General features: G+C 37.1%; 3 protein-coding genes across 3 annotated transcripts; all 3 read left to right on the forward strand.

Moving 5' to 3' along the window:
* The first annotated feature begins 1,972 nt into the window (after nt 1-1,972).
* On the forward strand, nt 1,973-3,535 carry LOC145092881 (expansin-A13-like). The gene is made up of 2 exons (XM_079030872.1): nt 1,973-2,591; nt 3,112-3,535. The coding sequence occupies exons 1-2, from the start codon at nt 2,101-2,103 to the stop codon at nt 3,419-3,421; spliced, it is 801 nt and encodes a 266-aa protein (XP_078886998.1). The 5' UTR covers nt 1,973-2,100; the 3' UTR covers nt 3,422-3,535.
* A 19,076-nt stretch (nt 3,536-22,611) lies between these two features.
* APG5 (autophagy protein Apg5 family) lies at nt 22,612-25,688 on the forward strand. Its single transcript, XM_079030873.1, has 8 exons — nt 22,612-22,786; nt 23,383-23,507; nt 23,811-23,877; nt 23,966-24,055; nt 24,150-24,237; nt 24,317-24,457; nt 25,024-25,152; nt 25,247-25,688. Exons 1-8 carry the CDS (start codon nt 22,673-22,675, stop codon nt 25,471-25,473), a joined length of 981 nt encoding a protein of 326 aa, XP_078886999.1. The 5' UTR covers nt 22,612-22,672; the 3' UTR covers nt 25,474-25,688.
* Nucleotides 25,689-36,967: 11,279 nt separating this feature from the next.
* Nucleotides 36,968-38,474, forward strand: LOC145094586 (putative glutathione S-transferase). Its single transcript, XM_079032728.1, has 2 exons — nt 36,968-37,739; nt 37,990-38,474. Exons 1-2 carry the CDS (start codon nt 37,419-37,421, stop codon nt 38,335-38,337), a joined length of 669 nt encoding a protein of 222 aa, XP_078888854.1. The 5' UTR covers nt 36,968-37,418; the 3' UTR covers nt 38,338-38,474.
* Nucleotides 38,475-72,089: the final 33,615 nt, after the last annotated feature.

A 72,089-nucleotide genomic window follows, 5' to 3' on the forward strand; every position in this document is an offset into this window, starting at 1 on the left:
TTATTCAAAATCGAACATCATTTTTTCCAATTTTGTTCAATGTTGACAATTTTCTATTTGAAACCGTATAAATATTTTTTTAATACATTTAAACCGTATAAATATGTTTTTTTTTTTCATTTAAAAACCATAGTTTTGTATAAATACATTTTTTTTACACTCAAACCATATTTTTATGTATAAATATGTATTAGCTATATAAAAATTGTATTTTGGGGGTGTTTGGGGTATCTTTTCAAAGGGTAAAAGAACTTTTGGGAAAAGTTCCAAAAAGTCATGTTTCCCTGACTTTTCCAAAAAGTCAGTTTTCCCTCTTTAAAAAATCCAAAAGGAGCTTTCAAGAAACTTTTCCCAAACATCTTTTGTATGTTATCTTTTCCCAAAAGTTCTTTTCCCTCTCAAAAAGATATCCCAAACACCCCCTTTATATTAATATGCAACTTTAAAATGTGTTTGAAGGTTTATAGGCGTGTAGTTGATCAAAATTTGGATATCAAGTTTGCAACCCATCAAATTTTTACATCTTATTAGAAGCTTATAGTTAGTTTGATTCTCATGATATAACTAATGCTTTGAATGTAAGAAAAAAAACACCTTGTATTTAAATAAAAATGTGGTTTTTAAACGAAAAAAATATGTTTATACGGTTTAAAATGTAATAAAAAAATATATTTATACGGTTTCAAATGGAAAATAGACAAAATTGAACAAAATTTGATAAATGATGTTCGATTGGAATAAAAAAAACATAATGTCAAAATTGAAATAAAAAATTAAACTTAGTGTCAAATTCGAAAAAAAAGTGAAAACTTAGTGTTTTTTGTGGAAAATTGAACCATGGTAATACAATTTTTTTAATTCGAAGGGGTTAATTAAAATTGTTATTAATTTATATCGAAGGGGTTAATTAAAATTGAACCATGGTAATACAATTTATTTTATTTGATAGAGTAGGTATATGATTAATAAATATTTGTATTTATGTAATTAAAAACGTTTACTATTTTATTTTAGTTTGGAAACAAATGGGAAACGGACTCAAAGATTCAATCATTCAAAGATCTAGTCTTCTAGATCTGTACACATTGATCCTAATTTGCTGGGCTGTTAGGTTATTGAGTAAGGATTGGAAAGGGCCCAAATGGCAACATATAATTCAATAATTGTAATTTTAGGGTTTACAATTACATTACAATCGAATAAAGTTAAAAAAGAATGGTATAAAAAATGTAAAAAGAATAATATAATAAGAAATTAAGAATGAACAAGGTAATATCATTGTATCCTAATATCAATTGGTTTTAATGAATGTAATAAGTTATGTACATATGTTGGTTTTTATTAATGAAAAAAAAATACTCCCTCCGTCCCAAAATTATAGTCTATTTTTCCTTTTTGGTTTGTCCCAAAATAATAGTCCACTTCCAAAAATAAATAGCATTTTTACCAAAATACCCTCTCATTATTACTTAACAAACTAAGAATTTAATGAAACATTAAATGCAAAGTAAGGACAAAACTGTCATTTTATTATATAAAGTTAGTGGTAATTAATGTTTTTCTTAATCTGTGTGTTTTTTGTCTGTGGACAATAATATTGGGACGGAGGGAGTAATAAATAAAAAATTTTGATAAAAAAAAAAGAATATTATTTTATAAAAAATGAATTAAAATAAAGATAAATCATACAATAAGTTTGAACATAAACATATCTCGTTTCGTTACTATTATATGTTTTCTAAATAGTTAAAACCAAAACGTTTATGACCTACAAAAATTATAAACTAAAAAGAACTAGATATCATAAAAACATAAACTATTACTACAATAAAAAAAAATACTTTTGATTTATTCTAATATATATTTATTTTTAATATATATTTATTATTTACTTTAATATTTATTTAAAATATAGTTACTTTTGTTAATAACTTAACATTAATACTACCTTTAGAGAATAAACCAAAGTTGAACTACATAAAGCACCCACTCCCCTCGCCGTCACTTTGAACCATGATAGCCCACACCAGAGCTTCAACTTCGCCATTGCCTTTTACTTCACCTTCTCCATTTCTCTTCTCAACTTTCTCTCTCTAGAAGATGTTTTCATGGACATCATTCATACTAACATTCTCTAGCTTCTTACTCACAGTTACTGCTCACTATTACAACTCCCAAACATCAGACTCACCATCGTTGTCATCGTCATCGTTGCCGGAATGGAAATCCGCCAGGGCGACGTATTACGCGGAAGCTGATCCCCGTGACGCTGTCGGTGGCGCGTGCGGGTATGGTGATCTGGAGAGAGGCGGATATGGGAAAGCGACTGCTGGATTGAGCACCGTGTTGTTCGAAAAAGGACAGATCTGCGGCGCGTGTTACGAAGTCCGGTGTGTGGAGGATCTCCGGTGGTGCATCCCGGGGACGTCGATTATCGTTACGGCAACTAATTTTTGTGCTCCGAATTACGGATTTCCGGCGGATGGAGGCGGGAAGTGTAACCCTCCGAATCCTCATTTTGTTCTTCCGATTGAGATTTTTGAGAAGATTGCGATTTGGAAGGCTTCAAACATGCCAATTCAGTATCGCAGGTACACATACATTCACTTTTTAGGGTATTTTTTTAATCATCAACTTGGGCGAAAATTGAGTATCTCGATTTTGATTTTTGAATGTAAACGCTCCTGATTCCTTCCGTATTCATTGTTCCGAATTTCGATTGAATTTAGTACAATAAATTTAGGGTTTGTAAACACCATCCGCCATTGACGCGTGAAAAATCATAAAATTGCATCAATTTAGTTAGACAACACATGAATTTCTTCATTGGACCCACATGACAGCTTATCTTCAGACTGTCAGCTTACTAGATGCTGAAATTCTGAGCCTGAATCATGTCTTTTACGCAAATTGCCATCAACAACATTCATAAAATTATTGTTTTACATGTGCTCATATAATTGATCGCTTTAAAAACAAAAAAGGGAAAAAGTTGATAGTACTTTTCAAATACATAATCAATGGATTCTCAATAGGGTTAAAAAACACAAGATCTGTTTACAAAAAACTCAAATTTCCATTCTTGGCTCTAATCATTCCATTTCTTGACAGGATCAAATGCAGAAAGGAAGGAGGAATGCGATTCACCATTAATGGAAATGGGATTTTCTTATCTGTTCTTATCAGCAATGTTGGTGGTGCAGGGGATTTAATGGCTGTAAAGATTAAGGGTTCAAGAACAGGATGGCTTTCTATGAACAGAAACTGGGGGCAAAATTGGCATTTAAATGCTGATCTGAAAAATCAACCACTTTCATTTGAAATCACTACTAGTGATGGGTTAACTCTTACTTCTTACAATGTTGCCCCAAAAGATTGGGATTTTGGACTAAGTTTTGAAGGCAAACAATTTGAATCTTGAAGAGTGATAATAGTAATATACCTTTTGAGGTCATGTATTTAATTTCAAATTCATACTTTTTTTGTTTACCCTAAATATGTGAAATGTTTATGAGAATTCTTTTTTGGGTCTAAATCACTACACAACTTGATGTTGGCTATTGCAATAGGATTATAGGAGACAAGGTCAAGCCAAAAATTAACTTTATAGATGATGCATGTGTTATGGACCCAACAATGTCTCATAGAAAAGAAAGTTAGCAAAAAATTGAGGTGAATGGCAATGTAATTGTTTTTATTTTTTTTTATTTTTTACCTATTATAAAAAGCGTTGTGAAGAATACAAATTATATACTTAGAATATTGGGAGATATATGTTGTTAAATTAAATATATTATTGTTATTAATTATATAATAATAGTTTTTATACTAAGTTGATATATGATAAGAAATACATTTATTGGAAATACATTTATTGCAAGCTCATAATAATTTTAATGGCCATATGTAAGAAATACATTTATTGCAAGCTCATAATAATTTTAATGGTCATATGATAAAAAGTACATTTATTGCAAGCTCATAATAATCTTAATGGTATCTGTTACACGGTTTGCATGTCAATACAATTGAATATAATTATCAATTTAGTGTTATGTTTTATCACTGGTTTATACAATTGAATATAATTATTAATTTAATGTTATGTTTTATCATTAGTTTATAACCCGCGATAATTATATTTATTAAATTAATTAAATTTTTATAGTTAAAATTCAAAATTATTAATTGATTATTTTAAATAAATTATTAATTAAGAGATTTTTTTTAGTTATATAAAATTATAATCGTTGATTCAAATAAATACGTGAAATTATATTATCTTATAATTTGTATAATTTATTTTATTTTTTATTATAATGGTATTCATTTAATGTAATTAGAGTGCACATTTTAAAATTTAAAGTTTAAAATGGAAAAACAATAGTTTGACAAATGACATGACATTAATTGGAGACTTAATAGGATGACACATGATAAAATACTAGCGGTCGTTTTCAAGAAGGTAATGTAATTTTTAATTTTATATTGTTTTATTATTATTATTATTGATAATTAATTTATTATTAGTGATTAATTTCCATTGATGTTGTACAATTTTCAATTATTATTAATAAATATAGCTTTTGTATACCCTTGTTTTTATTAAATTTGGTATTTTTGTTTAGGTTTAACTAACAACATATTTAAATTCTTTGAGTTATGTTAAAAATAGTATTTTGGACATTTGTTAAGCTTCTTTAACATTTCGATGTTTTATATTTAAGATCTTTAAATTAACAAATTAAGTGTATTAGATTGATAAATTCAAAAAAATTAGCATTAAAACAATAATGTTTTATATTTAATAACATATTCAAATTGATAAATCTGTATACTAATAAAAGAGTAGTCATTTTGCCATGTGTAACTATATTAGACCTCTTAATTAATATGATGTCACTTGTCAATCTATTAGTTCTTTATTTTAAATTTATAGACCTTCTAATTAATGTGATGTTATTTGTCAATATATTTATTCTCCATTTTAAATTTTAAATTTTATATCATTGTTTTCATTAATTCACAAATAAAAAATATCTAATATATATTAAAAATTAATTATATATATTTATTTGAATCAACGATTATAATTTCACAAAACTAATATAAATATATCGTAATTAATAATTTGTTTAAAATAATTAATTAATAATTTTAAGGTTTTACTATAAAATTTCAATTAATTTTATAACCGTGGTTTCCACGGGTTATAAACTAGTAAAATATATATGGTTGAAAGTCTAAAAGTTTGCATTAAAATAACAATAATAAAGTATTTAATGCATTAGACATCAAATTAATATGATTTAGAATAAAATCTATGTCTGAACTATGTAAAAATAGTTACCTCTTTTATAAAGTATAAATTTTAGATTTGTAGATTTTCTAGATAATATCAATGCACTTTATTTTGTGTTTGTTTATATTTTGGGATTTTTTGATTGTTGTTGATTGAGTCGGATTCGATTGAATCAAGTTCTGACTTAGTTAGATGCAACAATATGTGGCTATGTCTGATTGAGTAAGAGATGTATCAGATGAGTCATGACCAGTCATGACCGAATCAGAGGATTCTAAATATGATATGAAACAATCTAAATTTGACCGAGTCATATTCAACCTTTTATCAGACCCATTAAAAAACATATCAAACAATTTCTAAGATGACAATATCTTGAAGTAAACTATACCGACAGGCCGACACAACCATGTTTTTAACTTTTATCTTAAAATGACCACATATTTCACTAAACACACCTCATCTATTTGTTACGCTCCTTACAAAACGAATTCTTAAGGTGTTCACAAGATGCCTTTATTTGACGAATAAACTTTATGTCATTATGGCCTCGGTTCCAACCTTTATTGCTAACAAACAACTCCAGAAAATAATCTATGACTATTCAACTACCATATTAGTGGTTCGTGAATAGTCACACGTTATTAATCAAGCGAAAGCGAGATCATAGACTAAACAATCCGAATTCTCACACTTTTTCTATATCTAGTTTTTTTTATTTGTTTATATTTTATATTCATTTTTCTGTTTTAGTATTCGTTCCGCTTTGTACCTATTGCCGATAGAAACGTTAGTGATGCATTTGTAAAGTAATTTCAAAGGTTCTTGCAAATTGACTCAATTACTGGTTCGGTGATTGGAGAATGGAGATGTTCAATCGACTTTCAATGTCGGTAGAAACATTATTGATGGGCCGCTTATTATTAACAAACTACTGGCTTGGCTGAAAAAATCGAAAAAGGAAGCTTTACTTTTCAAAGTCAACTTTGAAAAAGCTTTCAGTGCTTTGAGTTGGGACTTTATTGATTCTATTATGGATTAAATGATCTTTCCACGTTTTTAGTGAACCTGGATTCGAGGTGTCCCTCATCATCTAGAACTTCCTTCCTTGTAAATGGAACAATTACAAATGCATTTTTCTGTTAGTAAATGAGTTATGCAAGGAGACCCTTTATCTCATTTCCTATTTATAATGAGTTATGCAGTCATGACGAAGACTTGCGATGTTGGTGTTTTTCATGGGAATCAATCCCCTAACAATGGTTCGGTTGTTTCACATCTCTTTTATGCAGAAGATGTGCTATTTGTATGGGATTAGAGCACTTTAAATTGTCAAAACTTAGCGAGAATTCTTAGATGCTTCAACTTAGCATCGAGGTTAAAAGTTAATTTCTCAAAAAGTAGGGTTTTTGGTATTGATGTGGAGTCTACTCGAGTGGATTAAATGGCTCTAATGCTTAACTGTCAATCAACTGCTTTCCCTTTTTCCTACCTTGGGGTCCCTGGTGGGAGCTAATATGTCTCTTCACAAGAATTGAAAACCGGTGGTAGATAAATTCCAAAGTAGATTATCACTGTTGGAAGGCAAAAACACTATCATTTGGCTGGAGAATCACCTTTATAAATTCTATCCTTGGTAGTTTTTTGAATTACTACTTCTCCATATTCAAAGCATCATTGGGAGTCATTTACTTGCTAGAAAGAATTAGGAGGAGATTTTTATGGGGAGGAACCGATTAAAATTCCAAAATTTGTTGGGTTTCTTGGGATAAGGTCTTATCCCCAAGTCTTACGGTGGCCTTGGATTCGTCAGTCTGAGAGTCACAAATCTTTCGCTGATTGCGAAAGTAGTTGTGGAGACTAAAATCAAATCCATCATCTTTGTGGGAAAAAAATAATACTAGCTATTCATCAAAGTAACCACAAATGTAAATTTTTTCCATTAAAATTAGAGATTGTTGGCTCCTAGAAACAACTTGTTAAATCTGTTTCTGAATTCATGGATTTAGATATTGATTTAGCACGCATGTTTAAATGTGTTTTGGGTCGGGATGATAAGCTATGTTTTTGGCGTGAGCAATTGGTTGGTACAAAGCCTTTTTGTGATAAATATCCACTGTTATTTGATCTAGAACCTGAGAAATTATGTTCCTTGGAAAAAAAGATATGAAATTATTAGTGTAAATATCTCTTGGTGTTGGTTTTGGAAATGAGAGCCCAGTAAAGTTGATGAACTTATACAAATACACAATTGCATGAAAGAGATAAGTCAAATTAATCTTTCAGATCATAATGACTAATGGAAATGGTTTGGAGATGATTCATGTGCTTTCAAGGTTAGTTCTTTGCATAAATTAATTGAGTAAAAAATATATCATCTGGATGGCTATACGCGTTGAATAAAATTCCAACTAAGGCACCCTTAGTTTCTTCATATCGGTGTGTATTATGTGGTGTTTCCGAAGAAACTACACATCATTTACTTATCACTTGTTCTTTTGCCCAACAAATATGGAACCGTGTGACCTCGTGGTGTGGTGTAGAAACTGTAACAGTAACAACTGTTGAATAGTTGCTTATCGATCGCAAGAATTATAATAAACAGTCAAAAGTTGAGAAATGTATCCATGTTATTTTCTTAGCTACCTGATGGCTCTTGTGGAAAGCTAGAAATTATCGAATCTTCAACAATAAAATCATAACTATAGTTGGTTTGATTGGTGAAGTAAAGGCAAACACATTTTTATGGATAAAACACAAAAGTAATAGCAATTCAATAGATCGGAGATTATGGATTGTCTCTCCTATTCCATGATCCGGAGTTATCTCAAGGTTTGCACAGGGAGGGAGGGACGGCCCCTACCCCGAGTATCTTGGCCTACAACACATAGTTGGACCGCCCTCAACTCAACACATAATATGTCGACATGCCACATAGATACACTGACAATCCCACACTGTAACGACCCGTTTCCGGTATGTTAATTAATTTGATTTGGGCTAAGTTTTCAAGAGGGACTCGGCGAGTTCTAGCCTGACTCGCCGAGTCGGGTCGCGCATCTTGTGCACGCGGGAGCCGGCGACTCGGCGAGTCCATATCCTGGACTCGGCGAGTCCGTCCGTCTGGGTGAAACCCTAACTCCCCGGGTTTGCTCACTATTTAAACCCCATTATAGCCTCCATCTCGTCACTTTCCCCCTGAGAGCATTGTGAGAAACCCTAAACCTTCCTCTTGTGAGCTTATAAGTGATCTTGTTCCATTTTGTGAAGGGGTGAAGAAGGGGAAGAAGAAGGAAGTAAGGAAACGAGTTCTAGTGCCAAGATCCAAGATCAAGTGTGAACTTATTGAGGTATTTTCGGAGTTCTCTTCTGGTTTCATGCTTAAACTTCCATTAGAGCTCTTTTAAGGGCTATTTGATGCTTGTTCCAAGCTTTATGCTTGCTTGATTGTGTTATTGAGCCGAAATACCTTTGGATCTGAGTGTTGGGGTGTTGAAGAGTCCAGATCCACTGTCTTTTTGGAGTTACATTGCTTATTAGCCATGGATCTACCCTTATTGTGCATATTTTAGTCTTATTTCCCTCATTCATGTGGTTGTGCACGTAAAGTTGGAAACTTTACGTGGTAAAACAGCTTAATGGACCTAGATCTATCATTTGCATGTGTTGGATTCAAGAGAAATCGAGTAAAAATATGTTGCATGGCGGCGACTCGGCGAGTCGGAGGAACGACTCGACGAGTCAGGTCGCGAGTCCCGAGTTCTTCAGTTTCTTTAGTGTCGAGTGTACGAGGTGAGTTAGGGAGTGGACTCAGCGAGTTAAGAGTAGACTCAGTAATGGAGGGACTCGGCGAGTTTGTTCATACAACTCGGCGAGTCCAAGGCAATCTCCTTGAGGATTAAGAACAACTCGTCGAGTCTGTTCATCTGACTCGGCGAGTCGGATGAAGATCATCTGAGTTCTTGGATCCAGAGGGTACTCGTCGAGTCGATGCCACACTCGACGAGTAACAGCAGGTAAGAGTTGAACGGAGAGTCTGGGACTCGGCGAGTCGGGTATCCCGACTCGGCGAGTCAGCCCTGAGTAAGTCAACTTTGACCAAGGGTAAAAGAGTCATTTTACCCTGAGTGTAGTGCTAGTGATTGATTGAGTGTGTTTATGGATTTGTAGCCGAGGAGATTCAGGAGCAGCAGCCGTTAGCTTTCCGAGCCGCACTCTCATCCGCTAGCTTACGAGGTGAGTTTCCTTCCCGTAGGGGCGGGTCTAAGGCCACAATGCCGGCCCGTCCAGTTAATAGTAGTTTCCGGACTTCGGTCCGATGTAGTAGTTAGTATGTTTGATGCCTTCGTGGTTCAGACATGTTTTATGTGCTATGTGTATGTGTTTATGTTCCGGGTCACGGCCCGATGCAGTATGCAGTATAAATTGTTATGATATGCTATGCTATGTGCAGTCAGTCCCGGACCTCGGTCCGATGCAGGGGACACGGTCCCAGTTAGTTCCGGACTTCGGTCCGATGCAGTCAGTTCCGGACTTCGGTCCGATGCAGTTAGTTCCGGACTTCGGTCCGATGCAGTCAGATCCGGACTTCGGTCCGATGCAGTTAGTTCCGGACTTCGGTCCGATGCAGGGGACAAGGTCCCAGTCAGTTCCGGACTTCGGTCCGATGCAGTTTTCCGGGTCCCGACCCGATGCAGTGGGCAAGGCCCAATATGTGTTTATATGTTGTTGTATGGTATGTGGTAAGTTGGGGGAGCTCACTAAGCTTCGTGCTTACAGTTTCAGTTTTGGTTTCAGGTACTTCCGCAAGCAAAGGGGAGAGCTCTGGATGACGGCATCGCACACACCACCGTTTCAGCTTTAGTTTGGATTTGATTTAGTTGTTGTTTTGGATATAGCATGTTACATTTTCCGCACAGTACTTTATTATCTTTTGGGACATATCACGCATGGTTTATCTATATGATACTCTGATTATAGTTTTGATGGTATTAAAAACGAAATTTTTGGGTCGTATTTTTGGGTCGTTTCAAGTTGGTATCAGAGCCCTGGTTTGAGGGATTCGGATACACTCTCGGGTGTATCTGAACTCAAACTAAAGGGAAATAAAAGATTTTTAATAAAATGTTTTTACAAAAGAATTTTGAAAACGCTTAGAAGGAAAAGAATTGTTTTAAGAAAAAGGTGTGTGCATGCGGTCAACCGAGCTCAAGTAAGTACTCCCAAATTACCCATACAAGTTATTTGTTCAATTTCAGTTTAGTAGAACAACATGCTAGAATAGGACTAAGGGTGTAGGAGAACGCCTTATGTGCCTGCTTATGTGTTACAGCTCTATGAATATTGCATGCTAGAATTGAGTAGACAGCAGTAGAATAGCCTGTTTAGGTTACGCCTGATCGTATGAGCTTAGCATCCTATGCTAGTGCAGTTTCTTGTTATAAGAATAGCTTGCGTGAGTCTGTTTCCCTTGTCCGAATGCTGCTTGCTTTGTGCTTAGTGGGATTCCGAGTAATGGGAGTTAGCCATTAGGTGGACACGTCACACCACATGTAATCAGGTTTGAATAATCCCAGAGTGCTGGAACTGGCCCTACTGCGCAGCTCTTGTTTGAGTCCAACCGTTGTAGGGACGGATCTTTTACTTGAAGGATTATCCGATCCTCATCACATGTGATGGTGTTCAGGTGATGGCTAACTGGCAGTGCAAGGAGACCTACAGCAGCTGAGGACCAGTCGTATTGAGCTCGAGTTTTCTCTAGGGCAAGCCTAGGGTGAGAGTAGCAGGGAATAGCAGCGGTAGAAGTGACTTGGGGAAGTCGAGGCAGTTCTTGAGGAAAGTATGGATAGATGTGGAAGGTAGTAGGGGCCCATACTACTGGAAGCAGAGGATCCGTATTCGAATCAAGGAAGGCCAAGATTAGACCAGGAAGCTAGTAGTCGTATCATGATCCCTTGAAATATTTCAATGTTCTGATGTTGTTATGATATGTTTGAGAATGGTAGTTTTGCGTCCGAGGCCAGCAGCCGGCAGTTCAGATGCCGGAGGAGGATCAGGATCGGGATCCGACCCGGAGGTCGGACAGATCGATGAGCAGACCAGAGAGTTCCTTTCTTCTGAGATTACTCGCATCATACTTGAGCAGACTCCTGTGATCTTCGGTTCGATCAAGGAGGGCATTTTGGAGATGATGGATGAGAGACTGAGTACCTTCCGTACTGAGATGGCGGCCGTGATGGGGTCGCGCACACTCACTTTCAGGGAGTTCAGGGCATGCGGGGCTCCTGACTATCACGGGGCACGGGACCCCATAGCGAGTACCAGGTGGTTGGCGGATGTGGCCAACGCATTCCGCACTAGCAGATGTCCCGAGGGGGACAAGGTCAGATTGGCGTCCTGTCTCCTGAAGGACAGGGCACGTGACTGGTGGGAGGAGGTAGGACATACCATCGGGGATGATGCGGCATTGGATGCCATGACCTGGGCTGATTTCTCTACCAGGTTCAGAGCGGAGTTCGCACCGGTCATTGAGGTGCAACAGTTAGCCAGGGAGTTCCAGGATCTTACCCAGACTACCGAGACAGTGGCGGAGATCACCGCCAAGTTCAGGGAGCGGGCCCTTCTTGTTCCTCAGTATGCAGCAGACGAGGAGATGAAGAAGGCCCGTTATCACAAGATGTTGCGGAGCGACATTCGTATGTTTGTGAGCCGGTCCAGTTGCAAAACACTGGACGACATGATTGCTAGAGCCAGAGAGAGGGAGATTGATCTCGAGATGGAGAGGAAGAGGAAACCGGAGGCGGTTTCGGGTGCAGGCAGTGTGGGCAAAAAGCCCAAGGTTTCAGATCACAGGTCCAGGGGTCAGCAGAGCCACGGTCGATGTGGCAAGTGTGGGAGGTTGCACGATGGGGCGTGCAAGGCAGGGAGTTCCGGCTGCTACAAGTGCGGTCGGACCGGGCATATGAGTAGGGATTGTACGGCCCCTGCCACTACGGTTACAGCATCGGATCTGATTTGCTTTCAGTGCAATCAGAGGGGACACAAAAGGTCCCAGTGTCCCAGTTTAGCTGCAGCAGGGAAGGTGCATGCACCCGCCCCTGCTACTTTGAGGATCACAGATGGCCGTCAGGGCCGAGCTGATGCGCCGGTGGCGAAGAGCAGGGCATTTCAGATGACAGCAGAGGAGGCGCGAGCGACTCCTGATGTGGTGACGGGTATGTATATTTCTTTCATCTCTTAATTATTAATATATCGTTTGAATATTATTTGATGGTACGCTTTATTTAGGGTCGTTCTCGGTGAACGGCATCCCTGCTTTGGTATTGTTTGACTCGGGGGCCACCCGATCATTTGTATCGCTTGCGCTTAGCAAGAGATTTAGCAGAGCTCCGGGGGAACTGGATTGTCCGTTAGAGGTTGAGATAGCAGATGATAGGACCGTGAGGGTCGACAAAGTATATAGAGGGTGTTCCCTTCAGATATTTGAGGAGCAGTTTTCAGTGGATTTGGTTCCGATTCCCCTGCGCGGGAATAAAGTTATTGTGGGAATGGATTGGCTAAGCCCCAATGGGGCGGTGATTGATTGTGAGCATCAGCTAGTGAGGGTTCGCACTCCCAGTGGGGGAGAGATAGTGGTTCAGGGTGAGAGGCCCCAGCGAGGATTGACCTTCTGCTCTGCCGCTAGGGCGAGGCACTACGTTCAGCAGGGTTGCGCCGGTTATGTAGCCTACGTCTTGGATGCCCGGGATAAGGGCAAGACGACGATCGATGATGTTCCTATTGTTCGAGATTACCCGGATGTGTTTCCCGAGGATTTGCCGGGGATACCTCCTGAGAGGCAGGTTGAGTTCAGGATCGATCTGGTTCCTGGTGCGGCTCCGATAGCCAAAGCACCATATCGACTTGCTCCCCCTGAGATGCAGGAGTTGTCTACACAGCTTCAGGAGCTGTTAGACAAGGGTTTCATTCGACCGAGCAGTTCGCCTTGGGGAGCGCCGATCTTATTTGTGAGGAAGAAAGACGGGTCGCATCGGATGTGTATTGATTACCGGGAGTTGAACAAGGTAACGGTGAAGAACCGTTACCCACTTCTGAGGATAGATGACTTGTTTGATCAGCTCCAGGGAGCGTCTTGGTTCTCCAAGATCGACCTACGCTCCGGTTACCACCAGATGAGGGTCAGGGATGAGGATGTACAGAAGACTGCTTTCAGGACCCGGTATGGTCATTATGAGTTTGTGGTGATGCCATTTGGGCTCACCAATGCCCCAGCCGCGTTCATGGATCTCATGAACCGCGTGTGTAGACCGATGCTGGATCGGTCAGTGATAGTGTTCATCGATGACATCTTGGTGTATTCCAAGACGCAGGGACAGCACGAGGAGCACCTGCGGGAGGTGTTGGAGACTTTGAGGAGGGAGAGACTGTTCGCTAAGTTCTCCAAGTGCGAGTTCTGGTTACGCGAGGTGCAGTTTCTTGGGCATCTCGTTAATCAGAAGGGTATTTTGGTTGACCCGGCCAAGATTGAGGCCGTGATGCAATGGGAGGTCCCGAGGTCTCCATCTGAGATTCGGAGCTTCCTAGGATTGGCAGGGTATTATCGGAGGTTTATTCAGGATTTCTCCAAGATAGCAGTGCCTCTCACCCGACTAACCAAGAAGTCGGTAGTTTTTCGTTGGGGGCCTGAGCAGCAGGCGGCGTTCGAGACTCTCAGGCAGAGATTGTGCGAGGCTCCGATCCTTACCTTGCCAGAGGGTGTTGAGGATTTTGTGGTCTATTGTGATGCTTCGATCACAGGTATGGGAGCAGTGTTGATGCAGCGAGGCCATGTGGTGGCTTATGCTTCGAGACAGTTGAAGCCTCACGAGGCTAATTATCCTACCCACGACTTGGAGCTGGGGGCAGTTGTATTTGCCCTCAAGATTTGGAGGCATTACCTGTATGGGGTCCGCTGTACTATCTACACGGACCACAAGAGTTTACGATACCTTATGGATCAGCCGAGTTTGAATATGAGACAAAGGAGATGGTTGGACGTGCTGAAGGACTATGACTGTGAGATCCTGTATCATCCAGGGAAGGCCAACGTGGTGGCCGATGCCCTGAGCCGCAAGGTGTCGGCGGCCCCTATCAGGGATTTGTGTATGAGGATGACGGTAATCACTCCTTTGTTGGAGCGGATCAAGGAGGCTCAGATGGAGGGTCTCAAGGAGGAGAGGCAGAAGTGCGAGAGGATAGTGGGTCGAGTAGCTTCGTTCGACTACGACAGTCGGGGTTTGATGACGCTTCATGGTAGGGTGTGGGTACCGTACTGGGGTGGGGTACGGCAGGTATTGATGGACGAGGCTCATAAGTCTCGATTTTCTATCCATCCAGGGGCGACGAAGATGTATCGGGATCTTCGACCTGATTATTGGTGGCCCTGCATGAAGCGGGACGTCGCTTGGTACGTTGAGAGGTGCCTGACCTGCCGAAAGGTCAAGGCGGAGCACCAGAGACCTCACGGCAAGATGCAGCCGTTGGATATTCCCGTGTGGAAATGGGAGGACATCACCATGGATTTTATCACCAAACTTCCCAGGACCGCACGTGGAGTAGATTCGATATGGGTAGTGGTGGATCGGTTGACGAAGAGTGCCCATTTTATTCCGATCCAGGAGAGTATATCGGCGGAAAGGTTAGCCGATATCTATGTGCGAGAGATTGTGGCACGTCATGGAGTGCCGGTATCGGTAGTGTCGGACCGAGATGTTCGCTTCACGTCCAGATTCTGGAAGCGGTTTCACGACGAGATGGGTACTCGTCTCCATTTCAGCACCGCTTTTCATCCTCAGACTGACGGGCAGAGCGAGAGGACGATTCAGACTCTCGAGGACATGCTTAGGGCATGCGTTCTGGATTTTGGGGGTTGTTGGGATACGTATCTTCCCTTAGCGGAATTCTCGTATAACAACAGCTATCATGCGAGCATTGATCGACCTCCTTTTGAGATGTTATATGGCAGGAAGTGCAGGACCCCGATTTGTTGGGGCGAGGTCGGTCAGCGGGTTATGGGGAGCACTGAAGTGGTGCTCAAGACGACGGAACTGATCCAGCAGGTCCGTAGTAGACTGCAGACTGCGCAGAGTCGGCAGAAGAGCTACGCCGACAAGAGGCGTTCAGACTTGGAGTTCCAGGTAGGAGACATGGTTCTTCTGAAAGTCTCACCTTGGAAAGGTGTCATCAGGTTCCGGAAGAGGGGCAAATTGGGCCCCAGATTTATTGGTCCTTTCAGGGTTTTGGCCCGGGTGGGTCGGGTTGCTTACCGGTTAGATCTTCCTGAGGAGCTCAGTTTGATACACAACACCTTCCACGTGTCGCAGTTGAGGAAGTGTCTAGTGGACGAGACAGCGGTCGTTCCCTTGGAGGATATCCAGGTCGATAGCGGCTTGAATTATATCGAGAAGCCGATAGCAATTTTGGAACGGAAGACCAAGACCTTGAGGAACAAGGTAATTCAGCTGGTAAAGGTGCAGTGGCAGCATCGGAAGGGGTCTGAGTGGACATGGGAGGCTGAAGAAGAAATGAGAACGCACTACCCGGAGTTATTCGCAGATCCAGCCGTAGCAGACTTCGAGGACGAAGTCTGAAACAAGTGGGGGAGAATTGTAACGACCCGTTTCCGGTATGTTAATTAATTTGATTTGGGCTAAGTTTTCAAGAGGGACTCGGCGAGTTCTAGCCTGACTCGCCGAGTCGGGTCGCGCATCTTGTGCACACGGGAGCCGGCGACTCGGCGAGTCCATATCCTGGACTCGGCGAGTCCGTCCGTCTGGGTGAAACCCTAACTCCCCGGGTTTGCTCACTATTTAAACCCCATTATAGCCTCCATCTCGTCACTTTCCCCCTGAGAGCACTGTGAGAAACCCTAAACCTTCCTCTTGTGAGCTTATAAGTGATCTTGTTCCATTTTGTGAAGGGGTGAAGAAGGGGAAGAAGAAGGAAGCAAGGAAACGAGTTCTAGTGCCAAGATCCAAGATCAAGTGTGAACTTATTGAGGTATTTTCGGAGTTCTCTTCTGGTTTCATGCTTAAACTTCCATTAGAGCTCTTTTAAGGGCTATTTGATGCTTGTTCCAAGCTTTATGCTTGCTTGATTGTGTTATTGAGCCGAAATACCTTTGGATCTGAGTGTTGGGGTGTTGAAGAGTCCAGATCCACTGTCTTTTTGGAGTTACATTGCTTATTAGCCATGGATCTACCCTTATTGTGCATATTTTAGTCTTATTTCCCTCATTCATGTGGTTGTGCACGTAAAGTTGGAAACTTTACGTGGTAAAACAGCTTAATGGACCTAGATCTATCATTTGCATGTGTTGGATTCAAGAGAAATCGAGTAAAAATATGTTGCATGGCGGCGACTCGGCGAGTCGGAGGAACGACTCGACGAGTTAGGTCGCGAGTCCCGAGTTCTTCAGTTTCTTCAGTGTCGAGTGTACGAGGTGAGTTAGGGAGTGGACTCAGCGAGTTAAGAGTAGACTCAGTAATGGAGGGACTCGGCGAGTTTGTTCATACAACTCGGCGAGTCCAAGGCAATCTCCTTGAGGATTAAGAACAACTCGTCGAGTCTGTTCATCTGACTCGGCGAGTCGGATGAAGATCATCTGAGTTCTTGGATCCAGAGGGTACTCGTCGAGTCGATGCCACACTCGACGAGTAACAGCAGGTAAGAGTTGAACGGAGAGTCTGGGACTCGGCGAGTCGGGTATCCCGACTCGGCGAGTCAGCCCTGAGTAAGTCAACTTTGACCAAGGGTAAAAGAGTCATTTTACCCTGAGTGTAGTGCTAGTGATTGATTGAGTGTGTTTATGGATTTGTAGCCGAGGAGATTCAGGAGCAGCAGCCGTTAGCTTTCCGAGCCGCACTCTCATCCGCTAGTTTACGAGGTGAGTTTCCTTCCCGTAGGGGCGGGTCTAAGGCCACAATGCCGGCCCGTCCAGTTAATAGTAGTTTCCGGACTTCGGTCCGATGTAGTAGTTAGTATGTTTGATGCCTTCGTGGTTCAGACATGTTTTATGTGCTATGTGTATGTGTTTATGTTCCGGGCCACGGCCCGATGCAGTATGCAGTATAAATTGTTATGATATGCTATGCTATGTGCAGTCAGTCCCGGACCTCGGTCCGATGCAGGGGACACGGTCCCAGTTAGTTCCGGACTTCGGTCCGATGCAGTCAGTTCCGGACTTCGGTCCGATGCAGTTAGTTCCGGACTTCGGTCCGATGCAGTCAGATCCGGACTTCGGTCCGATGCAGTTAGTTCCGGACTTCGGTCCGATGCAGGGGACAAGGTCCCAGTCAGTTCCGGACTTCGGTCCGATGCAGTTTTCCGGGTCCCGACCCGATGCAGTGGGCAAGGCCCAATATGTGTTTATATGTTGTTGTATGGTATGTGGTAAGTTGGGGGAGCTCACTAAGCTTCGTGCTTACAGTTTCAGTTTTGGTTTCAGGTACTTCCGCAAGCAAAGGGGAGAGCTCTGGATGACGGCATCGCACACACCACCGTTTCAGCTTTAGTTTGGATTTGATTTAGTTGTTGTTTTGGATATAGCATGTTACATTTTCCGCACAGTACTTTATTATCTTTTGGGACATATCACGCATGGTTTATCTATATGATACTCTGATTATAGTTTTGATGGTATTAAAAACGAAATTTTTGGGTCGTATTTTTGGGTCGTTTCACACACACATGCAACTAATTAACAAGTCTACCTGCCAAACAAAATATCTCATGATAAACACATCCTATCCAAAGAGGATACATACTGCAATATAAATTATAGTGAGAAAACTCACATGAGCTAAACAACAAAAGCTCAACAACAATCTCAACAACAAAATAGCTAACACGAGCCACCTAATATCAAACCGAGACCAGTTCTTAGCCAAATACTCAATTTTACCCAAGTTGGACCAATTGTTAAACTGGTCAAAAAGTCAATGGTCAAAGTAAAAAAGTAAACATTCTGGTCAACAGGTACTCCACGCCCTTATTTAGGCACCCTGCGCCTACAAGAAGACAAAAAAGTCGAGCTCCTTGGCCAAAACAAAGCGCACACCATAAAACCCTAAAACCGTGTCGTGCCCTCGCTTAATCCAAATGGCAAAATGACTTAATCCATAAAGTAAATCCTTAAATTCCCATACTTGATCCTTAACAATGTCCTAATGGATAAAGTTTCCAACTTTATCCATTAAGACACTCCAATCAAGCAAGATTTAAACTTTAAGTCTCATAAAGTCCAAGAATGCATCTTTCTTGACTTAATATAATAAGTCAAAGTCTTCCACTTTTAGATCTGAATTAACATGATGTCTAAATGGATAAAGTTTCAAACTTTATCCATTATAAGGCCACAAACTTCCAAGATCTAAAATCCTAAGTTGAGAAATGACCAAAAAATCATATTTCTTTATGTATGGAGTCAGTGGCGGAACCATGAATTTTGATATGGGGGTACTTTGTCAACATATATTATATATGTAGTTATCTAATATCGGGCATTAAAAAACATGTTATAATCTCTTTAGGAAGGGGTATAATAACAAGAAAAATGTTTACAAACAATATTATATATATATATATATATATATATATATATATATATATATATATATATATAAGTTCAATACAGAACCATTATTATTCAAGGAACCAAGGAGCCAATCCAAACCGTCAGAATTTAAAGCGATCAACGGCAAAAGAAAGAGTTGTAAATTTTTATAATGGACGCACATGTACCGGATTATAACAAAACCCACTTTCTTTTTTTCATTTAAATTTTTTTTAGGTCAAGTTTTTTATCGAAAAAAAAAATCTGAATATACCGTTGTTCACGATTTTTCGTCCTCTTTCCATAGAGATCGATGATGATATATAAAAAACGAACTTTTTTTCGAAAAAACCCACTTAATTTTCTTATTTTTTTCAATATTTAAGCTTTTTTTTTTTATAAAAAAAACTAATTATACCAAAAATATAATTTTTTGTACTCTATTAATAAACATCAACACCGATTTAAAAAAAAAAACCTCGAATAATATAGATTCACACTGTGAATCTAAACTGTAAATATTTCATTTTTTAACATTCACAATATGAAAATTCTCGAACAGTTCAGATTCTGAGAAGGTTCACAAAAAAAAACCTCGATCAGTTCAGATTCACACTGTGAATCTGATTTATTATTATACACACTGTGAATCTAAACATGTTTACAATATGAATCTGAACAAGTTCACAATGTGAATCTAAACTGAAATATCTTCTTTTTTTTTTTTTTTTTTTTTTTTTTTTTTTAATATGAATATGAATCTATGTTTAAAAAGTACAAAAAATATGAATTTTGATATATTTATTAATTTTTTTCTATAAAAAATAGACCTTAACTTTTTTCATTAAAGAAAATGAAGTGAGTTTTTTTCGAAAAAAAAGTTCGCTTTTTATATATTATCATGAATCTCTATGGAAAGAGGACGAAAAATCGTGAACAACGGTATATTCTTTTTTTTTTTTTTTTTGATAAAAGAATGGCCTAAAAAAATTTTTAAACGAAAAAAAAGTGGTGGGTTTTTTAGTAAAGGGTGAATTTTTTGGTATAATCCGGTGTGTGTGCGTCCAATATAAAAATGTACATTTATTTTCTTGGCCGTTGATCATTATGATTTCCGATGTTCACGATTGGTTTCTTGGTTAATTATGATTCACTATTGAACCTCACCATATATATATATATATATATATATATATATATATATATATATATATATATATATATATATATATATATATATATATATATATATATATAACAATTTTTTGGGGGTACTGTAGTACCCCCAATGCCCCATCTAGCTCCGTCGCTGCATGGAGTAAAGAAAGCTTTTACATACACTCTACTCCACCAAATGACCAAATAACATCCTACACATCAACCAAAATCTCAAAAGTTCTTCCAACTCAATGCAATAAGCCACAAAGGGACCAAAACTTGCTAAAGTGGACCAAAAACCCAACAAACACTTAGATCTATAGATGAATTGCAATAAATCTTGGATCTATAAGGCTTACCAAGTCCTAGAAGGTTAATAAAGGTTGAATACTTCAAATGCATAGCTTCAAAGACCAATCTTTCTTGTTATTCTTCCTTCTAGAGCACAATACCACCAAAAAAAGAGCACCAAATGGTCATTAAGAGAGTACCAAAAGGGATTTAGGGGAGTTAATGAGCTCTGAACACTTCAATGGAGGCTAGGGTTTCATTAGAGGTGTTCTAGAGGAAGCGAAGGCTGAAAATGACGAAACCTTGGGATTAATGACCTTTAAATACCCCAAAACCCTAAAAAGTGTGCAACCCACTAGGCCGGGGTCACCACACGTTCATTAAAGGGCGCTCCGCGCTTCTCAGATAAGTTCATGATTTTTCAGTTTTCAGCTTCAACTTCAAACAATCATAACTTCTTCGTTTCCACCTCATTCTCAGTGATCTTTATATGCAAGAGAATGTACTGACAAACCCTGCAATTTTATCTAATTACTTTTGACTTAAAGCATACCAAACTAATTTCATTAATTTATGCAAGAAGTCTACATGTTACTTTTCCCATTCTACCATTTGGCTCCAAATCACAATTCAAGGGCTTAAATCACTTAACTAACATTATCAACATCCAAGAAGGTCTAAAATCTATTCCCTTGAAGCCCAAGACCTTTATTCGATCAAATTATGGTCCGCTATCCTAAGATCATAAGCATCACGAAACTGGATGTTACATTACTACTAAGTGCCATCATTAAATCTATTGTATTTTTTGGGACCAACAAACTCCCTATTTGACGATGACAAAATAATAAGTAATATTTTGATTTTTTTATTCACACAAGTAAGATATATTTCAACGTACATTAGCTGAATATATAATCTTGCATGGCTCGATTCAAAACATCTGTAGCAGTGTGAGCATTGTTAACTCTATCAACATCATCCACAATTACTTTCTTCACTTTGACAAGCCGATAATTTCTCAATTTTTATCTTGTTGTCCAACATAGTTAGGGGTGTTCGTTTGGATGGATCGGTTTAATCCGATCCGATCAAGTGAATCCAATTAATTTCGGTTTTCAAAACGTAGATCCAAATAGTCCAAACTAAATTCAAATCCGATCCGATCCAACCAAATTATAATTCGGTTGGATCGGTTTTTTACAATTCGGTTTTCAAGAATTAAGACATTTCAACAAATATATAACTTTAGTATTAACTTATTTTATAATATAAACTAAAAAATATTGTTTAATTAGTTGTGAATTAAAACTTATAAATAACTATCAAGAAAAATATATTATAATTTACTACTTTATAGACAATTTTTTTTTTATAAGAAGTACATATTAAAGTATTATAGTAGATGAAAAATTTTAATATACTAAAAGAATAATTTAGTAAATTTATAAATTATTAAAGATATATATTAAATAGAACAAAATAATTATAAATTGCAATCGGTTTTTTTGGACTATTTGGTTTTTATTTTACAAACCAAAACCAATCCGAAATCCAAAATAATAATTCGGTTTTGCTAAAAACCAATCCAAAAATCCGAATATCCAAACCAAATAGTCCGATCCAAATTGTCCAATTGGACAATTCGGTTTTATCCAAATAGTGAAGAGTCCTAAACATAGTAGCCATGATTTTATAACCATTTTATAGCCAGATAGTATCCTATAGCATCATGTGAGACTTTAGCTAATTCCCTAAAGAAAATAGATAAGGAGTATCCATAATTTTATAACCACTTTTTTTCTAATGTTATATATTGAGGATTTAGTTTCTACATCATTCCAAAAGAGAGCACACCTTTCTAAGATGAGAGCATTAATAACACTCGATCTCCTACTTTGACCAAATTCTTTAAACCACGCTCATACAACACTAACCAACCATACCACATATTTTTGAATGCAAATATAGACAAAACCAATAATCTTAAATAGGAAGACTTTTAATTCCCGAACTAGACCGAACTTTTCTTATATCAACGTTGACCAAACTTTGACCGGGCGAAGTTTTTTAGACCACTTATGGACCGGCCCTTATGGACCTCTACTTGATCTAGTAATTTTTGCTAGTCTACCCCTTGGAGCATATTGTAAGGGCTTTTCATATTAATTTTCATATTTAAAGTGAGGATTGTAACTTTGTCAAAAGTGGAAGGTTCGAATCGTACATATTAAAGATAATATTACGCTTTGCACCCCTGATTGATTATAACCAAAACTTGACGGAATTGATTTGTGATCGCCGACGAAACAAGGGAAGAGATAACTGAGATGCAAGGAGGAGAAAAAGAAGCTCAACGATACGTCTGGGACGGAGCTATCCCGCTGCAAGTTCATCTTCACGACTCCGAAGTCACTACTCTACCGCCGCCGCCGCCTGCTCTGGTACTCTCTACACACTATTAATCTATTTCTTAAGTAGTTGTTCGAAGTGATTTATATATTTGCATTTCATCTATTGTATGTGTATCAAATCGAATGAATTTTGTTCTAATTTAGCGGTGTAGTGTTGTCATCGAATTGGCTGTTTAAGATTTGTTCCTCCCTGAAAAAGGAAGCTACACTCTCGATTCTCGAATCGAAGTTCAAATCTGATTAAGAGAATATTTCCGAGTTCTGTACTATTCGGTGTGAAATTTGCAACACAATCTATAACAATATTGCTTTTGAGAATAAATATGTTTGGTTCTTAGGAACCTGAGTATAGATCTACTTTTAGAGTTACTTTGAGGGCCACATTTAAATCGATATTGAGTGCAATTTAGTATATGTTTAGGGCTTTGTATCACAGATATTGGATGATGATTTGATCAATCATGATGTTTTGATGTGATTTTGAGAGTAATGTAGATTCTCTTTCATCTTTTACACTCTATCTTCTTTTCTGTGAATTGGATTTTACAATTACAAGGGTGTTATTGACTTATTGTTACCATTTATTGAAGATCTAACAAGAACTTGTTATGTTTCTGTAAGTTCAGATCCTAGCTCCACGAATAGGGTATCTACCTTTGTTATCTTCACAACTCAAGCCATTCTTCAGTGGTGCTCTTCCTCCTGGAGTAGACACTATCTGGTTTGAGTACAAAGGATTACCCCTTAAATGGTATACTATTTGAGCATTTTCTCTTTGTGATATTGAGGTGTAAATATAATCATGTTTTTATCTTCTTCATATGAATCTTCTTTCTCCTCTTTCCCAAATCTCAACAACTTATACCATGATGAACTCTGCTACTATGCTTGAAAGCAAGTAGAAAAAGTAACCAGGTTATTGATCTGTATTGGTGTCACCTTATTAAACTTTTAATATTCAAATTAAACTTCCTATAATTCCAACATTTCATTTATTGATATGTATTGGTGTCATAAATTGATCATAAAATATTATATTGTATTTTTTTTTCAGGTATATACCAACAGGGGTTCTTTTTGATCTTCTTTGTGCTGAACCTGAAAGACCTTGGAATTTGACAGTATATATCTCAAATTTACATTTTTATAAATTAATATTTACAAAATTTGGTTAACTTTATATTTTTTATAAAATTCCAACATTTTCAGGTACATTTTAGAGGATACCCAGGAAACATCTTGATCCCCTGTGATGGGGAAGATAGTGTAAAATGGAGCTATATCAATTCATTAAAAGAGGTTCAAATATAATTTTTTTTTAAATGATAACAACATTAAATAATAAATAGCATAGATTTATCATTTATGATTTTATATATTTTTTATTTTTCAGGCTGCATATATAATTCATGGAAGCAGTAAAAATGTCATGAACATGTCACAACCTGATCAGGTTGAATTATGGCGCTCTGTTATGAATGGTATGCTATTAAATTTTTTAAAACTTTTAACTTTTTAAAAAAGTGAAACTTTCCGAATTTACCCCTGGCTTCTTTCCAGGTAAACTGGACACCTACAATCGCATTTCATCTAAACTTAAACTTGGAATAATTGAAGATGATTTTTCTGAAAAAGTAAATCCCTCTTTGAAAGCTCCACACACTGTTAATGAAACAGAAGCAACTACAACACTCAAAACAAGTAAGTTTTTTTTATATCATCATACTTTCATTTATTTTTATTACAAAAATCTAGAGTAAATTACACAAATGGTCCCTATCGTTTGGGGTAATTTGCATGTTTGGTCCCTAATTTATTTTTTTTAACTCGAAAGGTCCCTACAGTTTGTTTTTATTGCGCGTTTGGTCCCTGTCTTACCTAAAATGACGATTTTGCCCTTGATTTTTTAATAAATTACACTAATGGTCCCTATGGTTTGGGGTAATTTGCATGTTTGATCCCTAACTTATTTTTTGAACTCGGAAGGTCCCTATAGTTTGTTTTTATTGCGCACTTGGTCCCTGTCTTACCTAAAAAGACGATTTTGCCCTTGATTTTTATTTAAATAAATTAAAAAATCAAGGGCAAAATAGTCATTTTAGGTAGGACAGTGACCAAACGCGCAACAAAAACAAACAGTAGTGACCTTCCGAGTTAAAAAAAAATAAGTTAGGGACCAAACATGCAAATTACCCCAAATCATAGGAACCATTCGTGTAATTTACTCAAAAATCTACTTTCATTTTTTTTTTCTTTTCTTATATCAGGTAGAATCCCTGTTCGTTTGTATCTCTGTAATACAAATCAAGATTTTGAGAATTTAGAAACAGTTCCACCTTTTGAAACATGGGATCAAATCTCCTATATAAATCGACCTGTTGAGATTAACAAAGAAGGTATATATATACAGTATATACTAAAGTCTCAATTTTGACTTTTTGACTTTTTTACAAACTGACTGAAGAATGATATTTTATTATGTGAATGCAGGAAAGTATTTCACTTTATATGATGCAGTAAAATCAATTCTACCAGAATTTTTTCACCCTGCTGATGAAGAAGAAGGCAAAGATGGGGTGATAAAACTTGTTAGGATTCAAGGGATTGAGCCAAAAATGGAAATACCGTTTTCTTGGGTGGTTAACAATTTGATGAATCCTGATTACTTTCTTCATATTTGTGTTTACATTAATGCTGGTAGACCAATGGGTACGTGACACGTGGCGTTTTTTTTAAAGAAAAATGTTTTAGTGGTGTTTATAGGGGAATACAGAAAAGTGTACAGTATATGGTGGGAGTAATTCTTTTGGACTTTTTTTTAACCTGTTTGGTGAAAATGGTTGTATTGTTAGAATTTGGAATTTACTGATTTAGGAGGTGGGATTTGGTTTAATGGAATGAATTGACGCAAAATGAAATTTGGGTACACAAATTGAAATAGCTTTTGGATTAAGAGTTATAGAAGTTTTAAACCATATATATATTTTTTATTTCAAGCTTTGTTATAGGGTTAATGTTATAAAATGACAATTAATGGTATTCAATTTGTTTCTAAAGTCATTTATTTTTTTAAGTGGCTAATAAACTTTTTTGAGGTTTCTCATTGCATCATTGAAGTATATTTCAATGGAGTAATTATGTATTATTGATAGCAAATTGATGTTATGTGGACGTAAATGAACAAATTTTGTTATATTGAATTTTTCCGTGGATGACATGTTAGATCAATACCAGTTTATATGATTGAAATCCATTGAAATCCACCTTAGTGATCTAATAGACACCAAAATTATTTCTTGGTCTAATGAGTACTTTTAAGGTGTAAGTGCTTCACATAGAAGATTGAATACTAATTAGTATTTATTGGAATTTTATAACATTAATTATTTTTATTAAGAAAAAAACTAAAACCTCCTCGAAACTTTCAAATTAATAGCGGAAATAAAGACAAAACTTCATAAATGGTTCATATGGCTTTCCATAATCGGGGTTTAAGTCCCAAACTTTTTTTGTCCTCAAGGAAGGTCCATATAATTTAAAAACTTTTTATAGATGGTCATTTTGGCTCACTCTGTTGCTTTTTGTCTGTTTAGTCGGATAACGTGCAAATCAAGTGAGGGAAAATGTGTGTTTTAACTTATGAACTTCAATTAAATGTGAGAAATGATTATGCCTTAATGTAATTCATCATCTCTTCATGTCAACACCCTTCATCTCTCTCTTCCAAAAAACCCACATTTCATCTTCATCCTCCTATCTTTCAATTACCGACGGAATTTCAAGCTTCTTGGGTTTACTGATAAGGAATCGACAATAATCCCCACAATATGGACTTTGCATGAAAAAACTACAACAAAATGTGACTTGCACGTTGGATACGATATGGTTCTACAACCAGTGATGTTTTTTCTACTACAAGGTGTTCATCAAAAACTGACATGGTGTTTATCCTTTTTTTTGTGATTATAGAAGGATTTGACAACTATTTCATGATAGAGATATAACTATAATGGTATTTTCACCAAGCCATTAAATTGAGAAAACTCAAAAATTGCCTTATCGGGTTAAGATTGGTCCATGATGTCATTTTCATTGTTGGACTTCCACAACGGCAAATCACCATCTTTATGGAGTCTTCGAGGGCAACAATGTTCAAAGGGAAGAAGAAAGTAACTTAAAGATGTTGGATTAGTGTCTAAGTCCATAACTATTTTGGTATGTATTTGACTCGATTGTACATGGTCCTTTTTGGTTGCCTTCACACTGGTGACTAGACAGGATGATTGTTGAGGAGAGAGGCTAGTTTATTATTAAGAATAATAAATTAGGGTATAAATATGATTTGTTAATATATTATATGAATAATATTAATTTGGAATCATATTATTAATTAGTATTTAATCAGAAATTAATTTAGAATTAATTTTGGGATTAAAGGAACTGACTGAAAGTGTAGGGGCTATTTTGTAATTATTCAATAGTTGAGGCTTTGGGCCATTGGATCACCTTTATTAAGACTTGAACGAAAATCCTAGAAGGATCTAGGAGTTTTCGTCCAAGGGCTTAAGGAAAGGAGTCCATGGACTTGCTTAGGCCCTAAGCTAAGGGATTAGGGTTTACACCTTGAAACCCTAGTTAGCCTTAAGTATAAATAGCACCCTAAGGCACTAAGATTTCGTCCAAGCCTTGGGAAACCCTAAAAGGGACGAAATCTAGGGCAAGATACCATTCTCTCCCCTCTCCCATATTCATCCTTTCACCTAGTGTGTTTGTGAGCCATTAGAGGTACTACACTTGTGGTACTTGCTTTCAAGAGCTAAGGAAATTCAAGAAACTAGTTGTTATTACTATATAACAACAAAAGGTATGTATTCTATTCTTCTATGTGGAATTTGAAAATAGTACTAGCATGCCAGGTTTCTTTTTGTGCTCATAAAGTTGTATAACTAATAATGAAAACATAGATCCAACTCTAGGGTTGCATGCACACACATGATTGTTTGTATATAACCCATCAGTGGTATCAGAGCCATTGGGTTTTTTTTTTCAATTAGCTTTATTCAAATGTATGAACTTGACATATTAGGGTTTATGGCTAATAAACCCTGGAGGCTTGATTTTCGAAATTAGGGTTTTTAAACCCTAGATTTCGAAATTTTTGGTAAGATTTCCTAAACCTTTTTCTTTGGCCCCAAGATTTCGATTTTAGGGTTGTCTAACCCTAGAATTTCGAAATTGCCTCTTTCCCCATGATTAGATCCTAAATTTTAGGGATTTGGATATTGTCATATCTTGTAATTATCCTTTAAATGTTTAAATTTGGTAATTAAAGATTTTGAATATCCCATCCCATAATTTTGAATTCTAGGGGATTTAAGGGATTAGGTTAAATTAATTGTTTAATTTAAAAGATATCCTTAACAAAATAAAAGATAATTGTCAAATTAATTAGATAATCATTGCCTTATGTGATAAACTTGATTTATTTGAATTATTTGATAGATTATCTTGCAAGAAATTAAATTAGGTCATATTTAGATAATTACTAATTAATTGGTTAATTATTATTATTATTAATTTGATCTAGAATGTTCTTGCTTATGTTTTGAAAAGTTTCAAAACTTGCCCTCAAGTTTTGGAATTTAAATTGTTTGATTAAAAGGTTTAATTTTGAAAAAGTCTAAATTCTAAAATCCTAATTTTGAAAAAGTTCAAATTACATCCTTATGGTTTTATTAAATTAATTAAGTGTATCATTAAAAGAGAGTTAATAAATCCATAATGATATGGTTTATATTTAATTAAATTAAAAGTGTAATTTATAAAATTAAACCACCTAGTATTTTAAAAGTGTAAAATACACCCTTATACTATGTATAACATTAAAAGTCTAATATTATATATGTATAACTTAAATGCTAGTCTTACCGTTAGTAGGCCTCATTCACGAAGCCGATCTATAAGGGGAGTATAAGGTTATGGCCTATAAAATGGCCGTTTAATGGGTGTCCACTCTCACCCACCGCTTCCTTGATTGGTGGAGGGTCGTTAGCCGAACGGGTAGGATAGGGCAAACCCTTTCCATTAAAAGTATAATGAAGTATAAAGTAACTAAATTTTTTTACAAAATTCTCAATCTTAGTTACTTTAGGAAAAAGTGAATTGATGCAATTCCATGAAATTACACTTTGTGCCCTTGCGAAGACGTTAGTGGAGCGCGTGTGGTTAACCGACACACTAAATGGTTCTAAGTAAAGGTAGTAAAGGGTGACTCAATGTTTGTCATAGTTCGGTGGAGTGTGTGTGGTTAACCGGCACATCGAATAGGAGACTGTAACATTGGGGGCACCATGTAAGTTTGCATGGTTATTCACACCCTGTTTTGTGATCCTCGGCATCCCAGTCACAAATCGAGGGGCATGTCAAGATTTAAACATGCCATTGAAAAGTTCAATGAATCTCAAAAGATCTAGGAGTTTTCAATACATTTAAAACTTAAGTTTCCTTTTCGTGTCTCATGGTGGAAATTGGTAAATCGTCATTTACCTACCTTCAAATATTCTGCAACTAGATTACGACATCCCTCTTCTAGGTTGTAGAGTATTGTGTTGGATCCTAGCCTCGATGTTTCATTTGGGTGTCACATCGAGGATCCTAATCAACATAACTTGAATTTTCTCCCGTTTTGTAGATGTCTAGTTATGACAATCATGGTCTTCCCAAATTCCATGGAACAAGCTTTCCAAATGAAGATGATGATCCACGATTCGATCGGGGAACAAGAGATCATGCTTCACTTCCTTCACCTCCTCCAATTATTCTCCCTAACCTACAAGTTCGAAGGCTTGAAAAGTTCAAGCTCACTCAAGCCCTTTTGGCAAGTAAACATGGGAAACCTATGTGTGTACACGTCTTAGAGATGAAGTCACACATTGATAGGTTAAGGAAGTTGGGTGTCGAGATTTTAGGCGAGTTGGCTGTTGATTGGGTTCTTCAGTCACTTCCTGAATCATATAGTGAGTTCGTTAGAGAGTACTATATGATGCATGACGACGTGACCCTCATTGATCTCACTTATTTGCTTATAGCTGTTGAATCAACAATGATTTGGCGTGTTGGTCAAGTAAATTTTTTCTGGTGAGTCAAACTCCCAAACTACAATGGGCACTGGCAACATCGGAAGTTTAGAAAGAAATAAGTCTATGATTGTCTGATGTGCTGTGCCAAAGGAGTCCATTTGATTTTATTGCCAAGAGAAGGGGCATTGGAGACGAAGCTGCCCTAACTACCTGAGAAATCTAAGAGATGGGAGAGTCAAGATGCATGGCTCTACTTCAGGTAAAATCCATTAACTAACTCTTTTAAGTTCCTATTCTAGATTCTTAATACATGATGTAATAAGATTACATTTTGATGTTTTATAGGATCGAAGAAAAGAGAGGAAGCTTAAGGGAAGAAGTGAGCTGAATCTAATCGTGAAGAAATGGATTTCGATCGCATTTCTTGAAGGTTAGAATTTTGAGCTAGTACTTGGAGTTAGAATAGATTGCTATGAAATATGTATTAACATAGTTTTCAATTGAATTGCATTGTAAGGACAAATTTTTCCGCAATAAAATAAATTTTGATTTTATATTATTTATTTATCCTTGCAATGGCGTGTATGAAAAACATTGATGTTTGAATGTTTCAGTTATTAGCAATAATGAATTATGTTATTTGTGGAAATGTCAAGAATTTACCAAATAAGGAGAGTTTCTCATCGCCCAAGTTTTAATTGGATAGAGACTTGGAATCATGCAACTTGGTTGCATGATGAATGAGAAATTTTATATTTGGAAATTAGACTAATTCGTTGACAAAATGTCAAGTGAAGGACTAGGAAACAAAGTTGTGTGTTGATCAAGTCCACCACAAGAGTTACAAATATATTCGTCATGATTTACTAAAGGTTTAGTTAATATGATTATACTTATAAGATTAAGTGTAATTGTGAGTTGATTGAAAAAAGTTTCAATCAATAGCAGAACGGATAAGAAGAATCAAGTAGGCAGAAAGATAAAAGTTTCTCTATTCTAAGAAGAAGGGAGAGTATCTTTTATCATGTTTTATGATAGGTCTTAATGATTAAGAAACATATCTCAATTGATCCTCTAAATGAGTCTTAGTACAATTATATGTCTGAGAAGAGGAATCAAGAATTGAAGAAATGGTTAAATCAAGAAGTCAATCATACTTCGTTCCAAAAACAAGTCTTAGAGTTAAGATTGTGATATTGAGTGACAAGTCTTATGAAGGCTTATAACATTCATCAAATGTGGAAAGTTGTGATGTCTTGGATAAGACAAAGACCAACTAGGACCAATTTTGTGAAGTGTTTTGTCTTGATAAAAGCTACACTAACTCTTGAATATTTGTTTGTCAAGAAATGTTTATTGACAAGAGAATCTTATATGTCAAGGTGTCAGTGGGAGTATCAATGTCTTGAAAGGTTTCAAGAACAAATCAAGAATAAACCTTATCGATCATCACTAGCACACGACTTGAGGTTTACAACCTATCGTGTTGACATTATTTTGTTTCTGTGCCATTCCAATTGAGTTAATTATGCATGTGAGTTCTATGAGTTCTCATTTGAACGCATAAAAGGCAAGCACCTTGATCAATGAAAAGTACATTGATATGAAAGGGTGAGCTGCTTAACTACTTGGAAGACATGGTGGGCACTCGTGTTACCATAAGGCAAGAAATCAAGATTGAGAAAGTTCGGTCCATATAAGTTTGGATTTGTCGCAAACTTTGGTTTTGACAAATTCGCATGGATAGGAACACATACACCATTAAAATCTAAGTGTCATAAGATTCCCTCCTTCATGAAAATGACTGTGAGTAAATGCTTTCACTAAGAGAGATTTTAAGAAGATAGTGATTGTGAAAATTGTATTCTCGAATTCGATTATGGTTACGGTATCCCTTTCTATGATTCGAATTGTGAGATTTGGCAACTAGTCTGAATTGTTTAGACACACATATGAGCTATCTAAGGCAAAGGTGTATAAGTTTAAGAAGCTTAGATAAAGGATTATCAAATCATTAGGTATTAGAAATATGAACTTAAGAAATTCAATAGGCATTGTTTTCTGGAAGTTAAGCTGTTTTCTGAATACATGTCAAAGCTAGTGGGAGCATAAGTGTTATGCTTATATGATAATAATCATCATGATCTTGGGAGCATAAATGTTATGCTTGTATGATTATTATGGCAAGTATTGAAAGTTAGCAATATTAATTATAGAAAACAAGAGTTATACTTTGCAAAGTCGTAAGGTTTGAAAAGTTGTTTTGCTATAATTAAGGGAGAGAATATTATGCTTTATTTCAAATCTAAAGGCTTAGGTTGTGGAATGTTAACAAATTTAGTCAAGGATATATAGTGTGTTCTTAAATTTCGATTATGATTACGGTATCCCTCTTCATAGTTCGAATTGTAAGAACGAGACACATAAACTATTATGGCAGAAGATTGATAAAGTATCATATCTTTATGTAAGACATTATGCATCGTGTCCTATACGCTTCGTGTATAGGATTGATTGCCAGTGCTATTATATTTGACCATTCTAAAATTTTCCAAATGTCTAGCGCATTTAGAGGGAAAAAGGACAAGAATTGGTTTTGACTAAGATAATTAAACAACTATCAAAGGACGATCCAAAGCTCGTTGAGGATTGGTCGCTTGTGAGTAGTTGGAAGTATGATATTGGATGGATCATATCGACATTATTATAGATAAGATTCTATTAAGAATGAGTTGTCGTATGGCAAATATGGAAATGTTTCCATATTGGGAGTTGGATATTGAGAGTCTATGTCTAGATTAGAAAATTTTATGCAAAAGAATGTTCAAAGGAATGTACTTTGAGTGAGAGACATCATATCTATAGAATTGTTTCTGATAGAGATTGGCCAAGTCTTGATGATTTTGAGCTATAACTTTACGAAAGGATCATTGCATAAAATGTTAGAGTCTAGCATATTCTATAAGTGCCAAGAATTTGATATTCTTACACTTGTGATAAGGATTGAGAGTTGTGAAATGAATATGATTGGTGTTCATTTGATCTATTTCACAAAGTAAGGACCATAAGTAAACATTGTGTGCATGCTAAGAGCATGGGACAAGTGTAGTAATAATTCAAGTAATAAGTTAATTAACCAAAACAACAAATAATGAGTAATCGATATGGTGATAAATAAAAGGTGTTTTATTTATACTCAAAGGTTTGGGACCATATAGAATTAGTATTATTCTCGTGTTTCACTTTGCATGTTTTGACTTCCTGAATAATTAATTATTTCAGAATAATCAAATTATTCGAATCATCCACAGCCGTTCATATGTTGGAAGTAGGTATGAATGAAGACTGTCATGAATTGGTTTGTAGATTGCCTAAAGTGTATTAGACATAACAAAGGTTTGATGCAACGTTTGTGAGTGCTTATGAATATGATTTTGAGCATTGGATTAAACCCATGCTCACTTGAATCACCTCATGGATTTTATCACGAGTGATTGGTGAGACGATAATATCTTATGTTCTTGAAACCGAGATGTGTGAGTTGTATCTTGCGAGTCGGTTACACATTGATAATATGTAAACGCACCAGTAACTTGGTGTCATAAAGAATATTGTTGTTTGTGATTCGGTGAGTGAGTGCAAGCAAGCATTGAATCAAAGTTTATCCGTTCCTTTTGCCCAAAGTAGGATGAAAGCGATATTTGTGGGCCCCCCGATGATTTAGTGATGGCACCTAAGCGCTTGGCCAAGCCGGGACTAATTTGATGTGTTCAATTGTAGTCTGTTGTCAGTCGTCGTAAATCGGAAATTGGGAAACAACACATAGACTGAGAGAATGATTTCAATCCATGTCTCATGTCTATACGATATCAAGAAAGGAGGAATATATGATTCCTTATCTAAAGGACACGCTTCTGATAAGATCAGAGTTGACAGCGGCTTTTGAAAACTACGATTGCTAATCAGGATCTGAGGTTATACGCAGAATAGTTGTTAGACTTATCCAAGTGGGAGACTGTTGGATTAGTGTCTAAGTCCATAACTATTTTGGTATGTACTTGACCCGATTGTGCATGGTCCTTTTGGGTTGCCTTCACACTGGTGACTAGATAGGATGATTGTTGAGGAGAGTGGCTAGTTTATTATTAAGAATAATAAATTAGGGTATAAATATAATTTGTTAATATATTATATGAATAATATTAATTTGGAATCATATTATTAATTAGTATTTAATCAGAAATTAATTTAGAATTAATTTTGGGATTAAAGGAACTGACTGAAAGTGCAGGGGCTATTTTGTAATTATTCAATAGTTGAGGCTTTGGGCCATTGGATCACCTTTATTAAGGCTTGAACAAAAATCCTAGAAGGATCTAGGAGTTTTCGTCCAAGGGCTTAAGGAAAGGAGTCCATGGACTTGCTTAGGCCCTAAGCTAAGGGATTAGGGTTTACACCTTGAAACCCTAGTTAGCCTTAAGTATAAATAGCACCCTAAGGCACTAAAATTTCGTCCAAGCCTTGGGAAACCCAAAAAGGGACGAAATCTAGGGCAAGATACCATTCTCTCCCCTCTCCCATATTCATCCTTTCACCTAGTGTGTTTGTGAGCCATTAGAGGTACTACACTTGTGGTACTTGCTTTCAAGAGCTAAGGAAATTCAAGAAACTAGTTGTTATTACTATATAACAACAAAAGGTATGTATTCTATTCTTCTATGTGGAATTTGAAAATAGTACTAGCATGCCAGGTTTCTTTTTGTGCTCATAAAGTTGTATAACTAATAGTGAAAACATAGATCCAACTCTAGGGTTGCATGCACACACAGTATTGTTTGTATATAACCCATCAAAAGATGTATACATTATATGTTTATTAGGAGTGTCAAAAGTTAAAAGACACATTTGCCCTCACTTGGTGTGCATGTGATTTGATTTAACGGACCAAAAATGAGGGAGTGAGCCGAAGAACTATTGGTGAAAAGTTTTTAAATCACATGAATCCTTAAAAACAAAACAAAAAAAAAGTTAGGGATTGAAACCATAAGATGAAAAAAGAGAAATCTATTGAAAAGTCCTTATGTTTAGGTCTCGTAACCGATTTAGTCATTATTTTTTTTAATCAATTAAGTCCCAGAAACTTCAATTATATTCATTTTGACCCCTTTTTATGCAAATAAATCCAAAATATAATGATTTTTTTTAAAAATATATTATTTTAATTTTTTTAAATATTATCTTAGTATATTTTTTTGTCTAACAGACTGTATTATTTTATGTTAATCTTATGATATTTTCTTTGTCTAGACAGTGGATATCTGTTATGAAAATATTTATTTTTTCTTCTAAAAATAATCGTTTTTTTATTATATTTATGTTTGACGCATTGTATTATCATACATTAATCTTATTATATATATATATATATATATATATATATATATATATATATATATATTCATTGTCGATAATTTATATTATGAAATACATTTTTTTTCTTCGAAAACTATTCGTTTTTATAATAGTTTTGTCTAATAGATTGTTATCTTATATTAATCTTATAAAAACGGTTCTTTTTAGAAAAAAAAACTCTTTTCATAATAGATATTTTCTGTCAGAAAAAGAAAATACCATAAGATTAATGTAAGATACCAATCTGTTAGACAAAATTATTATAAAAATATTATATTTAGAAGAAAATAAAATATTTAATAATAGATATTATCTTTCATAGAAAAAAACATCATAAGATTAATATAAGATAATACAACTAGTTAGACAAAAATATTATAAAAACAATAATTTTTAGAAAAAAAAAACTATTTTCATAGTAGATCTTTTCCATCAGATAAAAAAAATATCATAAGATTAATGTAAAATATAAATATGTTAAACATAGATATTATAAAAAAAGTTATTTTTAGAAGAAAAAAAATTCATAATAAATATTATTTGTCAGATAAAAAAAACATCATAAGATTAATGTAAGATAATACAATTTGTTAGATAGAAAAAATATGAAAATAATTAATTTTAGAAGAAAAAAAACTATTTTCATAAAATATATATGTTAAAAAAAATATCATGATTAACAAATGGTAATACAATCTCTTAGACAAATTAATACTAACAATCTAACATAATAAAATAATATAAAAAAAATTAAAATAATATATTTTTAAAAAAGTCCTTATATTTTATATTTGTTTACAAAAAAGTCCTTATATTATGTTGACCACCGGTTTACCGGTAAAAATGGTCAAAATGAATATAACTGATGTTTTTAGACTTAATTAACTAAAAAAAATAAAGACTAAATTGATTATAACAATTAAACATAAAAACATTTCATTAGGCTGCCCGGAGTGGTGATACAAACTCACGCGTGAAGCTAAGTCGGCTTCCTTGGAGACGCGTGAATACTGCCCCAAGGGCTGGTGCTCTGGCGTGTGACGTCTCTTCAAAGACGGAAGAAGACAAAGCTTGCTATTGGCTGGCTTTTTTTTTGACCGTTTGAAGCCTTGGAAACAATTAAAAGAAAACCCTTTCTTTGAAGATGTGAAATATGCAGGTTCAAGTGAAGAAGAAAGGCGTCTTTTAATCGAAGGAGAGTATGAGACAACACCTCTTTCAACAGTTGTCAAACTAGTTCCCTTAAGTTTGGGTCAAAAGCAAAACAAACCTCATCCCTAATTTCCTTCTCAAACAGGTTTTTAAATTTGTAAATTCCACCCTAGACTTTTATATTATTATTATTTTTATTATTATTTTCTATATTTTTTTATGTTCTGTTAGTAATTTAGGTTTAAATTTCTATGTTTTTTTTATTAATTTAGGTTTTAAATTTAATTTATGTAATGGGTTTTAAGTAATGTAAATTATTTTATTATGTTTTAAATTTTGTTTTTTATTTAATTTAATCATAAAAAAATAAAAAATGAAAAAAAGAATATTGTGGAGTAGTAATCATTCTCAATATCTAGTGAGTTGATGGCGGGTTGGTGATGAAGTTGACGTGTCACTGAGTTGACAACATTTTTTTGATTGCTTGACTGTAACAACTCTTCACAACCTTGGAATTCCCATGAAAAACTACGGAACCATTTATAAATTTTTGTCAGGAAATAATAAACAAAAAAGTCTCGCTATCACTGCTTTTTGGTCAACATTTGGAATGTAAATGACGAAGTCTCGACTCTTGAGCAAATGATTCATTGTGACTTGTACCTAATGCATGATAAGTTGTACACGGGGTTTTATCCCTTTCACTCCTTAAATAAATAAAGTTTGATTTAAAAAGTCAAAACACCTACAGTCGTTAATTTTCAAGCAGTCCTATGTAAAATAATTTTTTTTAATGCAAATTTTCTTGTGTGCCGGAAATGATCTTTGTTTGAATATCCTCACACTCTCACAGCCTGTGTTAATTCTCCGCTTAACTTTTAGCCTCAAAACAACTTATATATGAGAAAATCAAAGTTTTTTCTTGTGAGGGAGAACACAACGAGCTCCTATATAAACACAAAGCTTCTTTCTTTCACAATCATCAAACACAAACACAAAGAAATAAAAGTGATTTAAAGATGGGAAAAGATGATGTGAAGCTTCTAAGCATGTGGGCTAGCCCTTTTTGCATGAGGGTGAAGGTGGCATTGGCAGAAAAAGATATTGCTTATGAAGAGATTTTAGAGAATAATTTGTTAGGTGGAAAGACCGAATTGTTGCTAAAATCAAACCCTGTCCACCAACAAGTTCCTGTCCTCTTGCACGACAACAAGCCCATCCTCGAGTCCACTAACATTATCACTTACATCGATGAAGTTTGGCCTTCCAAACCCCTCTTGCCCACTTGTGCATATGAGAAAGCCCGGGCCCGATTTTGGGCCGACTACATTGATCGCAAGGTAAGCCCTCTTTTTAATTAAGCTTACTATGACAAATACATATACTTGATTGGAATACTCATAATTGATCCCGATAGGTCCATATCCGAGGATGTGAGACGTGGTTTTGGGACCAATTATATTACATGGTCCCAAAACCAGTTGTGGGGTTGTGGGATGTCAGCCACCTGACTTACCACAACATAACACAACTCGTTCCGAGTGATATATTTTTAGAAATCGTTCATCATTATGTATATGTATATCCTAGGTCCATTCGGCGGGTCGGGCCATTTGGACTGCAAAAGGAGAAGATGAAGTAGAGGCCGCTAAGGCATCGTTCCTTGATATCCTGAAGTTCTTAGATGGTACTTTGGCTGAAAAAGACTACTTCGCCGGGGACAACTTCGGGTTTGTGGACATACTGCTTGTTGGTCTAACTTCGTGGTTCCCAGCCTACGAGAAATATGGTAGCTTTAAGGTGGAGGATCACTACCCTAAATTGGCGGCATGGATCACACGGGTCCATGTTAGGGAGAGTGTTTCTGAATCTTTGGCTAACCCTGAAAAAATCCTCAACTTTGTAGTAATGTTGAGACAAATGTTTGGTGTTGAATGAATGAAGATTGTTATGTCATGAATGATGATGATATAATATTATGGGTGGTGGGATGTTTAGATCCACTAAGAATAAGGAGTTGGAATAAAATTGGTTTGAAAATTATCTTTGAAAACATAATTGTTGTCTTTGAGGGGGAGAATGTATGTTTTTTTTCTTTCTATTTGATGTAATGGATCAAACTGAATATCTTATTGAATGTTTGATACCTTTTTTTTTTCTATATAAACCAAAATTTATTAATTCTGAGATGTTTTAGATTAATGTAATGTTTCTTGTTATTAAAGTTTAATTTTAGATACGTTACTTTCCCCTAAATCAAATAGTTTATATAGTGACAATTTTATTAAATATGTTTATAATTTTTAGTGACAATTACATGTGATTTTTTTTATCTCAAAATTTAAAACATATTTTCAACTTTTAAAATATGATGTAAGTAGAAATAAGATACTGTGCTATTTATTTTTGTAATGACATTAAGAGAATTATATATATATATATATATATATATATATATATATATATATATATATATATATATATATATATATATATATATTCCAAACTATTTATTATATATGGTTTATTATTAAATCTATTTGGTTGTTCAAAAACTATAATTTGACCGAGTATTATAGGTTATGCTGGTTACCTTGTTTATTTGAAAAAAAAGTAAATGTTAATTATGTAGATATATGGTTATGACTTAAGAGGGTAATGTAATTTAGTAAATAAAAGCTCTTCGGTTGTTCAAAAATTAAACTTTAGACCAAGTATTATATGTTATGCCAGTTACCTTGTTTATTTGAAAAAAAAGGGTTAATTACGTGGATATGGTTAATGAATTCAAAGGATAGAGTAAAATGTATCATTTACAAATTTAGTAACTAAATTATTTTTTTGTCACTATTATCATTAAATTAGGTGTGGTAGTGCTGCAACTTTGGCTAAGGCTTATAGTCAAGTGTATAATGGGAAGTCTAGACATTTATGTGTTAGACATAACATGATTTGCAAGCTCGTTATGAATGGTGTAATATATGTGGAGTTTGTAAGAACTCACTTGAATTTAGTCAATCGTTGTTGTGATATGTGCACTGAGCTTAACAGTTAACACTGTCTTACGATGGTTCCGTCTAAGTTAAGCACTGTAATCACAACAATGAAGAAGCAGCATTAGTCGACGTTCGGGAGGTGATCCCGGGACGAAACTATGATGATCTAGTTAGTCTAAGCGTGTACATGAGAATGTTGAGATTAGGGTTTTAGCTACAAGGAAGCGATCCCTTCCTCAAAAGGAGAATGATTCCTTTTATACCTGGCATCCATTAAGCATGATCCCAATGGTTTCCTTTGTCGTATCTGAGCCGACAGGACGTGGATGAGTCCCATTGGTTGATCGTGCATCACTAATAGGAATCCTCTCTGCTATTGGTGCAGATGAAATAAAGGATAATGCTCTGAGTATTACACTTTTCGCCCTAGGGAGCGGTTAATTATGTTTCAGATTATTATAGACCGAAGATTGTCGTCTGGAATTGGACTTGGGCATGAGAGTGCCAAGCACCAGAGTCCTGGAGCGAGGCCGAGGGCTTGGGTTTGGCACTAGGCTAGTTAGCGACTGTTAACTAGGTCATCCTAAAGATACCATTTCTGTTATCTATAACGTATTCCTAGAGGGATACGTTAACAAGTCCCCTAGGCTAGTAGGCGTTTACTTTAGCACAACGTAGCCGAGTCGTTCTAGCCTTGATCATGACACATGGTCGACGGATATGGTTTATATGTTCGACTGATATAACGGAGCCTTCAACGCAGACAATTTCATCATTAATACGGTTCGATATTCCTGCTCCTCATTTAAACACATCTTATCAAGATCGGTTTTCTTCTCACCTTTTCATTCTCAACTGCTTCTGAAGTCTCTTTGCTCCCTCTTTCTTCTCTCTTGTTTTTGCACTAAAACAACAATGGCGATTAATCTATCTGGAATCGAGCCGAATATGGAGGAGTTTGAGTCTCTATAGCTCCGCTTTGGTTTCACGTCGGAGCATGGACCACAATTTCTAAGAAAGGGGGCTACCATCTATCAGTCGTCGTCGGGTAAGGTCAAAGTGCTCATCCTAATCTTTAAAGTGGGGTTGCAGTTACCGATGACTGATTTCTTCGATGAAATCATGTGGCAGTAAGGCTTTTCTTTGGACAAATGGAACCATAATTTTGTGAAGAAGATCGTGGGGTTCGAACTGGCTTGGCGAGCACTTGGTGTCCTTCCCTAATTCTGGGCGTTTAAGGCTTACTTCAACTCGTCAACACATTTCCGTCTTCACACCTTCTCCCAGAGGCGAAACATACATGCATTCATCATCAAATAGAAACTCCTAATAAGGGCTGGCAGGACAAGTGGTTCTAGGTTAACAACTGATGGGTTTTATACAAACAATCCTATGTGTGCATGCAACCCTAGAGTTGGATCTATGTTTTCACTATTAGTTGTACAACTTTATGAACACAAAAAGAAACCTGGGATACTCTTATGATTTTCGAAATCCACAAAGGAGAATAGAATACATACCTTTTGTTGTTATATAGCAATAACAACTAGTTCCTTGAATTTCCTTAGCTCTTGAAAGCAAGTACCACAACTGTAGTACCTCTAATGGTTCACAAACACACTTTGGGTGAGAGGATGAATATGAGAGAGAGGAAGGGAGGCAAGAGGCTCTAAAATTCGACCCTAATAGGGTTTTTCCAAGGGTTAGCCGAATTTAGTGCCTTAGGGTGCTATTTATACTTAAGGCTAACTACGGTTTCAAGGTGGAAACCCTAATCCCTTAGCTTAGGGCCTAAGAAAGTCCATGAACTCCTTTCCTTAAGCCCTTGGACGAAAACTCCTAGATCCTTCTAGGATTTTTGTTCAATCCTTAATAAAGGTGATCGAATAGCCCAAAGTCTCAATTAACAAATAATTACAAAACAGCCCCCGTACTTTTAATTAATTCCTTTAATCCCGAAATTAATTCCTAATTAATTTATGATTAAATACTAATTAATAATATGATTCCAAATTAATATATTATTCATATAATATATTAACAAATCATATTTATACCCCAATTTATTATTCTTAACAATAAACCAGCCTCTCTCCTTAACAATCATCCTGTCTAGTCACTAGTGTGAAGGCAACCCGAAAGGACCATGCTCACAATCGGGTCAAGTACATACCAAAATAGTTATGGAATTATACACTAATCCAACAGTCTCCCATTTGGATAAGTCTAATAACTATTCTGCATATAACTTCAAACCTGATCAGCAATCGTAGCTTTCAAAAGGCGCTTTCAACTCTGATCTTATCAGAAGCGTGTCCTTTAGATAAGGGATCATATATTCCTCCATTCTTGATATCGCATAGACATGAGACATGTATTGTAACCATTCTATCAGTCTATGTGTTGTTTCCCGATTTCCAATTTATGATGACTGACAACAGACTACAATTGAACACATCAAATTAGTCCCGGCTTGGCCAAGCGCTTAGGGTTTCATCAATAAATCATCGAGGGGCCCACAGATATCACTTTTATCCCACTTTGGGAAAAAGGAACGGATAAAATTCGATTCAATGCTTGCTTGTACTCACTCATCGAATCACACACAACAATAAGTTTTATAACACCAAGTTACTGGTGCGTTTACTTATCATCAATGTGCAACCGACCAGCAAATAACAACTCACACATCTCAGTTTCAAGAATATACAATATTATCGACTCACAATCACTCGTGATAAAATCCATGAAGTGATTTTTGTGAGCGTGGGTTTAATCCAATACTCTAATCTTATCAAAGCACTCATGAACTCTGCAGCAAACTTGTGCTATGTCTAAACTCTTTAGACAATCTACAGATAGATTCATGACAGTCTTCCTTCATACCTACTCCCAACGTATGACCGACTGTGGAGGTTCGAATAACCCAGTTATTCTGGAAGTCAAAACTGTTGGGTTTTATACAAACAATCTTATGTGTACATGCAACCCTAGCATTGGATCTATGTTTTCACTATTGGATACACAACATTATGAACACATAATTAAACCCTAATCATGATTGCTATTTTCGAAATTAACCAAGAAGGTTAGATTACATACCTCTTGTTGTTATATTGTAATAACAACTTAAATCTTCAAACCCAAAGTCTTGAAAGCAAGCACCACAAGTGTAGTGCCTCTAATGGATCACAAACACCAAGAGCAAATGGAGAAGGTATAAAGAGAGAGGAGAGGTATAAGAATTCTTCCCTAGATGCTCTAGGGATCAAGTACACGAAATCCTAAGGCCTTAGGGGTCTTTATATAGGGTTGGGATTAGGGTTTCAGTCCTTATCCTTATCTAGTTACTTGCCCATCAAGCAACCATAAGATAAGCCTTGAAAATCTCTATCTCTTGGACCTTGGACGATTTTAAGGATATCCTTATCCTTGAATTCTTCCATCCTTTAACAAGGATAACCATTGCCCTATTTTGCAACTATCACATAATTACAATTCAACCCCTCTAGTTTAATTAATTACATTTGATCACAAAATTAATTCTTAATTAATTATTGACCAATATTAATTAAACAAATGTGATTTATCCTTTAATATATTATTCTTATAACATATTAATAAATCATAATAACCTCTCTCTCTAGTTATCTCTCCAATCAAGTTGCTTTGGTGAAGGCAACCCAAAAGGACCATGCACCATCGGGTCAAGTACATACCAAAATAGTTATGGACTTAGACACTGATCCAACAGTCTCCCACTTGGATAAGTCTAATAACTATTCTGCGTATGACTTCATATCCTGATCTGCAATCGTAGCTTTCCAAAGCTGCTGTCAACTCTGATCATATCAGATACGCGTGTCCTTAGATAAGGGATTCCTCCATTCTAGATATCATATGAGATATGATTTCAAATCATTCTCTTTGTACTATATCTCGATTCCCGATTTATGACGACTGACTAATTGAACAAATCAAATTAGCCCTAGCCCGGCCGAGCATTTACGTTTGTCATCACTAAATCATCGAGGGGCCCAAAAGATATCGCTTTTATCCTACCTTGGATAAAAGGAATGGATAAACTTTGATACAATGCTTTCTTGCACTCACGCACCGAATCACACACAACAATATGTTTTATAACACCAAGTTACTAGTGCGTTTACATATTATCAATGTGCAACCGATTCGCAAGATACAACTCACACATCTTGGTTTCAAGAATATAAGATGTTATCGTCTCACCAATCACTCGTGATACAATTCATGGAGTGATCCAAGTGAGCGTGGGTTTAATCCAATGCTCAAGTCATATTCATAAGCACTCATGAACGTTGCAGCAAACATTTGCTTATGTCTAATACTCTTTTAGACAATCCACACACCAATTCATGACAGTCTTCATTCATACCTACTTCCAACATATGAACGACTGTGGCCCGTTCGAATAATTCGATTATTCTTAATAAACTCAATTATTCTGGAAGTCAAAACATGCAAATGTGAAACACAAGAATAATACTAATCCCATATGGCCTCAAACCCTTGAGCATAAATAAAACACCTTTCATTTATCACCATATCGATTACTCATTATTTGTCGTTTCGGGTAATCAACTTCTTACTTGAATTATGACACTTGTCCCATGCTCCTAGTATGCACACAATGTTTACCTATGGTTCTTACTTTGTGAAATAGATCACATTGAACACATTTCTAATCATTCTCATTTCACAGCTCCAAATCCTTTTCATAAGTGAAAGAATATCAAATTCTTGCTACTTATAGAATATGCTAGATTCTAACATTTTATGCAATGATCCTTTTGTGATTTCACTGCACCAAAGTCACAAAGACTATTGCCAATGATATTACAAAGTCCTCTATCAGAGATTGTTACAAGACAATTCCTTAGATATGATGTCTCTCACTCAAAGTACATTCCTTTTCTATTCATAATAATGTCGATATTGACACGTTTCCATATTTTCCATATGACAACTCATTCTTAATAGAATATTTTCTATTCATAATAATGTTGATATTGTCCATCCAATACCATGCTTCCAACTACTCACAAGCAACCAATCCTCATCGAACTTTGGATTGTCCTTTGATAGTTGTTTAATTATTTTAGTCAAAACCGATTCTAGTCCTTTTTCCCTCTAAATGCGCTGGACATTTGGAAAATTTTAGAATGGTCAAACATTAAAGTATTTGCAATCGATCCTATACCCGAAGCGTATGGGACACGACACATAATGTTTTATTTGCTATGTTCTCAAAATTTGAATTGTGAAGAGGAATGCCGTAATCATAATCGAAATTTTAAGAACACACTATGTACCCTTGACTAAATTTATTAACATTTCTCAACCTAAACCTTTAGATTTGAAATGAAGCATAATATTCTCTCCCTTAATTATAGCAAAACAACTTTACAACCCTTACAACTTTGCAAGGTATAACTCTTGTTTTCTATAATTAATATTGCCAACTTGCAATACGTACCTTAATAATCATACAATCATAACATTTATGCTCCCACTATCATGATGATTATTATTAACATAACACTTATGCTCCTACTAGCTTCGACATGTATTTAGAAACAGCTTAACTTTCAGAAAAACAATACTTATTGAATTTCTTAAGTTCATGTTTCTAATACTTAGTGCTTTGATAATATTTTATCAAGGTTTCTTGAACTTATACACCTTTGCCTTAGATAGTTCATATGTGTGTCTAAACAATTAATACTAATTGCCAAACCTCACAATTCAAATCATGGAAAGGGATACCGTAACCATAATCGAATTTGAGAATGCAATTTTACAATCACTATCTTCTTAAAATCTTTCTTAGTGAAAGCATTTCCTCACAATCATTTTCATGAAGGAGGAAATCTTATGACACTTAGATTTGAGCGGTGTATGTGTTCCTATCCATGTGAATTTGTTAAAACCAAAGTTTACGACAAATTCAAACTCATATGGACCGAACTTTCTTAATCTTGATTTCTTGCCTTATGGTAGCACAGCTGCCCACCACGTCTCCTGTCAATGTACCTTTCATTGATTAAGATGCCTTGCCTTTTATGCGTTCAAAATGAGAACTCATAGAACTCACATGCATAATTAACTCAATTGGAATGGCATAGAAATAAAAAATGTCAACACGATAGGTTGTAAACCACAACTCGTGTGCTAGTGATGATCGGTAAGGTTTATTTGATTTGTTCTTGAAACTTTTCAAGACCATTAAAACTCCCACTGACTCCTTGACATATAAGATTCTTTTGTCAATAACCATTTCTTGACAACCAAACATTCAAGAGTTAGTGTAGCTTCTATCAAAACTCTTCATAAATTGGTCCTAGTTGGTCTTTGTCTTATCCAAGACATTACAACTTTCCACATTTGATGAATGTTATAAACCTTTAATACTTTTCACTCATTGTCACAATCTTAACTCTAAGACTTGTTATTGGAACGAAGTACGATTGACCTTTTGATTTAACCATTTCTTCAATTCTTGATTCCTCTTCTTAGACATACAATTGTGCTAAGACTCACTTAGAGGATCAATTGAGATATGATTCTTAATCATTAAGACCTATCATAAAGCATAAAAGCTACTCTCCCTTCTTCTTAGAATGGAGAAACTTTTATCTTTCTGCCTACATGATTCTTCTTATTCGTTTTGCTATTGATTTAAACCTTTTTAATCAATTCCGAATTACACTTAATCTTGTAAGTATAACCATATTTACTAAACCTTTAGTAAATCATGACGAATATCATTGTGATTCTTGTGGTGGACTTGATCAACATGCAACTTTGTGTGCTCGATCTCCTAGTCCTTCACTTGACACTTTGTCAATGAATTAGTCTAATTTCCAAATATGAAATTTCTCATTCATCATGCAACCAAGTTGCGTGATTCCAAATTTCTGTCCAATTGAAACTTGGGCGATGAGAAACTCTCCCTATTTGGTAAATTCTCGACTTTCCATAAATAACATAAATAAGAACCAAATCCATTATTGCTAATAACAGAAACATTCAGACATCAATTTTTCATATACGCCATTGCAAGGATAAATAAATAATATAAAATCAAAATTTATTTTATTGCGGAAAAATTTGTCCTTACAATGCAATTCTTTGAAAAACTATGCTAATACATCTTTCTTAGAAATCTTATTCTAACTCTAAGTAGTAGCTTAAGAATCTAATCTTCGAGAAATGCGGTCGAAATCCATTCCTTTATGGTTAGATTCTGCTCACTTCTTCCCTTAAGCTTCCTTTCTTTTCTTCGATCCTACAAAACATCAATTGTAATCTTATCACATTATGTATTAAGAATCTAGAATAGAAGCTTAAAAGAGTTAGTTAATGGATTTTACCTATATTAGAGCCATACGTTTCGACTCTCCCATCTCTTAGATCTCTTAGGTAAATGGGGCAGCTTCGTCTCCAATGCCCTTTCTCTTGGCAATAAAAGCAAATTGACTCTTTTGGAACATGACATGGAACTACTTCAGACGTTGCCTTTCTCTTATGATTGGACTTTTCGATCATAGCATGTCTTTTGTTGCCATTGTCTATATCCATGAACGCAGATTCACCAATCAACTTTGCTTTTCTATTGCGCCAAACCATTGCTGATTCAGCAGCAATAAGCATATAGGTGAGATCTATAAGGGTCACGTCGTGGTTCATCATATAGTACTGTCTTACGAACTCACTATACGAGTTAGGAAGTGACTGAAGAACCCAATCAACAACCATCTCCTCACCGACAACGGATCCCATCATTCTTAACCTATCAATGTGTGACTTCATCCCTAGGACGTGTGCACACACTGACTTTCCTTCTTTATGTTTACTTGCCAAAAGGGCTTGAGTGATATTGAACCTTTCAATATTTCGATCAACATACCACCTAGTGTACTCAATCTCCTAGTCCTTCAATTGACACTTTGTCAAAGAATTAGTCTAAATTTCCCAAATGTGAAAGTTTTTCATTCATCATACATACACATTGCATGATTCCAAGTTTCTATCCACTTGAAACTTGGGCGATGAGAAACTCTCACTATTTGGTAAACTCTCGACACTTCCACAAATAACCTAATTAAGAATCAAATCCGTTATTGCTAATAATAGAAACCTTCAAACATCAATTTTTCATACACGCCATTGCAAGGATAAATAAATAAGATAAAATCAAAATTTATTTTATTGCGGAAAAATTTTTCCTTACAATGTAATTCAATTGAAAAACTATGTTATTACATATTTCTTAGCAATCTATTCTAACTCCAAGTAATAGCTCAAGAATCTAATCTTCAAGCAATGCGATCGAAATCCATTTCTTCACGATTAGATTCAGCTCACTTCTTCCCTTAAGCTTCCTCTCTTTTCTTCGATCCTACAAAACATCAAAATGTAATCTTATCACATCATATATTAAGAATCTAGAATAGGAACTTAAAAGAGTTACTTAATGGATTTTACCTGAAGTAGAGTCATACGTCTTGACTCTCCCATCTCTTAGATCTCTCAGGTAAATAGGGAAGCTTCGTCTCCAATGCCCCTTCTTTTGGCAATAAAAGCAAATGGACTCTTTTGGAATGGCACATGGAACTATCTCAGAGTTTACCTTTTCTAGATTTCCAATGTCACCATTTTCAATGTCCATTGTAGTTTGGGAGTTTGATTCCCTAGACAAATTTGCTTGACCAGCACGCCAAATCATTGCTGATTCAACAGCTATAAGCAAATAGGTGAGATCAATGAGGGTCACGTCATGATCCATCATATAGTACTCTTTAACGAAGTCACTATATGATTCAGGAAGCGACTGAAGAACCCAATCAACAGCCAACTCACCTGAAATCTCGACACCCAACAGCCTTAACCTATCAATGTGTGACTTCATCTCTAAGACTTGTGCACACACAAGTTTCCCATCTTCATGTTTACTTTCCAAAAGGGCTTGAGTGATCTTGAACTTTTCAAGCCTTCGTACTTGTGGGTTAGGGAGAATAATTGGAGGAGGTGGAGGAAGTGAAGCATGATCTCGTGTTCCTCGATCGAATCGTGGAATATCATCTTCATGTGGAAAGCTTGTTCCACGGGATTTGGGAAGACCATAGTTGTCATACTTTGACATCTATAAAACAGGAGAAAAAATTCAAGTTAGTTGATTGATTGAGTCCTTAATAAATCACCCAAATGAGATATTAAGGCTAGGACCCAACACGATATTCTACAACTTGGGAGAGGGATGCCGTAACCCAAATTGCAGAACATTTGAAGGTAAGTGAATGACGATTCACTAATTTTCCACCATGAAAAATGAAAAAGAGATTAGGTTTTAAATGTATTGAAAAATTCCTAGATCCTTTGAGATTCATTGAACTTTTCAATGGCATGTTTAAATCTCGATATGCCCCTCGATTTGTGACTGGGATGCTGAGGATCACAAAACAGGGTGTGAATAACCATGCAAACTTACATGGTGACCCCAATGTTACAGTCACCTATTCAATGTGTCGGTTAACCACACACGCTCCACCGAACTATGACAAACATTGAGTTTCCCTTTGCTACCTTTGCTTAGAACCATTTAGTGTGCCGGTTAACCACACACGCTCCACTAACGTCTTCGCAAGGGCACAAAGTGTAATTTCATGGAATTGCATCAATTCACTTTTGCCTAAAGTAACTAAGATTGAAAATTTTGTAAAAAACATTTAGTTACTTTATACTTCATTATACTTTTAATGGAAAGGGTTTTCCCCATCCTACCCGTTCGGCTAATGACCCTCCACCAATCAAGGAAGCGGTGGGTGAGAGTGGACACCCATTAAACGACCATTTTATAGGCCATAACCTTATACCCCCTTATAGATCGACTTCGTGAATGAGGCCTACTAACGGTAAGACTAGCAGTTTAAGTTATGCATATATAATATTAGACTTTTAATGTTATATATATATATATATATATATATATATATATATATATATATATATATATATATATATATATATATATATATAGTATAAGGGTGTATTTTACGCTTTTAAAATACTAGGTGGTTTAATTTAATAAATTACACTTTTAATTTGATTAAATATAAACCATATGATTATGGATTTATTAACTCTCTTTAATTATACTTTTAATTAACTTAACAAAACCATAAGGGTGTAATTTGAACTTTTCAAAACTAGGGGTTTTAGAATTTAGACTTTCAAAAATAAAACCTTTTAATCAAACAATTTAAATTCCAAAACTTTAGGGCAAGTATTTGAAACTTTTCAAAACAATTAGGTTTTAATTTTATTCAAAATTTTCGAAAAATTAAACCCTTAAATTTCAAAATTTTAAATATTAAAACATTGATTTAATAATCATCCAAAATTAAACAATTAATTTTAATTATTAAATCTCGTAGGATTATCTATTAAATTAAAAAATTAATTTAATCTAATCCCATATCCCCTAAGATTTGAAAATTTATGGAATGGGATAATTCATAAGATCTTTAATTATCTATTTAAGGAATCAAGGATAATAACAAGATATGGCATTATCCAAATCCCTAAAATTTGGGAATCCTATCTAGGGTCAAGGCAAATTTCGAAATTCTAGGGTTAGACAACCCTAAAATCGAAATCTTGGGACCAAAGAAAAAGGTTTAGGAAACCCTACCAAAAATTTCGAAATCTAGGATTTAGAAACCCTAATTTCGAAAATCAAGCCTCCAGGGTTTATTAGCCATAAACTCTAATTGTCATATTCATACATTTGTATCAAATCTAATTGAAAACAAAAACCAATGGCTCTGATACCACTGATGTGTTTTATACAAACAATCTTATGTGTGCATGCAACCCTAGAGTTGGATCTATGTTTTCACTATTAGTTATACAACTTTATGAACACAAAAAGAAACCTGGGATACTCCTATGATTTTTGAAATCCACAAAGGAGAATAGAATACATACCTTTTGTTGTTATATAACAATAACAACTAGTTCCTTGAATTTCCTTAGCTCTTGAAAGTAAGTACCACAAGTGTAGTACCTCTAATGGTTCACAAACACACTTTGGGTGAGAGGATGAATATGAGAGAGAGGAAGGGAGGCAAGAGGCTCTAAAATTCGACCCTAATAGGGTTTCTCCAAGGGTTAGCCGAATTTAGTGCCTTAGGGTGCTATTTATACTTAAGGCTAACTAGAATTTCAAGGTGGAAACCCTAATCCCTTAGCTTAGGGCCTAAGCAAGTCCATGAACTCCTTTCCTTAAGCCCTTGGACGAAAACTCATAGATCCTTCTAGGATTTTCGTTCAAGCCTTAATAAAGGTGACCCAATAGCCCAAAGTCTCAATTATCAAATAATTACAAAACAGCCCCTGTACTTTTAATTAATTCCTTTAATCCCGAAATTAATTCCTAATTAATTTATAATTAAATACTAATTAATAATATGATTCCAAATTAATATATTATTCATATAATATATTAAAAAATCATATTTATACCCTAATTTATTATTCTTAACAATAAACCAGCCTCTCTCCTCAATAATCATCTTGTCTAGTCACTAGTGTGAAGGCAACCCAAAAGGACCATGCTCACAATCGGGTCAAGTAGATACCAAAATAGTTATGGACTTAAACACTAATCCAACAACAACAACCTAGTTGGTTCTGGTTATCCCTATTCGACCACTTTCTCTGATCGAGCGCGATAACTGTGGGGTGCCAGTCTAACTGTAGCATAGGTGCTAAGGAAGATCTGTTTCATCGGGGAATATTAGGAGCATTACATCTTGGCGACAATGGGAATGAGTGCCTCCTAGTGGACCCGGGGGAAGATACCTTAGTTCTTTATGAAGCAGGATGGTGAGTACTCTTCTCCTTCTGTAACGCCCCTAAAATCACAACAATTTAAAACTTTTCAAAACACACCCATAATCATAAATGTTTACAAAATCATTGTTTGCAAAGTTTATATCAAATATCAGTGTTTTCCTAAAAATCATAATGCCATAAAACTGGATGATGTGTACGGTCATGCCTTCTCCTTCCCGCAATCATCTGAAGTACCTGAAACAGTAAACTAAAACCGAAAGCCAAAGCTTAGTAATTTCCCCCAAAGTACCACCACATAAACAAATCACATACACAAACACTCATGCCTAGCCCAATCAGCCTCAGACTGGAATACCAGGCATGTCTATGATGGGCCCAGTCATCCTGAAACGACCCAAAAAATCACGACTAAAAATTTCTTTTAAAACATTACTAAAACTGGATTTATAAAACGTATCATAAGTCAAACATAACTTTCGAGTATTAAATTCAAAACATAATATCATTATCAGAGTCAAACATTCCCAGGCTAACTGACTATGGTGTGTGCTCTGCAATCTTCCCGAGCTCCTCTATTGAAAACCGAGTACCTGAAACCAAAACTGAAAACCGTAAGCACGAAGCTTAGTGAGCTCCCCCAATCTACCACATATCACACAAAACATAATAAGCACATATTGGGCCTTGCCCACTGCATCGGACCGAAGTCCGGACTAACGGGGCCTTGCCCCCTACATCGAACCGAAGTCCGAAGCTGACATCGGACCGAAGTCCGAAGCTAACTGATTGGGGCCTTGCCCCCTTCATCGGACCGAAGTCCGAAGCTGACTATCTGGGACCTTGTCCCCTCCATCGGACCGAAGTCCGAAGCTGACATCGGACCGAAGTCCGAAGCTAACTGACTGGGGTCTTGCCCTCTCCATCGGACCGAAGTCCGAAGCTGACTATCTGGGACCTTGTCCCCTCCATCGGACCGAAGTCCGAAGCTGACATCAGACCGAAGTCCGAAGCTAACTGACTGGGGCCTTGCCCCCTCCATCGGACCGAAGTCCGAAGCTAACTGAACACAGCATATCATAACATATCAACTGACATAAACTCACATATACTGCATACTACATCGGGCCGTAACCCGGAACACATAACACATAAATCCTGTTTGAGCCACGAAGGCATCAAACATACTAACGACTGTATCCGATCAACATCAGAAACTACTACTAGCTAAACGGGCCGACATTGTGGCCTTAGACCCGTTCCTACTGGAAGGAAACTCACCTGAACTGCTGAGCCCTGCTGATAAACCTCTGGCTGCTACTCGATAATCCCCTGAACCGCTGCTCCTCCAGCTCTCCGAGCTATCAATATACATATAACACTTAGTCTGACAGTCAACTAAGTCAACTCTGGTCAAAGTCAACCTTCCAGGTCAACCCTACTCGCCGAGTCTTCCTAAAGACTCGCCGAGTTCATAAGCTCAGGGTCTTTCTTATTCACGACCCGACTCGCCAAGTCAGTCCATGACTCGCCGAGTCCAACTAGTTCCAAGTCCTGTCCTGTCCAACTCGTTGGGTCACCACCCGTCTCACTGATTTGAGTCTCAACTCAAAGGGTTTAGGGTTTCGCGATCTGACTCGCCGAGTCCAAGAACAGACTCGCCGAGTCCAAGACAATCTTCAACCAACTCGTCGAGTTGTTCATCCAACTCGCCGAGTCCATGCCTAACTTCAACCGACTCGACGAGCTGTTCATCCTACTCGTCGAGTTCCTCCTCATCTTCAAGCTACTCGCCGAGTCCACTCGAAGGACTCGCCGAGTCTATCCAGTCCTCAATCCATGCAGTGGATTTTCGAGCCAAACAGAACTTCCAACTCATAGATCCATACTTCCAGGGCCTAATCCCCACGTAAAGTGGCAAACTTTACGTGTAGATTGAGAGATCTATGCTCAAAACACACTAAACTAGGGTTTATGGCAAACATGCTTCTTCAACATACCAAGGGTTGATACTTTAGGGGATTCAAGACCAAAACCAACATGGATCTGAGGTAGCAATCTCAGATCTGAACCTCCAACTCGAATTGGTTACATATCATACCAACAATGACCAAAACTCACACATAAGAATAGATCTAGATGCAAAGGGAGTCCAAGCAACAACTTATTACCTCCAATTGGTCTGAAATGACTCCACAATCCCAGATCCACAGTCCCTTCTTTCACCTCCAAGGTCTTTCTTCCTCCTCCAAGCTTTAGTGCATTCTTCAAGGCAAGATCTAGCTCAAAAACGGATATGGCGGCTAGGGTTTGGTGTTCTGGAGTAGAGAGGCAGTAAAGGAACCCTAGGAAAGAGAATGAGACGCTTAAATAGGCTCCAAGTCCCGGATTTAGGGTTTTCCTCGATCAGACCCAACTCGTCGAGTCCCCTTGGCCGACTCGCCGAGTCGGTCGCTTTCACCACAACCCGGATCCCGCTCGGACTCGCCGAGTCCCTCCTTGGACTCGCCGAGTCTCTCCTTAAAATCGAGATCTTCTTTCTTTTATTGACTTTCCAAACTTTGGGGTGTTACACATCCTCGGGTTGGAATACCCCCGTATATATGCATGTTTGGTCCAATCAGCCTCGGGCTGGAATACAAAAACATGTAGGGTCTAATCAGTCTCGGGTTATGGGTTTTGAGCATTCTAACACTTCCTAAGTGTACATGCAACCCTAATAAACCTTGGATCTATGTTTGTCTAAATACATGCAAAATTTGGTTTCCAAGGTTCATAATCCTATCTAGCATACATGGGAACTTTAATCCTAAAAGGATAGCTAGAAATACATACCTTGTAGTTGATTTTGATTCCTTGAAACCTTGTGAGCCTAGCACCCCAAGTGTGATGCCTCAAATGCTTCACACAACACCAAATGCTTTTGGAATGACTTTAGAGAGAATGCACACACTCTGAAAATACGCCTAGCCCTCACTTCTCTTTGTGTAGCCGATTTTGGTGGATAGTATGTTACTTATATAGTGTTGACACATCTAGGGTTACACCATGTAAACCCTAATGTGTCATGACTCTTCATTTCCATGACCCATGGGTTTGTAACCCGCATGGAGCATCCATGGAGCATCCTATAGGTTTAACCCAACTTGATAATCCATGGAGCCTCTTAGCCCACTATACAAGTTATGGGTGATTTACATAATCAACCCATATATTTAATTAGTTATCTTTTGATCACTTAATTAATTCCAAATTAATCCTTGATCAATACTAATTAAATAATACTATTAATATATTAGAACTTATAATATATTAATAAACCACAAGTGTTATTTCTCTCATTTAGTCTATCCAATTGCATGGTGCCATGCAACCCAAATGGACCATGCCAGGTCGGGTCAAGTACATACCAGAAATAGTTATGGACTTAGACACCTTATCCAATAGTCTCCCACTTGGATAAGTCTAATAACTATAACTTTAATACTTCAGGAACCGATCGACAATCGTAGATCTTTCAAGGTCTCTCGGAACTGAGAAGATGATGATACACCATTTAAGATAAGTGATCATATAATCCTCTGTTCTAGATATCAGTCGGACAAATACATGGAACAATGTCTTACTTATTGTCTAGTAGTTTGTTTCCTGATTTCCGATTTTTTTGACAAAGAACTTAATTGAACACGTCAACTTAGTTCTGACCGGGCCCGGTACATGGAACAATGAAGTTCTTCAGCCATATCGCCTCCTTTGCTGCCTCGCTAGCTGCTATATACTCTGATTCGCAAGTTGAATCAGCCACTGTTTCTTGCTTGGAACTCTTCCAAGAAATTGCTCCTCCGTTTAAGGTAAAGACCCATCCTGACTGAGAGCGGAATTTATCCCTATCAGTCTGAAAGCTAGCATCACTATACCCTACAACTCTCAAGTCTTCACTCCCACCGAGGGTAAGGACCCAGTCCTTAGTCCTCCGTAGGTACTTGAGGATATTCTTTACCGCAGTCCAGTGTGCCGTGCCAGGGTTCCCCTGGTACCTGCTAACCATGCTCAGTGCAAAGGCTACATCAGGTCGAGTACACGTCATTGCATACATGATCGATCCTACAGCCGAAGCATAAGGTATTCGACTCATTTTTGCAATCTCAGCCTCAGTGCTAGGGCTTTGTGTCTTACTCAATCTAGCGTTACTCTGGATGGGTAACTATCATTTCTTGGAGTCCTGCATGCTGAATCTCTTCAGCACCTTATCCAAGTAGGTACTCTGACTAAGTCCAATTAGTCTTTTACTTCGGTCTCTCAAGAACCTTTTCCCTAGAATATAGGCAGCTTTTCCTAGGTCCTTCATAGAGAAACACTTCCCAAGCCAGGACTTGACTTCCTGCAAAGTTGGGATGTCATTTCCTATGAGTAGTACCTCATCCACATACAATACCAAAAAGCTAACTATACTCCCACTAGCCTTGACATATACACAAGATTCATCTTCACTCCTAGAAAAGCCAAATTCTTTGACTTTCTCATCAAAGCAAAGATTCCATCTGCGAGGTTCTTGCTTTAATCCATAAATGGATTTCTCAAGCTTACACACTCTATTAGGGTACTCTGTATTGACAAAAGCCTCTGGCTGACTCATGTAAACATCCTCAACCAACTTTCCATTAAGGAAAGCGGTTTTGACATCCATTTTCCATATTTCATAGTCATGAAATGCGGCTATGGCTAACAGAACCCTAATAGACATAATCTTGGCCACTGGAGAAAAGGTCTCACCATAATAAACTCCCGAAGTTTGTGAGAAACCCTTTGCAACTAGTCGTGCCTTATAAGTGTGTACATTACCATCCATGTTGGTCTTCTTCTTGAAGATGCACTTGCACCCAACTGTCTTACGACCCGGTACATTGTCAACCAAGTTCTAAACTTGATTGTCATACATGGACTGTATCTCGCTGTCCATTGCCTCTTTCCACTTGGATGACTCAGGGTCTGCCATGGCTTCCGCGTAACTGTTAGGTTCATCCAGACTTATCAGTGTCTCATCACTGATAAGTGTATCACCTTCCGCAGTAATATGGAATCCATAGTAATGCTCAGGTGCATTCCTAACCCTTGTGGAACGCCTCAGAGGTACAGACTTGTCAATTGGCTCAACAGGAGTTTCCTCCTCAAGTTGATTGCTAGGGTTTGAAGTTCCTTCACCACTTGACTCTTGAATTTCTTCAAGGTCAACTTGCCTCCCACTTTTTCCTTGGCTTATAAACTCTCTCTCTCTAGAAAGACAGCCCTCCTAGCTACAAAGACCACATTTTCACTAGGTCTGTAGAAGAGGTAACCAAAGGATTGTTGTGGGTAACCAATCAAAATACACCTCTCGCTTCGAGGTTCGAGCTTATCATGAGTCTCGCGTATCACGAAAGCTTAGCAACCCCAAATCTTGATGTGGTCTAGTTTGGGTACTTTACCAGTCCACATCTCATGAGGAGTTTTGGCAAATTTCTTTGTAGGGACTAGATTATGGATATGGGCGGCAGTCTCTAAGGCATACTCCAAAATGAGATTGGTAGCGAAGCTCGACTCATCATGGAACGAACCATATCCAACAAGGTTCGATTATGCCTCTCAACTACACCATTCAACCGCGGTGTCCTAGGAGGTGTCAATTGTGAGACAATCCCATATTCCCTAAGATAGTCAAGGAACTCTGAACTAAGATACTCACCACCTCGATCGGATCGAAGTATCTTAATGTTCCTGCCCAATTGATTATCGAATCACTGTTTAAATTCTTTAAACCTTTCAAAAGTCTCTGACTTATGCTTGATTAAGTAGACATATCCATATCTACTGTAATCATCAGTAAAAGTCAAATAATAACGATTAACATCCCTTGTGGCATGTTTGAAGGGTCCACACACATCCGTGTGTACAAGATCCAACAAACCCTCACCCTTCTCACAAGAACCTGTGAAGGGCGACTTTTTCATTTTTCCAAGTAAGCATGATTCACAACTATCATCTGACCGTAGGTCAAATGACTCCAAGACTCCATCTTTTTGGAGTTGGCCTATGCGTTTCTTGCTTATATGTCCAAGACGACAATGCCATAATGATGCTTTATCCAAGTTATTATCATTAACAGAATCAATACACAATACATTATTTCCTAAGTTATCAACCACATATACAGTTTCATACACGCCATCACAACGTAATGCTTTAAAATAAAGAACATTATTAAAGAAAGCATTAATCGAACCAAATTCATTATCAAATGAAAAGGTGAAACCTTGTTTATACAATGCATGAAAGGAAATAATGTTTCTTGCCATTTCTGGCGAATAACAACACTTATTCAAATCTAAACTAAACCCACTATTTAGTAATAAAGTATAAACTCCAATCTTGGTGACAGGTAAAGCTTTCCTATTCCCCATGATAAAGTTTATTCAACCATGCTCCACATTCTCACTTCTTCTTAGTCCCTGCAAATCAGAACATATATGAATACCACAACCGGTATCAAGGACCCAAGAGTTAGAATAGGGTGAGTTATTAGATAAGATAGTTTAAATACCTGCATGGTTGGTTTTAACTTTCCCATCCTTCACATCTTGCTAGTATTTTGGGCAGTTCCGCTTCTAATGTGACTTTTCATGGAAATAGAAGCATTCAGCCTCTTTTGGGTCAGAAGAAGGAGTGACGAAACCTTTCTTGGTTCCACTTGAAGAAGAGCCATCAAGGGTCCTAGCCTTGGTAACCTTCGAAGAACTCTTCCTCTTCTTCCCTCGACCTTTCCCGATTTCCAAAACCGGGGCGAAGTTTGGAGTAGGAGTGTTAACAACCGACTTACCCTTAAGATCTGTTTCTGCGGTCTTGAGGAGTCCTTGAAGTTTGCTGAGTGTGACCTCTTCCTTATTCATGTGATATGTCATGCGGAATTGATCATAGCACGATGGTAAGGAGTGCAAAATGATATGTATTGCAAGCTCCTCAGGGAAGTTCACATTAAGCTTCAGCAATCGATCCACATACCTTTGCACTTTCTGCATGTGGCTCGTGACAGATTCCCCGTCCTTCATCATGGTTGTTATCATGGAGCATATGATTTCATACCTTTCTTGTCGTGCACTTTGATGGTATCTTTCCATCAGATCTTGGTGCATTTCAAAAGGGTAGAAGTCCTCATAGGACTTTTGGAGTTCCGCTGTCATGGTGGCCAACATGATGCATGCCACTTTTGTAGCATCCCTTTCATGTGCCCGGAAGTCAGCGATCTCCTGGGGAGTTGCAGTGGTCTCATCAATCTCCTTAAGCTCTTTATCGAGGACATATTCCTTGTCCTCGTAGCGGGTAATCATCCTGATGTTTCTGATCCATTCATTGAAGTTGGATCCATCAAAAGTGACTTTCCCACACAAGTTCATAAGGGTAAAGGAGCTATTAGAATTAGATCCGGAAGCAGCATTGTTTGAAGACATCTGATAGAAGAGAACAAGATTAGTTTAGATATTAAGATAGTCCTTAATAAAACACCCAAATTTAATATTAAGGCTAGGATCCAATCACAATATATTATAACTTAGAAGAGGATGCCGTAATCCAAGCTATAAAATATTTGAAAGGTAGGTGAATGACGATTCACCAATTTCCACCATGAAAAACGAAATATAAATATTAGGTTTTTAATTGGTTCTTAGAAATTCCTAGATTCTTTTGAGATTCAATGAACTTTTCAAAGGCATGTTTCAATCTCGAGTGTTCCCTCCAAGTTTTGTGACTGGGATACCAAGGATCACAAAACGAAGTGTGAAGTAACCATGCAAATCACTTGGTACCCTTAAAGTTTATCACTCAATCGATGTGCTGGTAAACCACACATGCTCCACCAATACTATGATAAACCTTAAGTCACCCTTTACCTACCTTGTTAAGTCCAAGTTAGTGTGCCGGTTAACCACACACACTCCACCAACGACTTAAACAAAGTGTAAAGTGTAATTTCATGGATTAGCACCTTATTCACATTTTTCCTAAATTAACTAAGATTGGGAATTTAATAAAAGCATTTAGTTACTTTATAATATTCATCATACTTTTAATGAGAATTTATAAGACCTTGTCCTACCCGTTCGGCTAATGACCGTCCACCGATCAAGGAAGCGGTGGGTGAGAGTGGACACCCATTAAGTTGCCATTTTATAGGCAACAACCTTATACCCCCCTTATAGACCGGCTTCGTGAATGAGGCGTACTAGCGGTAAGACGACTTGATCTTATATATATATATATATATATATATATATATATATATATATATATTATTAACTTATAATATAAAGTATAAGGGTTTAATTTTAACTTTTAAAATTCTAAGGGTTGGAACTAAAGTTTATTAAGTGACTTTACATGTTCCAAAACTTGAGGGCAAGTTTTGTAACTTTACAAAACCTTTCATATTCATAACTTATGAGTTATTAAAATGAAGACTCTTCATTTTATAACTTATGTGTTCTTTTAATGAATTTTAACACAAAGAGACTTTTGGTTATCCATAACTTGAGGACAAGTTATGGACTCCATTAAAACACATAAAGATCAAGAATTAATCATATAAACAAGTAATTCCTATGATCTATCAAAAACTCATAAGAACATGAATATTCATATCAAAATTTCAAGAACATATGAACACATATAATCATGAAAAATTGATATTAGCCATTGTATATGGATTAGAACAACTATTACACCATCTAAAACAAGTTTTATAACACCAAAACAGTTTAGGGTAATGTTTCTAGTCCATTTCCAGCAGCCAAGCTCCAAAAACTGCTCACTGGGTGACAAACTCGTCGAGTTCATGCTTTAACACAAAAAATCAACGAGTTTTTGGCCAGAACTCATCGAGTTTTCCTGTCTAGACAGTTTTTGGCTTTTGAAAAACAAGTTTGCATCAAGTATTCAACAAACAAGCCTAGGCTCTGATACCACTGATGGGTTTTGAGCATTCTAACACTTCCTAAGTGTACATGCAACCCTAATAAACCTTGGATCTATGTTTGTCTAAATACATGCAAAATTTGGTTTCCAAGGTTCATAATCCTATCTAGCATACATGGGAACTTTAATCCTAAAAGGATAGCTAGAAATACATACCTTGTAGTTGATTTTGATTCCTTGAAACCTTGTGAGCCTAGCACCTCAAGTGTGATGCCTCAAATGCTTCACACAACACCAAATGCTTTTGGAATGACTTTAGAGAGAATGCACACACTCTGAAAATACGCCTAGCCCTCACTTCTCTTTGTGTAGCCGATTTTGGTGGATAGTATGTTACTTATATAGTGTTGACACATCTAGGGTTACACCATGTAAACCCTAATGTGTCATGACTCTTCATTTCCATGACCCATGGGTTTGTAACCCCCATGGAGCATCCATGGAGCATCCTATAGGTTTAACCCAACTTGATAATCCATGGAGCCTCTTAGCCCACTATACAAGTTATGGGTGATTTACATAATCAACCCATATATTTAATTAGTTATCTTTTGATCACTTAATTAATTCCAAATTAATTCTTAATCAATACTAATTAAATAATACTATTAATATATTAGAACTTATAATATATTAATAAACCACAAGTGTTATTTCTCTCATTTAGTCTATCCAATTGCATGGTGCCATGCAACCCAAATGGACCATGTCGGGTCGGGTCAAGTACATACCATAAATAGTTATGGACTTAGACACCTTATCCTACAGGAATACCCTCGGTCTGTTGACTGACATACAAAGAAGTCCAGTTTCACCATATATCATAACATGTCGACATGTGCATAACAGATAAACAAATAACCAATCAACAGGTCAACATATAACAGATCTATAAATCACTACTACATGCTAACATCCTATATACCAGGATACATACAAAAGTGGGCCGACATTGATTCTTTCGACCCACGAATACGGCGAGGAAAACTCACCTTACAGTTTGAACGATAGCCGATGAGGTCACGACTCCGAGTGTATGCTACACATCAGGGTACGCCCAACGTACTAAGCTGTATGCCCAACATAATGGCTAATAGAGCAGTACGCCCATCGTACTTGAAGATTACGCCCAACGTAATTCAGGTTTCAGCCCCTATAAATAGAAAGCAATACCTCCGGGTTTTTGTTTACAAAATCTATTCTCTCTCACTTTCTACTTCTTCTCTAGCTACTTTTAACCCCCCGAGTTCCCGGTATCATCCCCTAGCACTCGAAGCAATCCCAGAGCCCCGAATTGTAGCATCTGGTTCTTGGTATGTATTCTGTTATTAAATCTTCATTTATTTTTGCATTTTTGGCCTTGGACTCGGCGAGTCGAAGGACTGACTCACCGAGTAGAAGCGGGATGAGGCGCGAGGATTAAGTTGCGGACTCGGCGAGTAGCCGTTGTTTGGGCAAAAACCCTAATTCAGGGGTTTGCACCCTATTTAAACGACCTTATGCAACCTCCTTTCCCCCTTTATGCTCCCAAACACTCCTCATAGCAAACCCTAGTCATTTTTGTGAAGATCTAAGGCCTTTTGAGTGATTCTTGTGAGTTTTGATCTCAAGGAATAAGGAAGAGCATAGAAGGATCAAGAGGGGCCTGAAGGATTCGAGTTTGGTTCACCTTTTGCAGTCTTTGGAAGGTATAAAGTCTGAACCTTGCTCATTCTTTTGTTAGATCCCTCTTTGGGGTGATTTAGGGCTTTTATAAGCCATTTTTGGTGGTCAACCATGTTTGCAAACATGGTTGGGGGTTTGGGCTTCTGTATCATGTCATTTTATGAGCCACGAGTCAGATCTAGGTTGCTTTTTGCACCAAGGAAGGCCCCATGCAACAAAAGAACCATTTTAGATCCTTTTAAGCTCTAATGTCCCATGCATGCACGTAAAGTTTGTCATTTGGTTAAGTGTTGTACATCAAAAATCGAAGTTCTTAGTAAGGAATGTGATAGACTCGGCGAGTCCAAGGGTTTTGGTCCCATATCAGTGAGGGTCATAAGGACTAGTTGAGTGTGGAAGGGTTTTAGGAGTCCCGGGGAGTGACCCAACGTTCTGGACTAAGCAAAGTGTTATGGGAATTCATGGTACTCGGCAAGTGCATGAACGGACTCGGTGAGTCCAAGACAATCTTCATGGAACTCGGCGAGTTGTTCATCAACTCAGCCAGTCGAGGACAGAACGTGTTCATAGGATGAAGAGTAACTCGACGAGTTGTTCATACAACTCGGCGAGTCAAGTCAGGACATGAGTATCAGTTGATGATGAACTCGACGAGTTGTTCATACAACTCGGCGAGTCGGATGTGGATTCAGTCGGTGTTTATTTAGAAGGAAAACTCGTCGAGTCATCGCCTAACTTGGCGAGTTAGGTCAACTGGAAGTTGAATTTGACTTTGACTTTGATTTGGTCAAGGGGTAACATGGTCATTTTACCCTAAGGGTAGATGTCAGTTTCTGACTAAGTATTTTGTGGGAATTTTAGCCGGTAGATTTCTGGAGCAGCAGTGACAACAGTCAGAGGATTCCCGCACAGTTCAGCAGATACGAGGTGAGTTACCTTCCAGTAGGGGTGGGTCTAAGGCCACAATGCCGGCCCACCATTGAGGAGTATTTAGAAGATAATTGTCTTTGTGATAATTTATCTTGGTCTGGTATGTGTTTGGTTATGAGTTATATCTGTATGATATGTTACATGATAGGGATAGTTTCCCTGATAGTGGTCCTTAGGACCAAGGGGTAGGTCAGTACTCGGATATGTCTGAATGTGTGCTTTTTGTTGGATAAGGTGTCTAAGTCCATAACTATTTCTGGTCAGTACTTGACCCGACCTGGCATGGTCCATTTGGGTTGCATGGCACCATGCAATTGGATAGACTAAATGAGAGAAATAACACTTGGAGATTATTAATATATTATAAGTTCTAATATATTAATAATATTATTTGATTAGTTTGATCAAAGAATTAATTTAGAATTAATTAAGTGATCAAAAGATAACTAATTAAATATATGGGTTGATTATGTAAATCATTCATATCTTGTATAGTGGGCTAAGAGGCTCCATGGATTATCAAGTTGGGTTCCACCCATAGGATGCTCCATGGGAGTTACAAACCCATGGGTCATGGAAGTGAAGAGTCATGACACATTAGGGTTTACATGGTGTAACCCTAGATGTGTCAACACTATATAAGAATCCCATTCTCCACCAAAATCGGCTACACATATGAAACAAGAGGGCTAGGCCGATTTCAAGACGTGTGTGTTCTCTCAAAAGTCTTTCCAAGAGCATTGGGTGTTGTGTGAAGCATTTGAGGCATCACACTTGGGGTGCTAGGCTCACAAGGTTTCAAGGAACATAAGCAACAACAAGGTAAGTTATTCTATCTTTCATTCAAGTTAAAAATTGTTCCCCATGTATGCTAGATAGGAATATAACCTTGGAATTCAACTTTGCATGATAATTAGACAAACATAGATCCAAGGTTATTAGGGTTGCATGTACACTTAGGAAGTGTTGGAATGCTCAAAACCCATCAGTGGTATCAGAGCCTAGGCTTGTTTGTTTGTTATTTGTGCTTAAAAGTTGAAAAAAGTCGAAAAACTTGCTGTCTGCCTGATGAACTCGCCGAGTCCATGGGGAGACTCGCCGAGTTTACTTGTATCTTCAACCTACTCGCCGAGTAGGTTCATGCACTCGGTGAGTAGGAGCCACAGAGTGCAGATTTTCGACTTTAGTTGCTGGAAATGGACTAGAAACATTACCCTAAACTGTTTTGGTACTTGAAAACTTGTTTTAGATGGTGTAATGTCTTTGCTAATCCATTTACAACAACTAGTTATCAAAATTACAAAGTTTTAAGTGTAGTTTTGATTCATGAAAGTGTTCATGTTCATGTTCTTGATCTTATGATGTTTAGATGATCATAGGAATTATTTGTAACCTATGTGGTAGTTTAATTATTAATCATAATGTGTTTTAACAGAGTCCATAACTTGTCCTCAAGTTATGGAAAACCAAAAGTCACTTGAGTTAAAACCATTAAAAGAACACAAGAGTTAGAAAAAATGAAGAGTCTTCATTTTTATTACTCTAATAAACTCATAAGTTACAAGAAATGAAAAGTTTTGAAAGTTTACAAAACTTGCCCTCAAGTTTTGGAACAAGTAAAGTCATGCTAAAACTTTAGTTCCAACCCTTAGAATTTTGAAAGTTAAAATTCTACCCTTATACTTATAATATTATAAGTTAATAATATATATATATATATATATATATATATATATATATATATATATATATATATATATATATATGTATGTATAAGATTAAAGTCGTCTTACCGCTAGTACGCCTCATTCACGAAGCCGGTCTATAAGGTGGGTATAAGGTTGTTGCCTATAAAATGGCAACTTAATGGGTGTCCACTCTCACCCACCGCTTGCTTGACTGGTGGAGGGTCGTTAGCCGAACGGGTAAGACAAGGACTTATAAATTCTCATTAAAAGTATGATGAATATTATAAAGTAACTAAATGTTTTATTAAATTCCCAATCTTAGTTACTTTAGGAAAAATGTGAATAAGGTGCTAATCCATGAAATTACACTTTACACTTTGTTTAAGTCGTTGGTGGAGCGTGTGTGGTTAACCGGCACACTAACTTGGACTTAAGAAGGTAGGTAAAGGGTGACTTAAGGTTTATTATAGTATCGGTGGAGCGTGTGTGGTTTACCGGCACATCGGTTGAGTGATAAACTTTAAGGGTACCAAGTGATTTGCCTGGTTACTGTTGGGTTGCAGATTTGTTTAATATTGCGTCATTGAGCTCGATTTATAGTCCAGTTATGCACTCCGGTTTGGGCCTGTCCAACCGTGAGCCTGTTAGGTTTACTATATAATAATGTGCTTGCATGCATATTAGGTTAACGATCTAGAATACAAGATAGAGAATTACGATAGCTTTGATTTTCTTCATCGTTCCTGTAAACCTTTTAATCCTCTACAGTTGTAGTTCTTCATCGAGCTCTTCTGAGGATTGTTTTATAATCATTCGACACGTTTGATTCATTCTTGAGTTGTTTATTGTTTTCGTGTTCTTGATGTTTAATCTTTATTTTACCTGTTTAAGATCTAATCGATCTTCAAGATTAAGTTTTAATCTCATCAATTGGTATCAGAGCAGGAGGCTGTGTAATCGATACACTTCTTTTCTGTGAAAAAGGTTTCAATTAGGGTTTTCCGCAATTACTGATATTTATTGAGCCATCATCTCATTATTGACGTATCTTGATATTTATTGTTTTGCCCTAATCTGATGTATTACAAGTCTGATCTTTAAACAGGTTATTCGATCATTATGGACGAGTCGCAATCGAATCCCATCAATATTTCAAACAATATTGGATCAACAACGAAGATTCCCATTCTGTACACCCATGATTATGAAGTCTGGGCGCATCACTTTGAAGATTATGTTATAGGATCTGAGGATAATGGATACCTCATCTGGGAAGCAATCATTAATGGACCGTTTTCTCATTCTGCAACTTCAAGGATTATTAAAACTCAAAAGGAGTATAATGATCTTCTGAAAGATGTTAAAGATATTGCGCAAGATGAAAAGGATAAATTTCAGTGTAATATCAAGGCGTTAAGATTGATCAGATTCGCCTTTCAGTCCGACACTTTCAGGCTGGTAAGTTCATGCACGACGACAAAAGAAATATGGGACAGGTTACGTGAACTGTACTCTACAGACGAAGATCTAGAACACTCCATTCAAACATTACTCTTGTCTGAGTTTGGTGAATTTAGGCAAGGAACTGAAGAAACCGTGACCCAAATGTTCGATCGCTTCAATCATCTTCTTAGCAAGATGATCAAACATGACATCGAAAGAAAGCTTATTGAGCAGAAGGTTACGTTCTTAAATGGTCTAAGATCAGAGTGGAGGGCAGTCGTGTCCACAGTTAAAGCCCACGAGCAATTTAAATCATATTCCTTGGCGAAACTGGTGGGCATTCTCAAATCTCAGGAGAAGATTGTGTTGCAGGAGAAGAATGTGGTTTCAAGCCTAGGTTCGTTAGCCCTCCTGTCCAAAAGTAAAGCTGTGATGGAAGACGAAGACCTCAACTTGGAAGATTATGACCTCACGTCTGAGGATTATGCTATGATGGTGTCTAACCCCAAGAGGTTCATCAAGAAGAGATTTCCCTCCAACAAAAACCGAAACTGGCAGGGGAGTTATAGCTCAGAAAAGGTTAAAGACGAACCGAAGGTTGAAGAGTCTAAGAAGGAACCGAAGGCGGAAGGTGATTCTGGAGTAAGCTGCTACTATTGTGGGGGAAAGAACCACTATGCAAAGGATTGGGTCCTCAAAAAGATGGCTGAAAAGGATGAGGAAAAGGATGAAGAAGCTTTGTTACAGAAAAAGCTTGATGAGATAAGGAAGAAGAAATCTACTGCTAACCCTTCTATGAATGCTCTAATTGTGCAGGGTTCGGTTGTTGATGACGAGTTCGGTGGCGTGGAGGTTTGGTCAACTGATTCTGAAGACGATGAAGTGAGGAAGCCCTCTCATGGAAAGGCTTGTGTGGCAAAAGAGGAAAACAGTGGAGGAAGATGCTTGATGGTGTCTGACGTATCTCAGATGAGGGGATACAACACTGATGGTGGAAGCAATGAACCGAAGGAGCAGCAGGATATGTGCTTTACAGCCAAACCGCTCAGCGTGCAGTTCAACGAGCTCGATGAACTCATCAAGAAGGTACAATCGGTGTTTGTTTCATTTAAAGTCCCACAATGCTCATATGAAAAAGAACTAAAAAGCGTTAATTCAAGAATTTCTCATCTAGATAGTAGTTTAACTCAAACTCGAGTCACCAATTCTAACCTAACTGATCAATTAAGCAGGGTGTCTTCGAAGAGTGAGGAACGGCGCATGTGGATCGAATTGAAGGAGTCAGAATTAGTCAAAATAAAAGATGAAAACATTTATTTGCAAAGAGATAATTTAAAGCTTTTGAAACAGCGAAATGTTTTCTGTTTGATTGCTAAACGTCTTTACACTAATATTACTCAGCTTCACTTGGATTGTGAAATAGGACAAAAGATTCATCGAATGATTTTGCCCTTCCTTGAGTTTAAGGAGGATGAAATTGATGCTGAAGCTTACAATTGTGAGAGTGTGATATCATCTGATGACGTCAATCCGACCTATATGGATGGACTGGACAAAATAGAATCTTTCATTAAATCCAAGGACCATAAGGACATGCTTAAAAACCTTTTGGATGAAAATGATAGACTTAAACTGAGAACCGAAACCATACAAAAATTTGACTCTTTAAACTCCAACTTGAGCTCAAAAAACAAAATTGATGTTGAAAATGCATCTGAGCTTAATGAGGACGATAATATGAGTGAAATTTCTGTAGAGGACACGGTTGATTGCTCAGAATTTGTAAAAAGCGAACCCGAAAACCACAAGAATCTAATTTCAGAAAATTCAGTAGAGTTCGCTCGTTTGTCCCAACAAAAGTCCCCGATTCTTGCAGAGAAGGCCGTAGTATATCAAAAGGTTAGAACCACTCCAAATCAGGTATACAAGGTCACAGGCGTAACCGAACATCAGACTGCTGAACTCACAGCTATTGTAAATGAAGACAATGCTGATGGCTGCGATGAGTTCTTCTGGTCAGCTCCAATCGATAATGCTGATGAAACAGTAGGTTTGTCTGAAAGGACCTCATGGAAAAGCAAAGGGAGATACGTACCAGAACCCTTGAATAAACCTGATAACTTCGATGTGCCAAGCACAAGCGGTACAAAAGACATTCCTCAAGAAAAAGGAATTCCAGCAAAAGAAGTCACAACTTCAAGTGAAACTTCCTCAGTTCAGAGTGAACCAGCCATAGAAAAACCGAAACCGAAAGCTAATATCCATCATCAACCGAAGCAGATGAGAAATCAGAAACGTCAAAGGAATCAGAGATACAGGAAGAATCTCTCTGAAAGAAAACAGTTCTGGCAATCCCAAAATGCTTATTTCTCTCATCAAGACAAGAACCTGAAGTATGAGAAAAATCCGGTTGAAATGCACGAGAGCCAAAACAACCGAAAGCAAAGGTTCGGTTCAGAGAACGAAACCAACCGAAAGCAAAGGTTCGATTCAGAGAACGAAACCAACCGAAAGCAAAGGTTCGGTTCTGAGAATAACTCCAACCGAAAGCAAAGGTTCGGTTCAGAGAAGGAAACCAACCGAAAGCAAAGGTTCAATTCTGAAATCAAAAGAGATCAAAACTCTAAGGTCAGTCCCACAAATGATCAAAAGCAAAAGGGTCACCTAGAGTCTCCAGCCAAGAAGTCATCTCAATCTAAGCCCTCTCAATCTTACTCATCTACTTCTTCTAATTCTTCCAATTATTCTCCACCTGTTTCTGAATTCCATTCTGTTCCTTCTCGAAAATCTCAATCTTCAGCTGAACAAAAAGGGAAACAGAAGGTTTCGGTGTCTAAATCTGAGCCTAAACCGAACGCACCTAATCCTAATAAAATCAAAGTTTTTACCATCAAAAAGAAAGATGAAACAACACTAATAAAACAAACATATTTTGTTGACATCTCTCTTACTATTCCTGTTCCTGTGAAAGGCTCACGAGGACCCAAGAAACTTTGGGTTCCTAAATCTGCTTAATTTTGCAGGTTATTAGTGACGAGCAGTTTGACGAAGAATGGTACATTGATAGTGGCTGCTCACATCACATGACAGGGAGGAAAGAAGAACTAAGGGAATACAGGTCTCTTTCAAATGGTGGAAACGTCAAGTTTGGAAACAACTCCTTCGGCACCATAAAAGGATATGGAATGATTACTAACGGTGATTTCACGATAAGGAAGGTTGCATACGTGGAAGGGCTACAACACAACCTTATCAGTGTATCTCAGCTTGTTGGAGGTACCGGTCTCAAAGTCTCGTTCGATGATGAGGGTTCTGAAATAATTGAGAAGAAGACGAAAAGAGTTATTCTCAAATCTGAACGCAAAGGTGAAATGTTTCCTCTAAACCTCAAACCCATCAAAGGAAACCCAACTATCTGCTTGTTATCAAAAGCGCAATCTGATGAAAGCTGGCTGTGGCACCGAAGGCTCTCTCATCTTAACTTTAAGGACATCAACAAACTTGTCACTGGAGGTCACGTTCGAGGTCTTCCACTGCTCAAGTTCGATAGAGACCATTTGTGTGCTGCATGTGAAATGGGGAAGCAGAGTCGTCAAAGTCACCCATCTATAATAAACACTAAAGTTGTTGAACCACTTGAATTACTTCATATTGATTTGTGTGGTCATCGAAAGCATCGGTGGTAGCAAGTATATTCTTGTTATTGTTGATGACTTTTCGCGTTTTACATGGGTGTTCTTTCTGAAGCTTAAATCTGAAGCGACTCCTAAGCTAAAGGTGTTCATCAAGCAGATTGAAGTACAGCTGAAAAAGGTCGTTCACAACATCAGGAGCGACAATGGTCTGGAATTCAAAAATAGAGAATTCGAAGAATTCCTGGTGGAAAAGGGAATTAGTCACAACTTCTCAGCTCCCTACACTCCTCAACAAAACGGGATTGTCGAAAGACGAAACCGATCTTTGTGTGAAGCCGCCCGAACCATGCTAAGTTTCGCTTCCTTACCTCTTTATTTTTGGGCTGATGCTATTTCTGCTGCTTGTTTTACACAGAACAGGTCATATCTCAACAAGCGATTCTCGCTCACTCCTTATGAGATTCTCAACAACAGGAAGCCCAATGTGAAGTTTTTCCATGTGTTCGGTTCTAGGTGTTTCATTTTCAATTCCAAAGAACACCGAAACAAGTTCGATGTCAAAGCCGACGAAGGGATATTTCTGGGATATTCTCTCACTTCTAAGGCGTACAGGGTATTAAACAAGCGTTCGAGGAAAATCGAAGAAACTTACTACGTGACTTTTGATGATAGCTATGTCAAAAAGCTAAAGGCCAATGAAGACACAGCTGGGGAAATCTTTCCTCAAACTGGCCAAGTCACAGTCTCGATCGCTAATCTATTCGAGAAGTTCATGGAGCTCTTTGATGAACCAGAGAAAGCCACTCTATCAGAAGCAGGCGCAACAGACAACAAGGTAGATCACATGAAGCAAGTTGTTGAAGACGCTGCAAGAAGAATGAATGAAGGAGAATCAAGTACTGACGAACCTCCATCACATAATACTTCAATCGAGGGGGAGGATCAACCATCGTCAACTCAGCCGACCTCACAAGTTGAGGGGGAGCCAAGCACTTTGCCAACCGAAAGCACTTCACCAACCGAAAGTGCCACACCATCCGAAGGTGCATCAATGCCTGAGAGCTCCACACCTCAAGAAACCTCTGAAGCTCAAAACATTCCTGAAAGCTCATCTATCGAGGGGGAGCATGCTGACATGTCTTACGACTATGAAAGCCAGTCCGAACCAGAAGAAATGATAAACGCTGAATTAGATCCAACCTTTGATCCAAACTACCCTCCTCTCACCAAATGGACCAGGGATCATCCTATTTCTCAAGTTGTTGGTGATGTATCTGAAAAGGTCCTGACTCGATCACAACTCAAGGCAAAATAGACTTCCTTGTTTTCTAAAGTCGAATTCTGCATGTTTAACTCATTCGTATCAAAAGTTGAACCAAAGACAGTTAATACTGCTCTTGATCACTCCGATTGGGTTCAAGCTATGCAAGATGAACTGAACGAATTCGAGAGGAACAAAGTCTGGCGTCTTATTCCAACTCCTCCAGATGCCTCGGTTGTTGGTCTTAAATGGGTCTTTAGGAACAAAATGGACAAGGAAGGAAACGTAATTCGTAACAAAGCTTGTCTGGTCGTGAAAGGCTACTGTCAGGAGGAAGGGATTGATTATGAAGAAACGTTCGCTCCCATAGCTAGGCTGGAATCTGTAAGAATATTTCTAGCCTATGCTGCCCACAAAAACTTTGAGGTTTACCAAATGGACGTCAAGTGTGCACTCCTCAATGGTGAACTCGAAGAAACTGTGTATGTGGAGCAACCTCCTGGCTTTGTAAATGAAAGGTATCCTAACCATTGTTATATTTTGGATAAAGCCGTGTATGGACTGAAACAAGCTCCGAGAGCCTGGTATGAAACGCTGACTAAATTTTTAAAGATGTCCAAATTCAAGCAAGGTTCGGTTGACCCAACCTTCTTTCGCAAGAAGGAAGGTAACCACCTTATGATTGTTCAAATTTATGTCGATGATATCATCTTTGGCTCCACGAATCCTAGCCTAACAGCTGAATTCAGAAAGCTGATGGAGACTAAATTTGAAATGAGCTCAATGGGTCCTATTAACTTTTTCCTTGGTTTAAATATTAGACAGGGACCCGAAGGCATCTTTATCAATCAAGAAGCTTACACGAAGACTCTCCTAGCAAAGTTTGGTATGATGGGAGACTCCAAAGTCAAAGTCCCAATGACATTCGGCACCAAGCTCACCCCATCCCTGGACAAACCGGCTGTTGATATTACGCTTTATCGACAGATGATAGGCTCATTAATGTATCTCACTGCTAGCAGGCCTGACATTATGTTCTGTGTGTTACTGTGCTCGATTTCAGGCAAACCCACGCGAACCTCATATGCTTGCAGTGAAGAACATTCTATGCTATCTCAAGCGAACCACCTCTCTAGGTCTATGGTATCCTTCCAACTCAGGCTTCTTCGTTCAA

The sequence above is a fragment of the Lactuca serriola genome, chromosome 3 (assembly GCF_051521515.1).
Source record: "Lactuca serriola cultivar US96UC23 chromosome 3, Lser_US96UC23_V15, whole genome shotgun sequence".
Taxonomy (NCBI): domain Eukaryota; kingdom Viridiplantae; phylum Streptophyta; class Magnoliopsida; order Asterales; family Asteraceae; genus Lactuca; species Lactuca serriola.

What these genes read in the sequence shown, in the direction of transcription:
- APG5 (XM_079030873.1), top strand. Translation starts at nt 22,673, where the DNA reads ATGCAAGGAGGAGAAAAAGAAGCTCAACGATACGTCTGGGACGGAGCT. An exon ending in CGCCGCCGCCGCCTGCTCTG is followed by an intron (nt 22,787 to 23,382) that starts GTACTCTCTACA and finishes CTGTAAGTTCAG; the next exon opens with ATCCTAGCTCCACGAATAGG. An exon ending in AACTACAACACTCAAAACAA is followed by an intron (nt 24,458 to 25,023) that starts GTAAGTTTTTTT and finishes TTCTTATATCAG; the next exon opens with GTAGAATCCCTGTTCGTTTG.
- LOC145094586 (XM_079032728.1), top strand. Translation starts at nt 37,419, where the DNA reads ATGGGAAAAGATGATGTGAAGCTTCTAAGCATGTGGGCTAGCCCTTTT. An exon ending in CCGACTACATTGATCGCAAG is followed by an intron (nt 37,740 to 37,989) that starts GTAAGCCCTCTT and finishes TGTATATCCTAG; the next exon opens with GTCCATTCGGCGGGTCGGGC.
- LOC145092881 (XM_079030872.1), top strand. Translation starts at nt 2,101, where the DNA reads ATGTTTTCATGGACATCATTCATACTAACATTCTCTAGCTTCTTACTC. An exon ending in ATGCCAATTCAGTATCGCAG is followed by an intron (nt 2,592 to 3,111) that starts GTACACATACAT and finishes ATTTCTTGACAG; the next exon opens with GATCAAATGCAGAAAGGAAG.